This window comes from Rhipicephalus microplus, chromosome X (assembly GCF_043290135.1).
Source record: "Rhipicephalus microplus isolate Deutch F79 chromosome X, USDA_Rmic, whole genome shotgun sequence".
Lineage (NCBI taxonomy): Eukaryota > Metazoa > Arthropoda > Arachnida > Ixodida > Ixodidae > Rhipicephalus > Rhipicephalus microplus.
The window spans coordinates 444,906,244-444,978,332 of record NC_134710.1 but is presented as its reverse complement, the minus strand read 5'-3'; the positions used below and the strand labels follow the sequence as shown (position 1 = coordinate 444,978,332).

The window sequence follows — 72,089 nt, the reverse complement described above, 5'->3', positions numbered from 1 at the left end:
GCACACTACACCGTAAGCATGCTCATCCAGTGTTTCATATTGTAGCGCAGAATGAAAGCGTACACTTTAATGAAACCAAGTGGTTGGAGGAACTTGTGCCCAAGAAACAGACAACTCAAATAAAGCCAATGTGGCCGCTCCAGCGAACAGTCACTTTAAATCATCCACCTCGTCTTCTTCTTTCCTTCTTCTTGAGTCTATCGTGTGGCTGCTGTTGTATGGCTTGTGCTATCACGTGCTACTTGCTGAATTGGTGATCTGTTTTCACAGTACGCCGTCTACTATTCGAAGGGCGTGAGGATAGGAGAGTGCGCGTAGTTTGAATGTTGCTGGTGTCATCCCCCCCCCTTGAAAAAGTTTCGTCGCGATGCTTCATACAAGATGGTTTCCTGACTCGTTCAATAAGCCTCTCGGTGAAAGCTGTTTTCGCGCAGGGGAGGTGTGCTCTAGATTGTTGATTGTCTGTCACGATAAGGTTTCATTGTTACGTCGTGGACAATTTCTGTGCACTGACATTGCCGTGATCAAGTTTCTTGTTAATTCCTAACAACTTTATAGTTAAGTGAACCAATCTGTCAAAGTACTTTATGAGGACCAAAATAGCGGTCATTTAAGCCACTTAGGCCACTCCCTAAAGGTAGTGGCTTAATTTGGCGGTAAACAGATTGGCTAACAGAAGTTTCAGGCGGACCAGCAGTGGTCACCTCCCCCTTTTTTGTTTACCGCAAGGGAATATATACTGGATGAAATTCGCTTTCTTGCAGTCCAGGCTGTATTCACTTGACTGATAGATCAGTAAGACTCCGTACAATGTAGCTTTTGTCTGGGCCATAACCACTGAGTGGTCGATCAGCGAGACGAGGTTCTTTGTATGTAGTAGCAGTGCTCTGGGCTGAGATGATGTTCACATCTATGTTGTTGTCGGTGTGCTTCGGAAAACTGTAAATATCTGACTGTATATATATTGCTACAATATCTATTCAAATTTTCATTATCTCCAACCTGCCTCTTGCTTCATCAACGCGGATAATTATCTTCTTGATGAGACTTCGATCTTCAAGAAAATCTCACAACGAACAAACTCAACTGACACTTCTGGCTTCATTTTGCCGTTGCCGTCATGTTCTGGATGTTTGTACGTATTTATACATGCAAAAAGGCATAAACTTGGAACAAGAAAAATCCGAAGCAACATACCAAGAAGCCAACCAGTGAGCCCTCACTCCACAGCCCGCTGTGCTTGCCAACACAGCCACAAGCCATGCTTGTGCCGGTGATATGACGACGAGCAATCATATACGCCATTTACCGCTCGCGGTCTGCACATCTCAGAAAAGCTTGAGTATTTTAGGGGCGAAGCTCCTCTTAGTCTAATCTTGTCCTGCGTCAGGCGTAACTTACGCAACGGGTGAGTTCACGTATAACACTTGTTATTATTGAAGAAGCGTTAGCCGCAACAAGCTGGTACAGGCAGGAACCCGGCAAGCACGAGCCATACGGACGTCAACGTCTTATTTCACGCTGGCACAGAGCTGGCGCCACTATGCTCCGGTGCAATTACTCCCCTCGCAGAAAACAGTCAACCTGGCGATCTAAGGAAATGACACAGAAGGGGGGTCATATCACGGTTTGGGGCGTGATACGTGAACCATTTCACGCCCATGGCAGCGTTGGTCCGAAGGTGGGTGAATAGGCTCAAGTCCATAGTTGACAGGAGATGTTTGTCGCACCACAGAGTAGGGGCATGGTATTTCGACGAAAGCTTCGGGGAAAGAACGGGGGGTTGTACACGGGACCCAGAGCCAAACCAACATTTCTGGGTTATAGTGGGTACTAGGCGCAGAGGTATCGTGGTCAGTTTCCTGGCGCCATTGGTCTTGCGTGGTAAACCAGCGAGCGAGTTGACGACCCTCTTCGGCATAAGCAGCTGCTTCGGAAATAGGCGTCGCTTCGGAAACATCAAGTCTGTAAGGAAGAATGGTTTCCATGGAGCATGATGGTTCACGTCCGTACAGCAGGAAGAAAGGAGAGAAGCCGGTAGTTGTTTGTGGCGCATAGTTGTACGCCTACGTTAAAGAAGAGAGCACTTGGTCCCAAGTTGTGTGGTCGTCAGACGCGTACATGGCAAGCATATCTCTAAGGATACGAATAAAGCGCTCTGTCATGCCATTTGTTTGAAGATGGTATGCCGAGGTTTTCCGATGAACAGTGCGACATTCCTTGAGCAGCTTGTCGACAGTGTTCGAGAGAAACACGTATCCATGGTCACTCAGTAATTCACGAGGCTTGCCGTGTCGCAAAATCAGATGGTGAAGGAGAAAGGACGCAACGTCTTTCGCAGTGGTAGGAGGCAGCGCAGTTGTTTTAGCGTAGCGTGTCAAATGATCGACGGCGACGATAATCCACCGGTTGCGTCGAGGAGTTTTGGGTAGAGGACCATAAATATCAATTCCGACGTGGTCGAATGGTCTCGCGGGACAGAATAACGGTTTCAAAGGGCCAGCATCACTGTGAAAAAGCGTCTTGCGGCGTTGACACGTGGCACATGACCGAACGCATTGGCGAACGTGCCGATACATGCCACGCCAGTAGTATCTTAGACGAAAGCGAGAGTATGCCTTTCATACTTCAGCGTGGCCACACTGGGGGCCATCGTTAAAGGCAGTGCAGATGTCCAAGCGCAAATGACGTGGGATGACAAGGAGCCACATACGGCTATCTGTCTCCTAATGGGGGCGATACAACAAGCTTTCACGGACAGCAAAGTGCCTTGCTTGATGAGAGAGGGACCATGACGTCAATTCTGATGAACTGTGAGAGAGGTAGTCGAGTAAGATTTGATCCAGGGATCCTTGCGCTGCTGGACTGACATGTCGATGATGCTCAGTGATGACGAGTCGCAGATGGCACTTAGTAAGCAGGCAAGGTCAGGAGGCAGCGGGGAACAGGATAGGGCATCGGCGTCTGATTTTATGCTTCCTGAAGAATAAACAACAGGGATGTCATATTCCTGAAGGCATAAAGCCCAACGAGCAAGGCGGCCAGTAGGATCATTAATGTACGCTAGTCAGCATAAGGCATGGTGATCTGTGAAAACATCAAACTGGCATCCGTAAAGGTGAGTGCGAGATTTTCCTATAGCCAAAACGATAGCTAAGCACTCCTTTTCTTTGACGGAATAGTTGAACTCTGCCTTCGTTAGGGTATGGCTGGCATAGGCGACAACGTACTCGTCGCAGCCCTCCTTGGGTTGAGCGAAAATGGCACCGAGGCCGATACCACTAGCATCCGTGTGAACTTCAGTAGGTGAATATGGATCGAAGTGGTGAAGAACTGGTGGAGACGTGAGTAGCCGGTGCAGCGTCGAGAATGCGACATCGCAATAAAAATTCCAGCCCGAAAGATCCGCGCTACTGGAAAGAAGCTGAGTTAGGGGGGCGATTAAAGATGCGAAATTGCGGATGAAATGCCGAAAATATGAGCACAAGCCTACGAAACTACGGAGCTCCTTTTGGGTGGAAGGCTAGGGGTACTCGGCAACGGCACGCAGTTTGGCAGGGTCTGGCGATAATCCTTCTTTCGAGACGACGTGGCCAAGAATTGTGAGTTTGCGGCCGCCAAAATGACACTTTTTGAAGTTCACTTGCAACCCGGCTGCTCTAAGGCACTGGAGAACTTGTTCCAGACGGAAAAGATGAGTTTCAAAATTTGCAGAGAATACAACTATGTCACCTAAATAGCAAAGACAGATGTGCCATTTAAGACCCCTGAGGACACTGTCCATTATCCTTTCAAAAGTCGTGGGTGTATATCAAAGACTTAAAACATTAAATTCATATTCAAAAACATTAAGTTCAATTCAAAAAACATTAAATTCATATAGGCCGCAAGGGGTCACAAACACCGTTTTTGGACGGTCTGGTTCGGCCATTGGCACTTGCCAAATATCCAGAGTGCAGATCCAGTGAAGAGAAAAAATCCACACCTTGAAGGCAATCCAAGGCGTCATCAATGCGTGGCAGGGGACAAACATCCTTGCGTGTGATCTTGTTTAGTCGACGATAATCCACGCGAAACCTGATGAAGCCATCCTTTTTTCGCACGAGGACCACTGGCGAAGCCCAAGGACTGTGAGTGTTGAATAACACCACGTTGCAGCATGTCGTCGACGTGTTGAGTGATGACGTCACGCTTAGCCTGCGAGACGCGGTAGGGGCACTGACGAAGTGGATTATGATGACCGGTGTCGATATGGTGAGCGACAACTGACGTGCATCTCAAGAGAGGTTTTCCGTGGTCGAAGGAGGCGCTGGAACGGTCTACTAGTTGAATGAGCTGATTGTGCTGGTCTTGCGTAAGCTTGCTTTCCACACTGCGCGACAGAACTTCTTCGTCAGGTAGTGAGGGTGCGGTGGCAGCCATGATAGCATCCACGCTCGTCGGCGTCGTATCGGAAGGGGCATCAAAAAGAAAGTTGGCATCATAAGCATCAAGATGCCCAAAACATTCGCTATGTAGTAAGGTAGCGGGACAAGGAAACATGTTGCACACGTACACGGCACTGGAACCTTCGGCAAGCGTAATGATGGCAAACGGGACAACAAGGTTCCAGTGACGAGTGCATACTTATGACGGTGTAAAGAGGGCAGTTGAATCAGGGAAAGAGTTGCACAAAATAAGCACCACGGCGACCGAAAAACCAGAGAAGACGACGTCAGTGGCGACGATCACTTTTTTGGGTCAGCAAGGGAGATGTATAAAGGTCGTGCTGAACAGGAGCAAAACGAGTTGTGCACGAGCGCAGTCGACAACCGCATAATTAGTGGAAAGAAAGTTCCATCCCGGGATGATTTCATGAGACGCATGCGGAAGGACGACAAATTCAACGATGTACAGCACCCCTTGAATCATAACACGAGCAGTGCATGTAGCAGAAGGCTGGACGTGCTGCGAACTCACTGTGCGTAAAGAAATGTCAACCAGTGGAGTCGTCCCTTTGCTCAGTTTGCGGCATAACACTTCACTGATTACACAAATAGCGGCACCTGTGTCGACAACAGCAGTTGTGGCGAAACCGTCTACAAACACAACAATCAGGTTAGGTGACGAAAGATGAGGCCTTGAAAATTTTGTCGGTGGCCCAGTTCTTGCCTCGGGAACTGCAACTGTTAGTTTTCCTCCAGGGCGTGGTTGGAACGGCGAAGCATGGGAGAAGGAGACCGATGACGGGGTGAAGGAGATCGACGTGACCCCCGCTCACGTCGACCAGACGACGTGAGCGGAAGTCAGGTGCATCAGGTGTAACATGTGATTCTGATGGCCGAGGAACGCTGCCGGAATGCTGAGCCTCATTAAAATAGAAGCTACGGCGACGACAGTAGCACGCGACATGCCCTGGAATACCACAGTTGTAGCAGACGGGCCGGTTATACGGAGTACGCCAAGAGTTAACAGGTGCTCTAGGTGGCGAGAAGGGTCGATTTACCGGGTAAACTGAAGCTGGCGACCTGTAGTAGTTAGTGGCTGGACTGTATGAAGGGAGCGGCGGTTGGGCAGAAGGTCGGCGGACGGCTTGTGCATAAGTTAGCGGTGCAGTACCTGATATTAAGGACGTGGGCGCAGGAAGAGCCTAGGCAACCTGCATCGGAATAGCACGGCGAAGTGGTGATCCAGTGCAGGGGGGGTCTCGTTGATGGTGGCCACAAGAGAGAGCTGTCGAGCAACTTCCTCCCGCATGTACTGTTGAGTTGATGGTGGCCACAAGAGAGAGCTGTCGAGCAACTTCCTCCCGGATGTACTGTTGAGTTTGAGGCATCAATACAATGTAGTCGGGGCCACTTCTTTTGCACTTCAAAGCCCCAATATCTGCTCTTTGCGCATAACCGCGACGTGTAGAAATTTGCTGCTTGCACAGCTCATCAAAATTTTGACAGAGCTGAATCACGGCCATGATGGTCTGTGGGTCTTTGGCCACAAGCATATGAAAAGCGTCGTCATCAATGGCTTTCATTGTATGCTTTATTCTGCCAGCCTCCGTCATCCTCACATCCACTCCCCTACAGAGGCCGATCACATCCTCAATGTAGCTTGTGAAGCTTTCACCACTTCGCTGAAATTGTCCCCGCAGGCCAAGTTCAGCGCGAAGCTTGCGCATAGCTAGACTACCGAAAAACGAGGTCACGGTCTCTGAAAGCTGACCAGGCGGGGATGTCGGCTTGGGGGTTGGTGAATCATAGGTTAGCCAAATCTCTCAGGTAGAATATGACGTGAGGCAGGGTCATCCCACTTGTCAATCACTTTGCACGCTTGTACTCTGCCAGCCAGTTCGCGATATCGTGATCTTCAGTGCCATTGTAGACTGGTGGGTCACGCCGACGAAGTACACCAGGGCACATGACAGGCGGCGGCGTGGAAGAAGCTTGTGGGGGATCGACGTGCTCGGTCATTGCGGAATCAGATGTAGCTTACGGCTGCGGAGCTCCAGGATGCTACCCAGCACGTTTCCACCAAACGCAACGAAGAGTTCACGTATAAGACTTGTTATTATTGAAGAAGCATTAGCCGCAACAAGCTGGTGCAGGCAGGAACCCGGCAAGCTCGAGACACACAGACGTCAACGTCTTCTGTCACGTTGGCACAGAGCTGGCGCCACTATGCCCTGCTACACTTAGTCTAATCTTGTCCTGCGTCAGGTGTAACAGACAGACGCGCGGATGAATGGGCGGACTGATGCACGGACAGACTTTCGGACAAACAGACAGATGAACGGACAGACGGACGATCACACAGACAGCAGGCCCGTCCCCTGTTGGGAGCTTCGCATGCGTGCCGTGAGGTGTCACCACCATGGAAACGATAACAGCGCCCCTCCGGCGACGGCAAACGATGCCATCTAAGCCATTTTCTTGATAATTTTATTTGTAAGGCTTCAGAATGGTAAGAAAGAAAACCTGTTTTTCATTTAATTTTAGGCATTCAGAAGCATGCGTGGAGCGAACGCCTGGAAAATTAGAAAGTGACGCACTTTAGATGGCAGTGCCGACCAGAAAACAAACAGTCGGGCCGCACTGCTCGTGAACGGCACGTGAATACGTTGATATTAGTTACAGAAAGTTTACCGAATACTGTCAACGAGATGTTACGACATCTTCAGCCACAGAATTGCTGGAACGTTATCAGTATACCTTTACTTACTGCACCAAACGTTTCGTGCAGTGCAATAGATATATCAGCCAACCCAGGACAGCTTCTGTGCTCCGGGCATCTACGTAGGACCTATGCGTATTACGTACCTTGTTTGGGCAAGAACGCTGATGCACGCTCTTTGTTCACTGCTTTACAATCTAAAACGTTACTACCTGACCTTTATTTCATCTAAACGCCGATTGACTTGCCATAAAACAATTTATTGCTATACGTTTGTGGGATCAGTGTTGTTGTTTCGGTTTACCTGTATGCGGCATCACTCTCCTACTAAAGTATGTATGCAAAATACTTGTGAGCGTCTAGTAAGTAGTTTACTGCAGTGCACTATATGGAAACGAGAAAAATTGAGGCACAGAGCTGCTCCAACGAGCGTAGGAGATGCATGACGCAAACTGAGATGATGGCGGTGACGATGGTGTCGTCTGCTAAGCGAACGACCAGCCGCTCGTCAAAACTCCATGGTGCTCTGAAACTCATTTCGTTTTATGCGCAACTATAAATTATACAAACAGTATTTTAGTTATTATTTGTTCAACAAAGCTATTGGAGTGCAGAAGATAATAAAAACTTGTTCAGTTGTCAGTATAATAGTAATTTTCTACTGTTTGTATAACTGCCATCGCAATCCAGACGGCACTATGAACGCATCTGAATTTTGTACCCATCGGCTATATGTACACGCCCCGCCGCGGGGGTCTAGTGGCTAAGGTACTCGGCTGCTGACCCGCAGGTCGCGGGTTCAATTTCCGGCTGCGGCGGCTGCATTTCCGATGGAGGTGTAAATGTTGTAGGTCCGTGTGCTCAGGTTTGGGTGCACGTTAAACAGCCCCAGGTGGTCGAAATTTCCGAAGTCCTCCACTACGGCGTCTCTCATAATCATCAGTGGTTTTGGGACGTTAAACGCCACAAATCAATCTATAAACATGTCACTCTACTGCAGACAGGCGGACAGATGGTCACACAGCGACACAGAGACATGCAGACACCAACAGATAGACACAGACAGGCAGACAGACACTTCAGCCAACTCATGTTTTTTTTTATTTATTTATAAAATACTGCAGGCCTAAACAGGGGCACAAGCAGGAAGGTCAAAAGGACACAAACAAAGCAAATGAAGGCAGACAAATTACATACTCAGCAAAAAATAACACTGGCATGTCTACAAAATAAACTGCAGCAAAAAATAAGGCAAAAATTATATAATTTTTTAAAAGTGGTACGTCAAGGTGAAGCAACAACAGTACAAACATCAAACAAAAATTTTTCACACACTGAAATAAGACTATGTGGTAGAAGCACGTCAGACATATAAACACAAAAAGGCATGAGATAAGGCAAGTCACATTGGCTTTTTCAACTAAGGATCAAGCAACAGAAGGATAACATATAATGAATCTATAAAAATTGGTACATCATGGTCGGAAGTTCAAATAGTAACATGTTCTAAGAAATCCTCGTTATGTAAAGGGGGGAATGGTAGGTTGTTCCAGTTGGTGATACTTCTTGGGAAGAAGGAATATTTGAAAAGATTAGTGCGTGTCCGATAGGGTGTTAAAGGGTCAGTATGACGATGCCGTGTTTTTCGAGCAGTAAGCGACAATAAATAATGACTTGGGTTTATGGCAAACAGTTTATTTTTCAGTGCAAACAGGAATTTCAGTATCTGTATTTTTCTGCGCAGGAGTAGTGTTTGAATACTATTCTGCAACATTAAACTAGAGGGAGAGCCACTATTATGATATTTAGAATAAATGAAGCTGTCAGCTTTACGCTGAATTATTTACAGTCTATCGATATTAATTTTTGTATACGGATCCCAGACAGTGCTGGCGTATTCGAGTTTAGGCCGAATTAGTGATGTATAAGCCGTTAACCTTGTACTAGAGGGTGCATACTTTAGTTTATGTCGGAGAAAAAAGTTTTTTGAACGAAGAGTTGCATATATTGGTAATGTGCATATTCCAATTAAGGTTATTAGTTATTGTGATTCCCAGGTACTTGTACTCCTTCACTTCTGCAAGCATTTCGGAACCCAGCTTGTACCCAAAAGAAAGTTTTTTTAGATTTCTTTTTAGTTATTGACATATAAATTGTTTTACTGAAATTTAACTGCACGCTCGACCGATCACACCGAGAAAGAATACTTTGGAGATTATTGTTGAGCGATACTTGATCTTCATGGCTTTTAATTTTATTATAAAGTACACAATCATCCGCAAATAATCTAGTTTTGATAGGGGAATGAATTTCGTTGGTTATGTCATTAATGAATATCAAGAATAATAAGGGACCAAGAACACTGCCCTGAGGCACACCAGATGAGACAGGTAGCTTCTCAGATGAGTGGGCAATAATAGAAACGATCTGACTGCGGTTGGTCAGATAGGCAGCCACCCAATTAACTAAAAAAGCAGGAAGAATAATCGATTCTTAGTTTAGTAATAAGTTCGCTATGTAATACAAGATCGAACGTTTTCTTGAAGTCTAGAAATATTACATCAACCTGGCCTGACCCATCAAGAACAATAGCAAAATCATGAACAACGATTGTTAATTGTGTGATAGTAGAGAAACTTTTGCGAAAGCCATGTTGGCAGGACGACAGTATGCAGTTGTCCCCTAAATACTTATTAATTTCTTTAGCTATGATATTGTAGCGATGCTGACGCCGACAGGTTAAAAAAACAAGCGTCTTTATTAGGGCGAACTTGTGCCCACGATTCTAAAAACTATGGTCGTCAAATTCGAGTAGCCGAGTGGCACAGATCCGACTATCTTCCTCTTCCTCGTTGTTGGAACGTACGAACGCGTGGCGCATGCCAGCCGAGCCGGTTCTTGCTGGTGCTGGTGCCACGATGATTGTGGCGGGCTACTTGAATGTGGCGAACCTGTCGCAGCATTGCCCCCCTCAGACGCATCGTCCCGATGCTTAAGACAGTGAAAAGATACACGCGCACTCTCACTCGTTTTTCGACGATCTGTCATGATAGGGCTTCATGCGGACTACGTGGACCACTTCCGTGGGATTTCGGCGTCTTGAACTCACGTGTCCAGCAGATCTAACTTCATAAGTGACGTTGCTGATACGGTTGAGTACTTCATAAGGGCCGAAGTATCGGCAAAGAAGCTTTTCAGAGAGTCCGCGGTGGCGCACTGGTATCCATATCCACACTTTGTCACCGGGATGATAAAGTGTGTCACTGCGTCGCTTGTTGTAGCGACTAGAATCGACGTGCTGTTGGTGGCGTATTCGGTATCTTGCCATTTGCCGTGCTTCTTCGGCTCTTTGCAAGATGTCATCTAAGTCAGGTGGATAGCTGCTTTCGTCCTGTAGTGGCAACATGGCATCCAGCGGGGTGGTCACTCTTCGGCCGAATACTAGTTCGAAAGGGGCAACGTGGGTTGTTTCTTGAACGGCTGTATTATATGCGAATGTTACGTAGGGTAATATCTCATCCCACTGTTTATGTTCAACATCAACATACATTGATAGCATGTCGGTCAGAGTTCTGTTGAGGCGTTCGGTTAAGCCATTTGACTGAGGGTGATACGCCGTTGTTTTTCTGTGATCGGTCTTTGTCATGCGCATCAGGCATTGCATTAGGTCTGCAGTAAATGCGGTGCCCCGAGCCGTAATAACGACGATGGGCGCACCATGTCTGAGCACTATGTTTTTCACAAAGAACTTGGCGACTTCGGCAGCTGTCGCACTGTAAAGAGAGTCAGTTTCAGCATAACGGGTGAGATAGTCTGTGGCTACGACTATCCATTTCTTGCCTGCACACGATGTCGGCAAAGGTCCTAGGAAGTCCATGCCGACTTGTTGGAATGGGGCATCTGGAGGGTCTATTGGCTGGAGAAGGCCGGCTGGTTTTACGGGTGGAGTTTTGCGCCGTTGACATTGACGACAAGTTTTCACGTAGCGCTGCACTGATGCGAGCAACTTAGGCCAATAGTATTTCAGGCGAATCCTGGCTAATGTTCGGCTCACACCCATGTGTCCAGATGTTGGCTCGTCGTGGCATGCGTGCAGAATTTCCTCTCGCATGGCTGTAGGCACGACTAGTAAAAACGTTTCACCATTAGGTTCGAAGTTCCTCCTGTAAAAGACACTTCCTCGAAGGCAGAACGCGGAAAGCCCTCTGGAGAATATGCGAGGGACTTGAACGTCGAGACCCTGCAGGTGTTGTATAAGTGCCAGCAAATCCGGGTCATCTCGTTGTAGTTTAGCGATTTTGGATGTGTCGACAACGCCTAGAAACGGGAAGTCTTCCTCTTCAGGTACACTTGGATCGACGGGAGAGCGTGACAGGCAGTCGGCATCGCTGTGTTTCCTTCCAGATTTGTACACGACCGTAATATCATACTCCTGCAGCCTAAGGCTCCATCTTGCTAGTCGACCTGACGGGTCCTTGAGATTTGCCAGCCAGCATAGAGCATGGTGGTCACTGACAGCTCTGAACGGTCTACCATAAAGGTAGGGTCGAAACTTGTTTATGGCCCAGATGACTGCGAGGCACTCTTTTTCAGTTGCAGAGTAGTTTGCCTCAGCTTTCGATAGTTTGCGGCTGGCATAGGCTAACACTTTCTCTTGACCATTGTGCCACTGGACAAGCATGGCGCCGAGGCCGACATTGCTGGCATCGGTATGGACTTCAGTGTCGGCTGTCTCATCAAAATGGGCAAGTATTGGTGAACCCTGTAGTCGTTTCCTTAATTCGTCAAAAGCTTTCTGTTGTTCGCTTTCCCATGTGAAGGGCACGTCGTCTTTTGTCAGTTTTGTAAGAGGTTCCGCAATCTTTGAGAAGTTTTCCACAAATCGTCTATAATAGGCACATAAACCCAAAAATCGACGCACTGACTTTTTGTCTCTGGTTGTAGGGAACCTCTGAACAGCGGCTGTCTTTTCGGGATCGGGACGAACACCATCGGAACTAATGACATGTCCAAGGAATAGCAGCTCTTCGAAGCCGAAGTGGCATTTTTCGGGTTTGATTGTCAATTTCGCTGACCGGATGGCTTCCAATACTGTGCGTAGTCGCTCTAGATGTTTGTCGAACGTTGCAGAGAATACCACTACGTCATCCAAATACACTAGGCATTACTGCCATTTCAATCCGGCGAGGACAGTGTCCGTCATTCGCTGGAACGTCGCTGGTGCGGAACAGAGGCCGAATGAAAGCGCTTTGAATTCGTAGAGGCCATCTGGTGTTACGAATGCCGTTTTTTCACGGTCCCGCTCGTCGACCTCTATTTGCCAATATCCGCTTTTCAGATCTAAGGAGGAGAAAAACTTTGCGGATCGCAACCGATCTAGTGTATCGTTGATACGTGGCAAGGGGTAGACATCTCGTTTAGTTACACTGTTCAGTTTTCTGTAGTCGACGCAGAATCTAAGTGTGTTGTCTTTCTTCTTAACGAGCACTACGGGAGACGCTCATGGACTTTTCGAAGGCTGGATGACATCATCAGAAAGCATCTCCTCCACTTGCTTCTTGATAATTTCCCGTTCTTTCTGTGACACCCGATATCGATGCTGGCATATAGGCCTCATGTCGTCTTGCGTTATAATTCTGTGTTTCGTGATTAACGTGCGCTGGACCTTCAAGGTACTTGAAAAGCAATCAGAGAATTCTTTTACAAAGGCGTAAATCTGTTTCTTCTGACTGTCCGGAAGGCTCTGATTGACGGTCACGGATGTGTCGATGTTGCAGGCCACTGGTCGAGTGGTTGATGTCGTTAAGCTGCATAGTTCAGTCGCCATACAGAAGTCGTGTATATAGGCGATAGCCGTGCCTTGAGCGATGTGTTGAAGCTCATTGGAGAAATTTGTGAGTAGGACATCTGCACGGCCATTCGTCAAGTGAACAAGACCCCTAGCTACGCAGACACCTTTGTTCAAAAACAGTCCTACATTTGTATCCGCTATGCCTTCGCGGTTGTACAATGCATCATTTTCTACGAGCACCATTATACTGCAGCGTGGCGGCACAGTTACGTCATCATGAACAACGCGTAGAGCAGTTAGGCGTCGTTCCTCAGATTCCTCCACAGGTATAGCTCGTTCAGTCGAAAACGACACGCTGGACCTACGCAGGTTAATTACGGCGCCATTAGCTCGCAAAAAATCCATTCCTATAAGGAGTTCTCTTGAACATTCTGGCAGCACAATGAAATCGGCCACGTAAATAAAGCCTCGTATTTCAAGTATTGCAGTGCATCTGCCAAGGGGCGTAATAATGTGACCGCCCGCCGTGCGTATCTGCGATCCACTCCACTGTGTCACAACTTTGTTTAGCTTTTTCACCATCTTGTGACTTATCACTGAATAATCAGCACCGGTGTCGACTAAGGCATTCAGCTCCCATCCTTCCATTCTCAACCGCAAATCTGAAGTAACGTTTTCGTTGCTGCACCCATCTACCGGAAATACACCGTCATCACTCTCAAACCAAACTGGAGGATCTTCGTAACTGACGTTATCAGCGGCCTCACCTCCACAGGTCGCTTGCTTCAGTTTTCCGGGTGTGGACTTGGAGAGCGATGACCAGGCTGCCTTGAAGGTGTACGTGGGCTGGATGACCGGTAGCGCATAGGCGATGGTGACCGTGACCGGTGTTGGCGTATAGTTGGCGAGTTCTGGCGCGTCGACAAGTACTCCTCAATCTCCGCTGGTCGTTCGTCGTTTCGGGGGCACGGTGCATATGACGGGAAGCCTCTTAATCCAGCCTGTCGGTAAGGACAGAATCTGTACAGATGACCCGCTTCCCCACAGTGAAAACACAGAGGCCTGTGCTCGTGATCACGCCAGACGTCACTTTTCCTGGGCCTACGCTCCACATAGTGATGTGTGCTACGTGCTCCTGGGGGCAGATAGGTAGCTGTCGGTTCCCGTGGACGAGGTGCACTGCGTGCCGCAGGTGGGAGAGGAGTCGTCGCCATCGCAACTGCTGCATTGCTGTGTACCGTGGGTTGTCTGACAACCTCAGAGTATGTTCGGATAGGTCGAACCGGCTGCAGCTCACGCTCTGGCTCTCGTATCACCTGCCTCAGTTCGTCACGAACAACGTCCGTAACAGATAGTGCAGTTGAAATCTGGGGCATATGCAGTCTGCTCAGTTCTTCTCTGATAACTGATCTACTTAGCTCTCGCAGGGCTTCAACGTCGTTTCGCACGCCTCCGGGGAATACCTGTGCAGATGCGCAGTTAAGATTCCGGTTGTACTGCCGAGCCCGCTGTTTCAGTGTTTTTTCGATGGCCGTCGCTTCAGAGTAAAACTCAGCAACCGTGCTCGGAGGGTTGCGGACGAGAACGGCGAACAGCTCTTGCTTCACTCCGCGCATTAGATGGCGCACCTTCTTATCCTCAGCCATGTTGTAATCCGCACGCTTGAACAGGCGGACCATGTCCTCAATGTACATAGCAGCACTCTCGTTCGTTAGCTGGTTCCTCGATTGAAGAGCTGCCTCCGCTTTTTCTTTCCGGTCTATGTTCGCGAACGTAGCCACTGCTTGTCGTCGAAATACCTCCCAGGTAGACAACGAGGTTTCATGGTTCTCAAACCATGTCTTCGCGAAGTCTTCCAGGGCGAAGTATACGCGACGGAGCTTCTCTTTTTCGTCCCATCCATTCAAGCTCGCTACTCTCTCGAACAGGTCCAACCAATCTTCAACATCCTCGTACGAGTCGCCGTGGAAAACTGGTGGCTGGTGCGGTTGGCTAATGAACACTTGTGCCGGTGTTACCTGGCTAGTCATAGTGGTGGCATCCATCGTTTGAATTTCACTTGGTGTGAAGTGAAGAGGACCGAACTCAGGTGAGTCACCTCGAAGATGGCGACTTGCCCTCTGGTGTACAGGAGTCACTTCCACGGGGTTGATACGCTGGTCGTCGGGGCTACGCTGTCTTGAGCTCGCGGGACTTCGGTTCATAACCCAGCACCTCCACCAGAAATGTAGCGATGCTGACGCCAACAGGTTAAAAAACCAGCGTCTTTATTAGTGCGAACTTGTGCCCACGATTCTAAAAACTATGGTCGTCAAGTTCGAGTAGCCGAGTGGCACAGATCCGACTATCTTCCTCTTCCTCGTTGTTGGAACGTACGAACGCGTGGCGCATGCCAGCCGAGCCGGTTCTTGCTGGTGCTGGTGCCACGATGATTGTGGCGGGCTACTTGAATGTGGCGAACCTGTCGCAGCAATATGTTCAAGTAGTTGGCAACATGACGAGGTTAGTGATATAGGGCGATAATTTGTTACTAGTGTAGGGTAACCTTTTTTTAGTACGGGTACAACACGTGCCAAAAGCCAATCATTAGGCAGTGTAGCTGAAGACAGGGACATTTGAAATATACGAGCTATGAAAGCTGCTAACGCTTCTGGATATCTTTTCAGAACAACATTAGGTATATCTTCTGGACTTGAGAAAGATTTAGGTTTAAGGTTAAGTAGCATAGAAATGACAGCTGGCATCGATACAACATCGGGAGCAGGAAAGTATGGTCTACGGTTATGAAGTGTAGCAGCATCAAAACTCGAAAAAACACTGTGGTGGTATTCTATAAAATATTACGCAATGTTGTGCCTTTCGTTAATGATGATTCCCACGTGTACAAACTTTTGACAATAGCGATGCACTGTTGGGGGCACGGCAAGACTACAAGACCACGATAATCACTCTTAATTGTACAATAGTAGTCACTGACCTGCATGACGCAAAAGTATCATTCACTCCGTGTATATGCTGTGATCATTTTAATCACCAATCTTTTCAGTCACCAAACTTCAAATTGAAAACTTCCCTTAAGACGAAAAAAAGGATGACTGTTTATTACTGAGGTGTCAGTGTAAGCCCCATACTAAATAATATATTCCTTAGGAAAGCAGACTGAGCCCTTGAAGGGGATTTTTAGAGAATTGCACGGCGTGTGTTTAGATGCGTACGTCGACGAATACTTAGCGTTTGTTGATCATGCCAATTTTGTGCTAAGATGCAGGTCCTCAGTATGTTTAAGCAACGGGGCAGAGGTCTGCGCTTTACTTCTGAAGCCCAGAAGGAGAACAACCTGCAGTCCTTAGATCTTTCATTAACGTCAGACAGATCATGTTTACTGGCCTTAATTATTTCCCCTGCTTCGAAACCACTTTTCAGCAATCTTCCTGCTTATGCGAAAATCCTAAAGAAGGGATCGGCCACGTCTTCATTCGGCTATACAAAGTCGTGTTTTCATGCTGCACGAGAGTTTACCTGCAGCTACATTGATTGGAAGCGCCTGGTTTCCCACACATGATCATTGCCTCCACTTCACAGAGATGTTACAACACTTGAAGAGGGAATACAAAAGAGGGTCCAGCTGTTTCTCCCGCGAATAAGCGAAGAAAATATCACCGTGGTCCCACATCTGCACTTTGTCTCGCACTGCCTGAAGAAGGTAGCCGGTCATTATGACATGAATGTCGTGTTCCATGCCGGCAAAAAGCTACAACGTGTGCGCGAACGATGACAAAAGGGCACAGAAGGGGTGGGCCAGTGCCAGCGGCGAAATGAACTTTGAGGAGAACTGCAAGCGCTTTAGCGACTGTGCCAGCGGATTAGTGTGTTCCATTTTTTTTTGTCATGCGGGGGTGAAGGAGCGGGGGTCGAAAATTCCGAGGCCACGCTCCCAAAGGAATACATGTAATAGCAGCCTGCGTACTTTTGACTCCCTGCCCATGTATATACATTCAGTGGACAGGACAACACCGTGCACGGGACGATGTCTCAACGTCTGTCTAAGAGGACACGCTCGCTTTCTTAAAGGTAGACTGTCGACGCATCGTTCCTCCACTGGCGGTGATTGCGAAGCTGAGCTAAACAACACAAATTGAGTAATGAGACACAAGGACCACCGGAAGCATGGATTCACAGAAGCGTTTGAAAGACAAGTGTGTTATTCAGTCTCCGATAGGTCTCGCCAATTCTGAGGTTTTATGTCCAGGTTGAGTGTTCTCAAGCATGTTGGTGCCAGGAAACTCTGCTGAGCTACATTATGTGCCCGGGCACCCCCTCCCTCTACGGTCAACTTTTTTTAGGGTGTTATGCAGTCAACTTGAAGTGCAACCCCTTTTTAAAGCGCTTCAGACTTTCTGCTTACGCCAGTGACACGTAATCTAAAGCAGAAATGCACATGGTGGTACTACAAGGCACCCGAGATCCCATTTCCGGAGTCTGGTTGGCTACAAGATGCTGGCGGGTTTTATTGTGCAGATCGCGCGTTTCTGTTATGCTCTTAGATGTGCTTATTGACGCTCGGGCACGAAATGGTGGTTCCCTATATCAATCGTCCTCTAAAGGAGTTTAGTGGGCGAGTGCGGAACCAGAGAAAATTTGTCAGTAGCTTGCGGAAGCCCAAAGAGGGGACTGCGGAACCCTTAGACTCCAGGGAACACATTTTGAAGACCCGTAATCTGCAGAATACGTGATTACATGATTGAACTTTGTAGATAAAGTCTGTTTTGGATTTGATGATAGATATGTAGGGTTTGACGTCCCAAAACCACGATATGATTACGACAGACGCCGTAGAGAAGGCCTGCAGAAATTCTGACCACCTAGTCTTCATTAACGTACACCCGAATCTGAGCACACGGGCCTACAACCTTTCCACTTCCATTGGAAATGCAGCCGCCGCAGGCTCGAATCGATTCCGCGTCCTGTGGGTGGATAAGGTGCGTTAATGCCTTCCTTCCGGTTAATATATGCCACGTTTTTATCCATTCAACTTTCAGTTGTTAGAGAGCGCTTGTGTGGCGTACTTTCTTGTTCTCCGTGTCATATTTGCAGTGGTCGTCATAACACTTACCCCACTGGGAAGCGTGGGGCACCTACGGATGGCGCAGCAGTCAACTGCATAAAGTCGCCGCCAGCGCCATGAGTGGTGACTTTCGGTCCCTTCAGTTCCAACTGGCCTGCTACGAATCATCGTCTCTCAGTTTGCTATGCATGTGTTGTATGCAAGCGTGTGCGCGACGACGACAAGTTTAATAGCACGGGTAGGCTTCTAGGAAGTTAACAGGGCTTAATTTTTTGAGGGAATCAAACTTTGAGCAATCATTTCCACTTACGGAATCAAACATGTATTCTAGGTGACGTAAGACAGGCGCGCGGCAGTGTTTCGGAATGGCGATTCGTGCAGTGGGTCAGCGTCAAGCTCGAAGCATAGGCCGTCACCATGAATGTTTGAAAACATTATTCGTTGCCCCGCCACGGTGGTCTCGTGGCTAAGGTACTCAACTGCTGACCTGTAGATCGCGGGATCAAATCCCGGCTGTGGCGGCTGCATTTCCGATGGAGGCGGAAATGTCGTAGGCCCGTGTGCTCAGATTTGGGTGCACGTTAAAGAACCCCAGGTGGTCGAAATTTCCGGAGCACTCTAATACGACGTCTCTCATAATCGTATCTTGGTTTTAGGACGTTGAACCCCACAAATCAATCAAATGAACTTTATTCGTTGATAAAACGATGACATTTACGTCTGAACAGTTTTACTTAGCTCCTTGCGATGCGCACAATTTAAACACGTGTATCACTGAGTGGATGTGTTCGCTCAGTAATGTATGGTAATTCCATGAAGTTTTGTTCAGGAGTTCAGCTCCCTTTTTGTATGTTGCTTGGGCTGCATGAGTCATTAAATAATTTTGCAACGTGCCACATTCAAGCGTGATGTTTCAGCTGTCACGTAATGTAATAGATCGGCATGGCGCGGCTTTATTTGCACGCACAATGCTAAAGGCAACGGCAGTACAGGGTGAAAAAATATTAGAATTGTTATGGTCCGCGAGACATTTTGCCTGGCATGTGCAACTTCTTTTTTACTGTGATTGCTTTTGAACTGCAATTCGATGGAAAAATAGGAGCAGCGTACTTGCTGCATCTGTCAATCACTTTCCGCCAAAAACTTGTAGACTGCAGACTCTTGATAACGTTGACGATGGTCCGATTCGTTCGTTCAGCAGTGCGAAAAAATCTTTTACCTAGCGTGGAAAGGACATTCACAGTGAACTAGCCACAGCATACGCCCTCCAAAAATATGCCCGTGGGATGCCTAGGTTCATGCGGCATACAACAATCTAGTGTTCCCACCGAATTCTCAAGTGCAATTACGGCGGCGGAAAACCGGTAAACTTTCTTTCAGAGCCATCGTTCTTCAAATTATTGACACAGGTTAAGACGTGACACTGCGAAGCACCGCTGGCAACCGAACGTGGCTCCACTTTTGGGTGTTCTGCTATGCGGAGCACGCCAATTGTTTTCGTTTATATGAAGGAAAGCAATAGCCGATGTTCAAAAGTAGTGGTCACACGAAGCATGTGCCGGCAATATATGCATCACGACCATTTTTGTAGTAAAATTAGTCTGTTAAAGTTAGCTTTCAATGTTGTCCCCAATTCAAATCACAATATTGTATCTGCGAGTGAAATGCAGCACGATAGATTGTAAGCTTAAAGTGGTTAGTGAAATCAAAACATCTGGACAAGAACGAAAGTAGAAAACGTAGAAGAAATAGAAACACTTCTCAAAACAAGTGCAAGTTTGTGCCCACCATTTCGCGTCACTTAATAAGTCTACCCAAAGGTTCTGTTTCGAATCATTTATTGAATTTTGACCGGCTACTTTATTAACCGTAATACGGTCACGTGGTATCCGAAGGCACACATTCACTTCTTCGATGTTTCCGCATTTCTTCCGAATAACTTTCCAAGAACATCTAGAAAGCCTCCTGTTGACAGAGCTACTGCTTCGGCATAGTCAGGGCCAATGATCAGGGCAACTGAAAGGTTAAGAAAAAAATGACATCGCTTTGTTTCACTTTCACCATGCTTCACTTAAGTCAAGAATGCTACTCCAATTGTGACAACGTACACTGATTTTTTTTTGCGTCCTTGTGTTTATCACGCTAATATTTAAACTACGAAACACAGGCGTCATATCCACGGAACGAACGCAAATTCTCGCAATTGAGTCATTACGAATTTTACTCAATGAGATGGTCGCTTAGAAAATGCAGCTAGCGTTGGGCGTCCTCCGGTTCACATCTTACAGGAAAGTTGAGTCTCGCTTTATTTGCAATTTAGTGACATGGTTCATGCTCTATTCAAGACGCTCCTCAAGGCTCATTGATTGATATTTAGGATACTGCCTAATGTATATTCTTAGTGCAACTTCATTTTGGGGCAAAACCAACTTTGGTTGACGTTTAAGTTTTCCGAAGGCTACCGAGTACACCGAAAATCATAATTTTTTGCGCAGTAGGACAACACCCACTACGCCATTTTTTGTCTTTCTCCAGATGCACGAAGTATTGGCCACAGTTCTGTAAGATATTATTGCTCTCGTCTGTGGATAATAAGGATCGAAAATTATGGCTGAGCACTCTGAATTAGGCAATAAGCCTTACATTTGTTGCGCAATTTCCATTCTGTGATGATTTTTGTTTTACCCTTCTACCACTCTCTATTGAATGAGTTAACGCGATTCCTTTGACGCCTGTATAAGGTATTTTTCCAAATACGTTTCGAGCCCCATCGTCACTCTGTGCTAGTGTACTCGACTGTCACACATAGGGTAGAAGCTCATATCTCTTTCAATTCTGGGTATTTTCCTTTCATGCATTTTTTCAAGGCTCGGCTACCTCTTTATGTCTGTTAGTTACACCACCGACTTCAACGGCGATGCCACTCAACAAGAGTATGAGTGCCTCGGAGTGGCACTCTAACAAAGTGTTTTCTGAAAAAAAAGATGATAATACAATTTTATCGGTGTGTACTTTTGTCTATTTGAGAAGCCATTTACACAAACGTTCTTACCGGTCCCAGTAGCTAGTCCCATCAGCAGGCATTTGGCAAGAAATCCGTTCATGTCTTCCACTGTAGGATGGAGAGAAGAAAATTCATGTGTGCAAGTTGTGGAAGTTTAGTAAAGCGTTCCCGTTGCATAAAATTCAGCTGCTGCTGGTAACTCAATTAGGACACCAATCACCTCACTTTCGACTTTTTCTATAAACAGATTCAGCCTTGTTTACAACAATCAACAATAATTCAGTTCTGTTTTTATTCATTTGTGCGTTCGCAAATTGACTAGGGTTTTCGAACTGATAGAAAAGGTATTGTTGATTATGATATTTTATTTTTTGCTGCAGCTTCGCAAAGCTGACGCAACATTAGGCGGACTTTTCTGTATGAATCCCAATACCTAACAATGCCTCAAAAAATTATGACCAGAAGTAGCATTAGCAGTCTCAAATTTCTTCACCTCCAATGACATGACATTAGCTGTTCAAGCATTCCAATGTTGCGCGCCCTATAGACGAGGCAGACCTGAAAAGCTCTGGTTTTGTCAAAAGCAGATGCCGTGTGTTCTTTGTGTGAATGTACCTCATAGAACAAATTTCGAACGTAAAATATAAATAATTGCATAGGAACCGACCTTTCACCTTTGGTCTACAGGCTTCTTTTCACAAAAATGTACTGTGTCAGGGCTGCGAAGAAGTGAGAAAGGAGATACATCTAGAAGAACTGGCCTCATATCTGCATGTTAATCTCAAATGTCGTCGAAAGACGATAGTCTTGCTTGTGGAAAGAGTGAACAAAACCTTTATTTCATTTTCTGCGCAAGAAACTCGGTGAATGGTATACCAGAGGGGCTGCGTGCCTAAAGCGTGCAACGGAGGCAAACGAGCGCATCAAGTCACGTAACACGTGAGACATGAGCGCCATCTCGCAGTTGTTTTTTTTTTGGAAAACGAAGCGCATGGCTCTGAGACGGGTGTGCGCGCCCGTTTCAGATGTGGTAAGGTGTAGAACGCAAGGTGACGTTTAGGTGCCACCGCCGTCTCGTCTTAGCAAAGTGTTGGAAACACTCGCCTTTTCGTGCATGCGTTGCATGGTCAGTGCAGCGTGATAAGCGCTATGGTCCTTAAAATTACTTATGCATGCCTCATGAAGTAAAAGTCACACATGCAGAATATATACGTGCTTTTATGGTGCCGCAGACATGTGCAATAATTGATTTTTAATTGACAATTGTACAAGTATGAACGCTAACTCCTGAGCAGCATAGGTGGGCGCTGCGCATGGAGTCGGCCGTTTCAAGTACCCGGTGCCGTTAAGAGTGGGAAAACAGACAAACGTACAGACAGACAGACCAACATTTTTGCGTCGAAGGTCCCCAAGAAAGATATCGTCTTCAAAATGTAGCCAACCTTATCTACGTGAACTCGGACTAACCGGGGACAGAGTTCTGGCAGGTTTCGTTTAATATAGAAGCCCTTTGTGGTTAAAACTGAGAGCGTCAGTTTAACACCTTCCTAATTTAAATAGAGTTCTGCTTGCTACAAGAACGTAACCAATTGGTATTACTTTATTCAAACTATAATAACACTTACCAGCTAGCGTCTTCAAGGGTAATGGAATAAATTATGGGTAAGCAAGATTTTTATTTTACGTTTCGTTCGCCGCACCACGGTGGTCTAGTGGCTAAGGTACTCGGCTGCTGACCCGCAGGTCGCGGGATCAAATCCCGGCTGGGGCGGCTGCATTTCCGATGGAGGCGGAAATGTTGTAGGCCCGTGTACTCAAATTTGGGTGCACGGTGAAGAACCCCAGGTGGTCAAAATTTCTGGAGCCCTCCACTACGGCGTCTCTTATAATCAAATAGTGGTTTTGGGACGTTAAACCCCACAAAATCAATCAACGAACGTTTCGTTCAATTATATAGGCCAGTGACATCTCTGCTAACTCAAAGCAGAAGTGCCGCTTATGACGTGATGATACGAGGCAATGTACCAATCAATCGGGTCAGAAACTTCAATATTTCATCGGTTTACCGTCCATCAATAACGATACAATAATGAGAGATGCCATGGAATAGAGCTCAAAAGCGTGCACCTAAATCAAAGTGCAGGGGCCTCGAGCATTTATGCCACCACCAAAAATGTGGCCTCCGTGGTCGGAATGCACTCGCACGACTTTGTCCCAGACAGTCAAACTTTGCTCCCAACAGTCAGACTTGGCTTCATTTGCTCTGGTACTATGATAGCCGGATCTCTCGAATAGGTTGAACACAACGTAACGCAAGATGATAGAAATTTTTACGCAAAAAACAAACGGAAGTATGAAAATATAAGAATAATTACCAATACGTTTATGCAAATGTTCGCAATGACAGAATGTTAGCACAATGGCACATACATTTTAATCGATTACATAGTTCATCTTGCAAAAGAGGCACAATGCCTGTTAAAATACTGCAGAGTGCACGCGTCTGTCTGGCGGATTCGTGCCGCATTGGCAGTCTCACCACACTGAAGGCCTTTTTTTTTGTCAGGCTCTACTAATATAAATGCACGTGAATACAGAAAGGGTCAGTTTAGTGCTTGAGCCATAAGCGTGATGACATTACTGGCTTCAAGCACGCGTATGTCACATTCTTATGTGCTGCACTGGACGTAGTTGTTTACTTTACAGAAGGGTGGCAAATGACGAGTGCGTCGAAAAGCAGAAGAGGTAGCGAGCGTTGTTCAATGTCCCAATTCATTGGAGAACACGTGCTAAATCACACTACCAGCTCTTCATTTTGGCAGTGCCTAGTGTTATGACCGCCATGACTATTTAAGTATTTCAGCCTTTGCGAACTGGTCGAAAATATTTCGACGCGTTCCAACAAAGATATGCCGTCAAGACGGGTTGATTTCCTGTCAGCAAAACGAAAAAAAGAGGTCCAGGACCGATTCACGCAAAGAAAACGCACGAACCAAAAAGGCCATTGTGAGCTCTATGCGAGACCTTCGAGACAAACAAGCAGGCAGCTGGGTCATTTTCGAGGTCACCGAGGATCTGGAAAGATCGGAACCAGCGTGGTATTTGCAGTTTGGGCTGAAAGATAAAACCAAACTGGTTGTGGCTGCATCTTGTGAGGAGAAGCAGAGCCCCGGAAATTTGCAGCTAAGCTGCAGCTTCTACCAAACAACGAGGAAATGAATGTGTGGAAAAGAAAAAGGACACAATCTGCTGCAGCCCAGGCGGAAGCCCGCCTCGGGGCCTCGACGACGACGGATTAGTCAACGACTCCTCCTTTCCCTTTTCTCCATAAGATCGGCTGAATGGAGCGGCATGTTTTGACGATAAGCTGGTGAACCACTTCATTGTCCTACCCGAACGCAGTCAGGCAAGTTTCGGCACGTGTACCGGCAGCCGGCTTTTCGAAACTCATCCAACTGCCAGAGGATTTCTTGGAAATCAAGGCCATCTAAGATCATTGGACGTGCTGGAAATCTTGGTGACGTGTGCGAAACGTCGGTGCAGTGCGTTTGTGACAATATTCGGGCATCGTGTAGATTGCGCCTTCTCCACGTGCATTGTGTGGTGTCGTTTTCCCGCCTTCGTGGGTGGAGCACCTCGAACATCGAGCGCCATACTGGCTGAAGCCTCGGACAATGCGCCCAGAGTTGGCAACGTGGCGCTATATAAGCGGAAGACTTCTGTATATTTTGAGTTCTACAGTTCAACAGTTCTTGTGTACAGTTCTTGACTTCTCATGATCACTTGATCAGCTCCTTTAAAATGCTCAGTTACTAACCATGTAAATAAACTGTCGTTGTTACAAGCGTCTCATCTGACTTGTTCGACGATGAGACCTAAGACGGGACCCGCTACCAAACCGAGATCCGCGGGACCCGGATTCGCAACAACTGGATGGCAGCGGTAGAATAGCGTCAACCCAGGTCGCAACAACTGGTGACAGCGGTGGGATATCGTCAACCCAGGTCGCAACAGCTGGTGGCAGCGGTGGGATGGCGTCAACCCAGGTAGCAACGACTCGACGACAGCAGTCAGATGCTACGAACCCATCGACTTCGAGAGGCGATTGGACGACAAAGGTCGGATGATCCGAGCTCATATATTTGAGAGGCAGCTGAATGGCACTTCTGGGATGACACAAGGTCATCAACTGGGAGAGGCAACCGAAAGGCATTGCGGAGATGCACGACGCTGCAGGCATGACTGCTAGTCAGGTGAGTGCCGACTTTCTCTGTTAAACATTACAAGGCATTTTCTAATGTGAGAGTAAGTGCTGGAAGGGAGAATAGCTTTTTTTGGACATTGTGTAACTGGCGTCAGACAGATTGTGAGATAGCTTGATTAGGCTATATTGTGTGGGTGACGGCAAGGGTAACAGTGACAGAGCTATTTTAGCCATCAGGTTAACAGATGACTTGCGTCAGGCAGATCATTGTGAGATAGTTGCGTAGGCTATGGTCTGTGGGTGACAGCAAAGTTGATGGTGACATGGCTGTTTTAGTCATTGGGTTAACAGATTACTTGCGTCAGGCAGATAATTGTGAGATAGCTTGTTTAAGCTATAGTCTGTGAGTGAAGGCAAGGTTAACAGTGACAGAACAAGATTCCGTGTAAGAGCTTGAGGAAGCTTTTGCAGACTAAGTTAACAGGCAACTTGAGGTAAGGCAGAAAACAACGGCGGTCGTTGTTCTCAGGGTTAATTAGTTGCAAAACATCAATAATTTGTGAAACAGATAACGGCACCGGAAGCAGTCATGAATCTGAAAACCCTGTGAAAACCCGTGTTGCTATCGATCGCTGAGGAGTTGAAACTGGATGTGTTGGACTCCTCAACCCCAAAAAGAACTGAGCTGATCGAGCGGATGGTCTGGACAGGGACAAGTGATGAGGACCTCTCAGATTATGTCGAGAGCATTCAACAGAGAAAAGAGGCAGATGCCCGGAGAAAAGAGGCAGATGCCCGGAGAAAAGAGGCAGAAACCTGGAGAAGTGCGGCAGAAGCCCAGACTGAAGAAGCCGAGAGAGAAGCCGAAAGGATACGTATACACGAGGCTAAAATGCGAGAATCATACGAACACATTGAAAAGAGGAAACGTGAAGTTCGGGCACAGCATCAGAAGCGTTTTGGCCGTGTATATGTTGGGTATGTGTGAAGCCCGAAAGGTGCAATAAAGTGGCGATTAGGATGGAGTGTGAAGTCACCGCGAAAGCCGCTGTTTGCGAGATACCGCCCGATAAAAGTACGCGTCTCTATCAGTGCAACATGCAAAGTGATCCCTCGGCAGAGAAGAAATAAAAGAGGCAGAAGCCTCTTTTCTTTCAACAACAGCAACAGGTCGTTGTTAGTGAAATTGCACCTAGGGAAGGTACGCGGCTTTCCGACGGTGCGAAGGTAGTGCATGTAGAGAGCAGGACGGTGGCTGCTATGGAAACTGTAGAAAGTTCAAAAGGTGTTCCGTGTGAGACCGAGGCTGGTTCCAGTCGCCTTGGTGGGATAATTGAACAGATTGATGAGCTGGAGACCACGCTCGAGCCTCTGCAAGGAAATGACCTTTCGGACGTTGAAAGAGAGGACGACGAAGGTAGTCCTAAATGTAGCGAAGACATAACGCTACTGAAACCCGACAGTACTGCGAGTGAGGGCGAGCTGCTGTTCAAAGTATTTCCTACAGATAGCGTGGAAAATGTCTCAGAGGATGAGAAGGCACAATGCGAGGCTGTCGTAGGTGTACAAACAGGCACAAGCTCGCTGGAGGATCGTTTCGCGGAAAAGTCAACTCCTAGCAGCATGAACAGAACTTGTGTGGTATTAGATATATGCCTCGCGCAGCGGCACGTAAACGATCAGCCGGACGCTAAAAACTTCTCGGAAATCGAAAAAGACGCGAATTTTCAAGAGTTCAGATCCGTGAAGGGCTCAGCGTCTGGTTTTGTGGGGGGTAGCGCAGATAAATTTGCCCAACAGAGCCATGGAGCGGAGCAATCGAAGGGCGAAGGCTGCAGAAAGGGTTGTGCACAGGCACACCTGAACTATAAGATTGCTGATGACGCAACCAGGAAAACTTGTAACAACCAAAGGAAGGTTGTACGTAAGTGGTACCGCAAAAGAAAAAAGCGGTGACGTGCGGCACCACAAAAGCTGGAAGAAGATGGCACTCGCCGCGAAAACGGAAAGGTTGGCCATCAGGCAATTCAATAAAACGTCCTTAGAGGCGTACAGTCAGGCGAAATTGGCGAAAGAGAAGTAGCAGGAAGGGAAGCGCGTCCCCAAGAAGGAAGGTGCAGTCAAAAAGAACAGGTTTGCATCGACAACAATGTCGACAGGTTCCCAAAAGAAAGGCTTCTGGTCCAAAATTCAGGGTGGAACCAAACAGGCCAGGAATCTTTGGTGTTACGAAGAAAGCCGGCAAATATCACGAATGAGGCGAGATAGCAAAGTTGGGCTAGGAGCTCCCGCTCATTGTAGCCTCTGGCGATCGCGAAAGCGGCAGAGAACACGACCACCACGTGCCAGACTTAAAGCGTAAAGGTCAACTGCAAGTTTTTCGCAGAATGCGACCCAGGGTTTCTTTAAAGGAATATTTTTTAGTATTCTTTCAGTTTTGGTCCTTTGAAGTAAAGCATTCTTTCGCAACTAAGGTTTGAGCAGAAAACAAAGACTGGTTTCAAAGGGATTCAGGCAAAACGGGGAATGTTGTACATTTAAAATCAAATTCGCGTTTAGAAGATGTTAGATGGTAGAGAGGCGTGCGTGTGATCATATAGTGTTACAGCGTTCTAGCGATGCAAATAGAGCTAAAGCACAAACAAAACCCCAGCGCATTTTTTATCCGGGGGGCTGGTATGATGAGGTAACATTAACCGAACAAGACTTACGCAAAGTTTATTTCCATCTTTTTTTTGTTTTGATAGAATGCCTAATATCGTGTGATAGTTTAAGCAGTGCGTTACACGTTACCGAAAGTCGAAGTTGGAGCGACATTTTAAACAGTTATAAGATGCAGTGGAATCTGTTGTGAACAATTTTGAGTCTCTTTAGGTATGTCGTACTGGAGACGTGAAGAACGGTAATGTTTTGCAAGTGCCCTGTTTAGGCAGTGGAAAAGCCAAGTGAAGGCAGCTTGTAAAACTGGCTTACTAGATTAACAAGTGAGTTTTATAGAGGTGGAGCATTGTCCTCTCTCGGAGCTACTGCCTTTCTTCTCTAAGAATGGCCGCCTGCTGCGTTAAACTTCATTTTGCAACAGTATACGTTTGACATACGTTTTAAAAGAGGGATACTCCATGGCAAGACTGAGTGTTTGAGTCGCTGTCCCTGACGCACACAGCATTCTCGAGAGTTCTGCAATATTTTTTTCTTGACCTAGACAAGGACCATTCATTAGTTTTTTTTTGTTTTGTTGCTTTTGAGAGTTCGTTGAACTCTTGGTGAATAAACTGAAGACACTGCTATCCAAGGTTTCAGGTTAGGTGTTTTTCCAGTGTTGTTATTCTGTTTCACTCTAATGTATGAAATGAGTTTTCAATAACCAGCGTACTTCTTTTAATTAGTCGTAAAAAGGGAAAGTTGTCTGGTGGGGTCTGACAGAATTGCTCGTGTTTTCAAGTGCGTATGTGATGCCTGTTGAGCCAAAAAGAAGTAGGTGGTCACTACTTCACCAAGGAGAGTCTTCATCAGACCAGACGTCAGCGCTGATCTCTCCGAACTGTGGCTGCAAACCTCAGCTCATCGAGATCTTCACCCCGCCTGCGCAAAAGACTGTTATGACCACCATCATTATTGAAGTCTTTCGGCCTTTGTGAACTGGACGAAAATATTTCAACGCGTTCTAAGCAAAGATGTGCTGTCGAGACCGGTTGATTTTCTGTCAGCAAAACGTGAACAAGAGGTTCAGGACTAGTTCGCGCAAACGAAGCGCACGAACCAAGAAAGGCCATTGTGATCTCAATGTAAGACTTTTGAGGCAAACGAGGAAGCAGCTGGGCCATTTTCGAGGTCACCGAGGTTCTGGAAATATAGGAGCCAGCGTGGTATTTGCTGTTTGGGCTGAAAGCTAAAAGAAAACTGGTTGTGGTTGCAGCTTGCGAGGAGAAGTGGAGCCCTGAAAATTTGCTGCTAAGCCGCAGCTTCTAGCAAACGAGGGATTTAATGTGTGGAAAAGAAAAGAGCACTATCTGCTGCAGCCCTGTTGGGAGCCGGCCTCAGCGCCTCGGTGACGTGGGATTAGTCGACCACTCCTCCTCTCCCCTTTCCTCATCAGCATCATCATCATCACCATCATCAGCCTGACTACGTCCACTGCAGGAGAAAGGCCTCTCCCTTGATCCTTTCTCCATAGGATCGGCTGAATGGAGTTGCCTGCTTTGACAATAAGCTGGCAGACCACTACATTGTCCTACCCTAACGCAGTCAGGCAAGTTTGGCACGTGTACCAGGAGCCAGGTTTTCGAACCTCACCCAACTGCCAGAAGAGTTCTTGGAAATCAAGGTCATCTAAGATCATGGGAAGTGCGGGAAATCTTGTGACATTAGCGAAACGTTGGTGCAGTGCGTTTGTGACCATATTTGAACATCGTATAGACTGTGACATCTCCACGTGCATTGTGTGGTGTCTTTCCACGCCTTCGTGGTTGGGGCACCTAGACAATCGAGCGCCGTATTGGCTGAAGCCGCGGACAATACGCCCAGGGTTGGCAACGTGGCGCTATATAAGCGGAAGACTTTTGTATATTTTAGGTTTTACAGTTCAACAGTTCTCGTGTAGAGTTCTTGACTTCTCGTGATCACTTGATTACCTCCTTTAATATGCTCAGTTACTAATCATGTAAATAAATTGTGGTCATTCTTACGAGCGGCTCATCTGACTTGTTTGACGATGGTACCTAAGACGGGGACCCGCTACCAAATCGAGACCCGCGGGACCTGGAGTCGCAATACTAGACAACACTGTCTTGATTCCGTCCTCGAATGCTACAATAGACCATTTTCCAGCAATTCCAGAGCCCCCCCCGCGGGCGCGCATAGCACTATGGGAGAAGAGTGTACGTCTAAACCGGCCAAGCACGCTGGCTGTTTTCCGTCGCCCGCTGCTGGTTGGCGCTGTGAGAGTAGCATACGAAAAAAAACAATGAAAGGCATACCCCATTATTATTCCGTCCAAAATACTATACATGTCTGAACACACCTTCATGCATATCTACGCATAAAACACGAAAGGAATGATGCAGTCAGTGTCGATATAACCAAGCGGACGTATGCAGGATGTAGCAGTTAAATGGCATGCGAATAAATGTTGACGTGCCGATACATGCAGTCAAAACCTGCCATCGGGAGCAATTACACCTGGAACATTGAATTCATAATTATTCAATGAATACTTGTCACTAAAATGTACAAATAAATAATTGTCCGTAATTTGGTGTAGCCAAACTGCAGCGAGGTTTCGTAGTATTCAAGTACAGAGATTATTACTTTATTTCACAAGTAACGTGCTTTACAAAGAAGTGAGCACATAGTAAATGCATTTGTACAAAAAGGAAGGGGACTACAATTTATTTGTGGGACTCTTTGCTCTGATAATTTGCCGTTTCTTGGTACATGCTTTAAAGTTTCACTGTAGGTTCACCGAAAGCGGTGTTTTAATGTTGCATCGGTGCAATATTCAAATATTGTTACATGAGGAACTTTGATGTCATGCTATTCATGGCATCGGAAAAAAAACTTGCTCACATGAGATGATTAGTATTTTGCAGCTGCAAATCGATCACCTTAAAAAGGCCGACATCCTGAATATTGTTGGATCGGTTTGCGAAATTTGGTTCACATGGCAAAGAAATATAAATATCAGCGTACTTCACCCGTGAATAATGAATTGGGGGGTGGTGGATGGTTGAGATAGCTTGCCACCTCAAATGAGATTAGTCGTATTTGTTCCCGTGTGCAAAAAAGATCATCAGGGTCAGTAGTGAGGTATACTGCAGCGCAACAGTGGCAACGGTGCTGAGCTCTGACCAGAAGGTCGCGGGTTTGATTCCTGCCATGGCAGTCGTATTTCACTGGAGGCGATATGGTAGAGGCTCATGTACTATGCGAGTCGGTGCACGTTAAAGAACATCATATTGTCCAGAGCCCTCACCTATGATTCGAGACATTGAAATGCGAGATATTAGTATTACTAGTCTGCTGGAACCCAAGAAAAATTCGATCACAGTCATGTCAGTTGTTTTGTCAGTTGTTGTGTCACAGGTAAACACAAATATCTCTCTCTTTCTCTCTCTTTTTTCGACCACATCGGCTACGCTGGTCGATGTGTTAACACGCGCACCAGCAAGCATCGGAATTCATTTATTGTAGTCATCTTATCTCGCTCCGCTATATGTCAATTATGCAAATGTGATTCAGTCTTCGAAACCACAACATTTTGTGCCATCAACCTAATCAGACAAATTGAGAACTTGCGGAAGCATATCATGTCACATATAACACCACACTTTGTGCAAGTTAAGCTTCGCGGTTGTTACAAGACAAGTGATTTGACTGTATTAATCGACTGTAAACAGGTCGTTGTCTGGCTTTTTCTACCTCTTTATAACACGCACACTGCACCCCCATTTATGTAGATTTTTTTTTCACGCGTGTAACTTTCATTTGTAAGGTAGCACTAGATGGTGCGTGTATTCCCGGGCTTTTATGTCCTGCTTTTCTTTTTTTCACCCTATGCACTATTCAAACTAGTGTCAATGCAGGTTATTAGACACTTATCGTCATTACATATATGGTGTCAGCAACGAGCACACTGTTGTTTGAATGGGTCTTATTTTATTAAATGCCGACTATACATTCTACAGTACTCTTCAAAAATTAGAACCTCAAATTCTACTGGGAATCGCTAGGTGGCGTCGAGGAGCGTGGACGTGAAAACGCCGGCTTCCGCTTTTCTAAATGTTTTCGGTCGTTTCTTTGATCCAAGATCACTTGGCTTTGTGTTTATTCAAACAATAAGCACTGCGGTTTCAGTGGAGACGCCATTTTTGGCGGTGAGTGAACTCTTAGACATATTTTTGGACTTTATAGTTGCGACGCGGCGAGTGTGCCCGCAAACCCTAACCACACCTAGGGTTCGTGAGGAGTACGGCCGTTACACGTAGCCAAGGGCTCGGCCAGACGCGGCAGCTACTGGATCAACCTCCGTATGTCGCAGCTGACAACCAGGCACTGAAAATGCCTTCCACCATAACTGTGGAGGGAATGGAAGGAAGTGCGGAGATCTTCGACGCACCAGGATGGGCCACCGCCATGGGACGCCGAAGACAGATGACTCCGCCGAACGAGGAGCTGGCCGCTGGAACGGTCGAGCACAACAACCAACCGAAGCACCCCAGGGGCTTCAAAAAAAGTCAATCGGCACTACACCGTGTGGTATCCACTTCCAGGCTACCCCGCCTACCCAAGGACCAGATCAGGGTAATTATGAGACCCAGAGGAGGATTGGGCGTAGCCAGAGTCGACCGTGTTCTGCTGGCGAGAGCCGTCACCATGGCAGCCCAGACCACATACGAACAAGCACAAGAGGACACGATCTGCCCCAACAATATGCAAAACATCATGCTTAATTCTACGCCGCACCAAAATAATGCTACATTATACGTGAACGTGCAGAAACTGCAAACAAACCAAGGCTCATTCGAAGTAGCCGCATACGTGGCCACGCCTGATAATACATGCAAGAGCGTCATCAAGAACGTTGACCTCTCCCTTGACGACGCAACGCTCAAACGCCTGATTGTGCTCGACCGAAATCCCACTGCCATCGAGGCAAGATGCATTAAAAAAAAACCAAGGCGTCGCAATCCTCTTTGACGGGTTGCGCGTTCCGAGCACAGTGATGTGTAGAACAGCCATGGTTCCCTGCTCGCTCTACAAGTGACAAGTCGATGTTTGTAGAACGTGTGGAGGAGTCGGCCATCGCAACAATATTTGCCGGTGCACAAACGCAACAAGCAAGAAATGTCACAACTGCGGTGAAACGCTACAAGAAGACGGCGTGCATCACTGCGAGCCAAAATGCAAGCTTTGCGATGGCAATCACCCCACCGGAGATCGCGAATGCAAAAGACACTTCCACATTCCATACATAGTGACAAGGAGAAGAAGACGCAGAAAGCAAGAGTGGCAAGCACAACAACGTTAAGACACACCAACATCTGTCACGTTCAAGGAACCCTGCCACAACCAGGTGCCGGGACGGGAGAACGCCTCGAGCGTCCCTCACCGTTCTTAATCCATGGGGAGATTCCGATCCAGAGGGCGTTCCCAATCCAGGAGGCACCTTTGATCCAGAAGCCGTTCTCGTTTCGGAGGGCGCCCCTCGATCCTGTCGGGATCCGACAACCACCTGTCATCTCGGGAGTGCTCCGGATCCCGATCGAGAACGAGACCAACAGCCACGCAGCAGCAGTAGAAGCCGAACAATGGCTCCTGGGCCAGCAGGGTTGCAGGTGCCTCACGAAGAACAAGTAGCCAGCCCAAAGTTAAGGCACAGCCAGAGCATGCTCCCGATCTTCGTATTCTAGCGCTTGAACAAGAAAACAGGGCCCTCAAGAAGGAGCTTGAAGAGCTCCGGGCCTCAATAGCTAGAACATAGAGCTGCCACGGAATTAACCTGTCGAGCTCACCGGCACTACCAACAACACGCTCGCAACAAACGATCCACAACACACACAAGCGCAAAGCCGTAGACAGGGACAGCAACACGATGGAGGAGATCGAGATGGTCTCGAGCAATAAATAAGCCCCACTGCCAAATGCCGAGTCTGCGACAACTAAGCTCAACGACAAAATCGATACGTTGGCGAACACGCTTGCCAAGTTTATGGAAACCTTTAAGACTTACACTGACAAAGCTGACCAGAGCTTCGCGAGCCTGGAGAAGATGGCAGCCAACCCACCTGTGGCAGGTGCTCCTCCGAACCTAAGCGTGGAAAAACCAGCGGTTACGACAAGCGTGCCGAGCATAACTTCTAGAGCTAAAGTCCGACCAGTCAAAGCACGCAATCTCGCGGAAATAACGAGCCGCGACGCACACAAGCTACCGAGCCAAAATGGCCGCTGACCGTAACGAGATTAAGATCTGGCAGTCGAACTGTAACTTCCGAAACTGAACTCACTTCAGAAACGCTAAGCACCACTAACACAACTATTGCTAGCCTGTAAAAAGAAGCCGCTATAATATTGCTACAGGAATGTGGAGAGAGCAAAACTGCTCTCTCCACATTCAGGGGTACAGGGTAGCCAGGCCCCGACCCTGCACCTCAAGTATAACAAGACGCGAGGAGTGGCTACTTTCATCGGGAAGGACATATAATGTTCACCGAAACGGACGCCCTTATACAAAAAAAAAGGCCTGGAAACGGTCCTGGTGAAAATGTTACCACACAGGGCTGTTAAAAGAAGCATCTTTCTGCTCAATGTTTACAGTCCTCCATCAGATAACAAAAGAGATTTCAACAGACTGCTTACCTCGGCGGTAAAAATGGTGGGTTACAATCCGCTTATAGTAATGGGCAATTTTAATGCCAGGAGCACCGAATAGAAATACTTAAAAAGCGAAGGCAAAGGCACCAAGTTAGCAGAAAGCGCAAATGCGCTGGACCTGCAGCTGATAAACAACCTTGCCCTCCCTTCAAGAAGAGGTAATTCAGTACAGCGGGACACAATGTCGGACTTAACCTTCACCAAGAACGTCAGAGCTACCTGGGATAACCTCGCTGAAGACCTAGGTAGCGAACACTGCATCCTGGAAATCACCGTTGAGAACGAGGCGAAAGCGCCAAGAAAATTCAAAATCAGAGACTGGGACCAGTTCTGTAAAATACGGGAGCAGGAGGGCAATACAGAACTATCATACGAAGCCCTCTTAAATGAATTAAAAATGACAGCGAATGAGGCCGCCAAAGAAGTCAAAACTGATGAATCCATCCAGGTCATGGACTCTCACCTGGCCACTTTGCTGCAGAAAAAGCATCACCTAAAAGAAGCATGGCGTAAAAACAAGCTCAACAGACACTTACGCACAAAAATCACGCACATTGGCCGCGAAATCGAATCTCACGCCAAAACTCTCTGCGCCCAGCAGTGGAACAACACATGTGACGAAGCAGATGGCAAAATGTGGAGGGGCAGCAAATGGGGGCTGCTCAAACACCTTATGGCGGACAGCGACAAACCCACCAGAGGCGGCACCCAGCTGCAAATTGAACAATTGGTGCACAAGCACGCCCAAGATAGTGGTAAATCCCAAGTTCTCCTCAAAACGCTAGGCCAAAAATATCTCCCACTGGAAAGCAAAGCAGTAGCCTGGGAAAACAAAAATTCCTCAAATGGAGGTCGACCGCAAAAAAAGCTAGACGAACCATTCAGCGAAGCTGAAATACGGTGCGCTCTACAGCAACTCAATTGCAGATCGGCGCCAGGGCCAGATGGCATCGACAATAGACTGCTACGGAATTTAGACGATAAAGCAATTGTAATCATTACTAAGAAGACAAATTAGGCATGGGAAACAGATACCGTGCCAAAATAATGACGTAGTTCTAAGGTTTCGCTCATCGCGAAACCTGGAAAACCGCTGAACATCGATAACTTGAGGCCCATATCACTCACATCTTGCATTGGAAAAGTAGCTGAGCATGCAATACTGAACCGTATCATGGATCACATTGAGAGCAATGGGCTCTTTGAACACAACATTATTGGATTCCGCAGGGCACTGTCCACACAGGACGCTATGTTGATGTTAAGAGAACACATATGTTACAGGATCTTCCACATGCCCAAAGCCATATTAGCCCTGGACCTCACCAAGGCTTTTGACACCGTAAAACATGAACACATACTGGGTGAAATATCATACATTAACCTAGGCGAGAAATTCTACAACTACATTGAAGGCTTTCTGGCGAATCGAACCGCCACCATACGCATAGGAGAGCAATGCGGCGAACCCGAACGACTCGGAAATATCGGCACCCCACAGAGGTCAGTGCTCTCGCCATCCATATGTAATGTGGCGATGAACAGGTTGTCGGAGAAGCTCGCTCAAATTCCATCAATGCACCATGCCATATACGCGGATGATATTACCATATGGGTCTCATGTGGCCCCTCATATGGTGCCTTGGAAGGAATCTGTGGTATAAAACGCTGCCCTGGAGAGTGTGCGTCATGCTTTGACGTAGAAAAATCGGTGTGCGGGGCCGATTTAGTAATTCAAGGTGCGCGGGAATCATGATGATGGTGATAGCGCTAAAACTATGAGCGCGCCCATGCGCGTGCTCGTGCGCGCACCACGTGGAAAAGCTCCCGAGCCACGGGGACAGCTCGGCTGACCCCAGAGAGCAGAACGCAAGGAAAGGTTCGGGCCACGCCCCGGCTGCTCGTTCTGACCCTCCGTGTCCGGGCCTCGTCTCGGCGTTGAAGTCCTCGGGTGCCTCCTGGACTGGGCATCGCCCCACCTCACCCCAGAGAGCAGAGAGCAAGGACAAGTTCGGGCCACGCCCCGGCTGCTCGTTCTGACCCTCCGTGTCCGGGCCTCGTCCCGGCGTTGAAGTCCTCGGGTGCGTCTTGGACTGGGCATCGCCCCACCTCGCCACCCACGTTGGTCTGAAGCGGCGTTCGTCACGGCCAGCTGCTGTTCTGGTCTCGGAGCGAGACGCTGTCCCAGGTCTGTTCGCGGCAGACGGGCGGTACGCTGTTCTCGGTTGTGTACAGGCAAGCCCAGGCGTTGACCACCGTACTGGGATGCCCCTGGCGGTTATCTTCTAGACCGGGCCCCGCCTCGGTACGAACTCCCGCAAGTACAAGGCATCGCGCCTTCTGACTACCAGAGAGCTCAAAGTCAAGCGCAACGTTCACGCCCCAAGAATGTGAGTGGACGAACAAGAACCTTAACTCCCTTTCGCGTAGGACCGTGAACGCGTGTATATAGGTGTGAGTTTATGTTGTGTGTATCCCTTTGTCCGTCTTCGTGTGTATAAAAGTCTCTCGTTGTCCTCGAACGTCCTCTGTCCTCATCTGGCTAACCTGCGCCCACAGTTGCCCACAAATTTTGGCGAGCCTTGCCAGGATAGATTCCAGGACAGATTCCAGGATAGATTGCAGGATAGATTCCAGGATAGATCGGCCTTACCTTCTTGCCGAGAGCCAGACGGGCGGGACGAACCGATGGATTTAGAGAAATCGCACGCGATCTGAACGGACATGGGCCTTGCTAGGATCGGCACTCAACATCTTTCAGGCGAGAATTGGTCGCACACAGGATGCCTGTAAACGTGCAAAGACTGCTTTGTATTGGAGAGGAGGTCGGGTGGTCTTGCGCCGACTTGGAGCGAATGTTGCAAGAAGACCTTGATGAGGAACAAAAGAGAATTGATTTCGAACTGCGGTATATGTGCAAAAATGACAATGAGCGTGTGCGTTTGCGACAGGAAGGAGAGAAGCTGTTGTCTGAGATCAGCACAGCTATCTTGGAAATCCGAGAGATTGCAAATAGGGTAGCGCTTAAGGAGGTTAATGAAGAGGGCCAAGTCAATAATCTCAAGGATGAGATAGTTCTCCATGATGTTGACACAAGTCTGTCAGACACACTCGAAAAAGTGTATGTCGGAGAACATGATGATGTAGCTCTGTGTACACGATCTGCAAGTGAATGTGTTAAGCAGACATGTGATGGCATTGAAGGTGACGGAAGTATAGAGCAGCATGGTTTCTGCAGTCGTCAGATGAAACCTCTCGGCCAAAGAAAGGGCACGTCATGCGTATCTGAAACTCATGCTTCGGAGCCCAACGAAAAGCGAGTGGCAATGACAAACCCTAAAATAGAGCCGGAAGATGATCATAATTCGAGCAAAAGGGGCCGGAACTGCCAGAGTAGTAGTAGAGCTAGAGACATTGTGAGCCCACAACATGGTACTCCGTACCGTGCGGAGGGACACCAACTTCAAGACAACCGGAAGATGTGGCGTGCTTTGGACTGCGTAGCTTGGCGCTCGGACCCAAATGTTTGGATTGAATACTGCTCCATCTATATGAACATCGAGAAGCCACCTCGGTACACAGAAGCACATAGGAAGAAAGAACTCTGGTTCTGCGCTAGTACGTGGAAGAAAAGGAGGAAGATTACAAACCTGGTTGACCGATTCCGAACTGAACTGCGACACGACAATGGACTTCGAACTGCATGCGGAACTAATTCCCCGCGCTGACATAATGTTTGCCCGACTTACTCGGCGTCGATGCTTCCAAGCTTGACTCGACGAATTCATCGTGCTGCCCGGCGCCTGTGTTCGCCGCAACGGCATGAGTGAGTGGTCGTTGGCCTAGGCATCGGGTCACGAGCGTGCGGTGCCGTGCATTCCGTGTGGACGCCCTTGGTACATCGTCACAGAAAAGCATTATCATTGTTGAATGTGTTCAGTTTATGCGTATTGTGTCAGTTGTCTATGTCTTCCAGTTGTGCTCCGTCTTACTTGAGAATGTATTTTCTGTGTTCACGGTCACGGCTCTGCGCGTCCGAGTTCCTGGGTCCACGAACAACCACAGTCACCGAGAATAATTGTCAGCTAAGTGAAACCAGCTGTACGCTTTTAATATGGCAACCTAAGAGCTGAAATGTTATTTCAAGGCACATGAAGTCGAGTTACACTTGAAAAGTGTAGAGATTCTTTTAGGTGTGGCACAATCTTGTCACATATTTTTGCCTTTATTATTATTATTTATTTTTTTCACTGTCATCCGTCCATGTGGATGGGCGATGATAAAGAATACCACTGCCAAAGTGCGTTTTTATGCCGGTAAATCTTTGAGTGTATATTACAGTGCCCTGTGGTGCCGGCGAGACACTTGAACATTCTAGTCTACTCTATGAACATGTCGACCCTTCTTAACCCAGCGTTTCGCTGTTCTTGAACTGGGGGGAAGATGTGGTATAAAACGCTGCCCTGGAGAGTGTGCGTCATGCTTTGACGTAGAAAAATCGGTGTGCGGGGCCGATTTAGTAATTCAAGGTGCGCGGGAATCATGATGATGGTGATAGCGCTAAAACTATGAGCGCGCCCATGCGCGTGCTCGTGCGCGCACCACGTGGAAAAGCTCCCGAGCCACGGGGACAGCTCGGCTGACCCCAGAGAGCAGAACGCAAGGAAAGGTTCGGGCCACGCCCCGGCTGCTCGTTCTGACCCTCCGTGTCCGGGCCTCGTCTCGGCGTTGAAGTCCTCGGGTGCCTCCTGGACTGGGCATCGCCCCACCTCACCCCAGAGAGCAGAGAGCAAGGACAAGTTCGGGCCACGCCCCGGCTGCTCGTTCTGACCCTCCGTGTCCGGGCCTCGTCCCGGCGTTGAAGTCCTCGGGTGCGTCTTGGACTGGGCATCGCCCCACCTCGCCACCCACGTTGGTCTGAAGCGGCGTTCGTCACGGCCAGCTGCTGTTCTGGTCTCGGAGCGAGACGCTGTCCCAGGTCTGTTCGCGGCAGACGGGCGGTACGCTGTTCTCGGTTGTGTACAGGCAAGCCCAGGCGTTGACCACCGTACTGGGATGCCCCTGGCGGTTATCTTCTAGACCGGGCCCCGCCTCGGTACGAACTCCCGCAAGTACAAGGCATCGCGCCTTCTGACTACCAGAGAGCTCAAAGTCAAGCGCAACGTTCACGCCCCAAGAATGTGAGTGGACGAACAAGAACCTTAACTCCCTTTCGCGTAGGACCGTGAACGCGTGTATATAGGTGTGAGTTTATGTTGTGTGTATCCCTTTGTCCGTCTTCGTGTGTATAAAAGTCTCTCGTTGTCCTCGAACGTCCTCTGTCCTCATCTGGCTAACCTGCGCCCACAGTTGCCCACAAATTTTGGCGAGCCTTGCCAGGATAGATTCCAGGACAGATTCCAGGATAGATTGCAGGATAGATTCCAGGATAGATCGGCCTTACCTTCTTGCCGAGAGCCAGACGGGCGGGACGAACCGATGGATTTAGAGAAATCGCACGCGATCTGAACGGACATGGGCCTTGCTAGGATCGGCACTCAACATCTTTCAGGCGAGAATTGGTCGCACACAGGATGCCTGTAAACGTGCAAAGACTGCTTTGTATTGGAGAGGAGGTCGGGTGGTCTTGCGCCGACTTGGAGCGAATGTTGCAAGAAGACCTTGATGAGGAACAAAAGAGAATTGATTTCGAACTGCGGTATATGTGCAAAAATGACAATGAGCGTGTGCGTTTGCGACAGGAAGGAGAGAAGCTGTTGTCTGAGATCAGCACAGCTATCTTGGAAATCCGAGAGATTGCAAATAGGGTAGCGCTTAAGGAGGTTAATGAAGAGGGCCAAGTCAATAATCTCAAGGATGAGATAGTTCTCCATGATGTTGACACAAGTCTGTCAGACACACTCGAAAAAGTGTATGTCGGAGAACATGATGATGTAGCTCTGTGTACACGATCTGCAAGTGAATGTGTTAAGCAGACATGTGATGGCATTGAAGGTGACGGAAGTATAGAGCAGCATGGTTTCTGCAGTCGTCAGATGAAACCTCTCGGCCAAAGAAAGGGCACGTCATGCGTATCTGAAACTCATGCTTCGGAGCCCAACGAAAAGCGAGTGGCAATGACAAACCCTAAAATAGAGCCGGAAGATGATCATAATTCGAGCAAAAGGGGCCGGAACTGCCAGAGTAGTAGTAGAGCTAGAGACATTGTGAGCCCACAACATGGTACTCCGTACCGTGCGGAGGGACACCAACTTCAAGACAACCGGAAGATGTGGCGTGCTTTGGACTGCGTAGCTTGGCGCTCGGACCCAAATGTTTGGATTGAATACTGCTCCATCTATATGAACATCGAGAAGCCACCTCGGTACACAGAAGCACATAGGAAGAAAGAACTCTGGTTCTGCGCTAGTACGTGGAAGAAAAGGAGGAAGATTACAAACCTGGTTGACCGATTCCGAACTGAACTGCGACACGACAATGGACTTCGAACTGCATGCGGAACTAATTCCCCGCGCTGACATAATGTTTGCCCGACTTACTCGGCGTCGATGCTTCCAAGCTTGACTCGACGAATTCATCGTGCTGCCCGGCGCCTGTGTTCGCCGCAACGGCATGAGTGAGTGGTCGTTGGCCTAGGCATCGGGTCACGAGCGTGCGGTGCCGTGCATTCCGTGTGGACGCCCTTGGTACATCGTCACAGAAAAGCATTATCATTGTTGAATGTGTTCAGTTTATGCGTATTGTGTCAGTTGTCTATGTCTTCCAGTTGTGCTCCGTCTTACTTGAGAATGTATTTTCTGTGTTCACGGTCACGGCTCTGCGCGTCCGAGTTCCTGGGTCCACGAACAACCACAGTCACCGAGAATAATTGTCAGCTAAGTGAAACCAGCTGTACGCTTTTAATATGGCAACCTAAGAGCTGAAATGTTATTTCAAGGCACATGAAGTCGAGTTACACTTGAAAAGTGTAGAGATTCTTTTAGGTGTGGCACAATCTTGTCACATATTTTTGCCTTTATTATTATTATTTATTTTTTTCACTGTCATCCGTCCATGTGGATGGGCGATGATAAAGAATACCACTGCCAAAGTGCGTTTTTATGCCGGTAAATCTTTGAGTGTATATTACAGTGCCCTGTGGTGCCGGCGAGACACTTGAACATTCTAGTCTACTCTATGAACATGTCGACCCTTCTTAACCCAGCGTTTCGCTGTTCTTGAACTGGGGGGAAGATGTGGTATAAAACGCTGCCCTGGAGAGTGTGCGTCATGCTTTGACGTAGAAAAATCGGTGTGCGGGGCCGATTTAGTAATTCAAGGTGCGCGGGAATCATGATGATGGTGATAGCGCTAAAACTATGAGCGCGCCCATGCGCGTGCTCGTGCGCGCACCACGTGGAAAAGCTCCCGAGCCACGGGGACAGCTCGGCTGACCCCAGAGAGCAGAACGCAAGGAAAGGTTCGGGCCACGCCCCGGCTGCTCGTTCTGACCCTCCGTGTCCGGGCCTCGTCTCGGCGTTGAAGTCCTCGGGTGCCTCCTGGACTGGGCATCGCCCCACCTCATCCCAGAGAGCAGAGAGCAAGGACAAGTTCGGGCCACGCCCCGGCTGCTCGTTCTGACCCTCCGTGTCCGGGCCTCGTCCCGGCGTTGAAGTCCTCGGGTGCGTCTTGGACTGGGCATCGCCCCACCTCGCCACCCACGTTGGTCTGAAGCGGCGTTCGTCACGGCCAGCTGCTGTTCTGGTCTCGGAGCGAGACGCTGTCCCAGGTCTGTTCGCGGCAGACGGGCGGTACGCTGTTCTCGGTTGTGTACAGGCAAGCCCAGGCGTTGACCACCGTACTGGGATGCCCCTGGCGGTTATCTTCTAGACCGGGCCCCGCCTCGGTACGAACTCCCGCAAGTACAAGGCATCGCGCCTTCTGACTACCAGAGAGCTCAAAGTCAAGCGCAACGTTCACGCCCCAAGAATGTGAGTGGACGAACAAGAACCTTAACTCCCTTTCGCGTAGGATTGTGAACGCGTGTATATAGGTGTGAGTTTATGTTGTGTGTATCCCTTTGTCCGTCTTCGTGTGTATAAAAGTCTCTCGTTGTCCTCGAACGTCCTCTGTCCTCATCTGGCTAACCTGCGCCCACAGTTGCCCACAGAATCCTTCAACAAGCACTGACGGCAACTGAAGAACTTCTTAAGCCAACTGGACTCGCACTGTCTCCCACTAAATCTACTCTCACGCTCTTTCACCCTCGACGAAATTCGAACGAAGAGGAGCAGTAGGTATTGCTCAAAGCTGAGAACAACCAAATGATACCGCAAGTATATACGGTCCAGGTACCAGGGCTAACGTTAAGCGCCAAGGAGGGCTACAACAAAGAAGCACTCAAGCGCCTTGAAAAAACCACGAACAATTTTGCAAGAGGCATCGCTGAATCGCCAACAAGAGAGCAGGCCTCCTAGAAGACAACATCATGAAGGCATATCACGCCTTTCTCGTAAGTCACGTAGCATACACGTTCCCGTTTCGGAAATTTACGGATGCTGAAATCAAAAAGATGGATCCATGCTCCGCAAGGGACTAAAAACGGCACTCGGCTTGCCCAATAGCACGAGCAACGAGAAACTCGAGCAACTCGGTCTGCACAACACAGCTGAAGAAATTTTCGAGGCTCAGAGAGTGGCACAGATCCCACGCCTGTCGTTGACGCAGGCTGGCCATACACGACGCAGGCATTTTCCCAATTTTTGAACCAGAGAAAAGAACACATTTTGGTAATGACGTGAGCAAACACATTAGGGTTGAGCCCATCCTCCGCAACGTTCACCCAACGTTCAACAAAGGACGAAAGAAGGACAGAGCGAGGACGCTCATAAACAACACACATTTATTCTCCTTACCACCCTACTATTTAGAATATACGTGTGCATTCATTAATAGAAAACTTTTTGCAACTAAGATTAAATACGGGAGCACAATATTGTTTTACAGATTAGCTTTATCTGCATCTTTAAGTTGTTTAGTATGTTTGGAGAAAAAGATTGTTTACTATTGGTTTTGGAATCAGGTCCCCACCTAAACAGCGGCCCCAGTCTGTTAGGCCCCGTCACTGTTTTCATCCGCTTCGGCGCTAGCATTTTTCTTTAGGATTAGAAAAATCCAGAGCCATTCGATAGACACCTCGCTTGAAAATTCAGAGTGATTTGTTTTAGCGAACACAAGATGTTGTTAAATAATAGCTGGCTCACCACTGGACGGTTCTTCGACGAAGCTGGGCCAAGTAGTGAAGACGAGGATCTGCGGCGAACCTTTTAAATGCCTCAAAAAGACGTGTGTTGTTCTAATGACATGCGCTAAGTACGAAGAAATGTAGCTGAACAATAAATTTTCCAATTGGACGTTTGAAGGATGCGTGTAGGATTTCCATATACTAATTCTGAAAAATCAAAAGGCACTTTTTTACTGTGCCATTGACAATTACCTACAAAAGAAATTAAAGCCCACATGACCCATCGTGGAACATTAACCTAGGCCTTGTGGCCGCACACACACATGAACAGTTATGTATCACTTATTGTTAGCATTCCATTAAGGAAAAATGTACTGCTGCAGCATTCGGAACTGCGTGATATAGGCCAGACACGGAGAAAAAATTAAACAGAAATTATAAAAATGTGAAAAGGAAAATAATAAATTATGACTTATTGTGAAGGCTAGCCCACCTCGTTCGTACTCCCATTGAGATCATGAAGAATGAATGGATTACTGCTACAAGCGGAAATTAAAAATTAACAATGAAGAGAGAAGTAGCGGAATATCTATTTTACAGCAATCAACAGATTGGACACTGTGAAATGCTTGTGCATTTGTTCTGTCTATCTGTGCCTTGCTGCCAAAGAAGAGACATGTTCCATAACACCTATAAGCAAGTAGCTCACACGGCTATAGTGTCAAAATATTTTTTCCCGAAATAAAACTTCCACCTGGGCAAAATATTTTGTTGTTTAAAGCTGCACTGTTCCCATACAGTTCACTGGTGTATAGTTCAGAGTTTATGCGTCGGGAAGCATGGAGTTTGGCTTGTGCACCCTTTGTATTAGGTGGTTTTGTGTAACACAATCGAAGCAACAGTGTGAAAATTTGTACAGATATATTTAGTGAAAGTTTCTCTCATGATCAATCTGTGAAAAGAAGCCTGAGCGATGTTGACTGCGACAACTCGTAACATCAAGCCAATGATTTTAGAAAACTTTATCATCTTTTATCTAGGGTGGTGTAGGAAGTGACAAAAATGTAGCAATGTTTCTAGCAAGTTACAAGGATCTCACACCGTTTAGTGAGACAATAGCCTCAGTTCAACAAAAAGGCTGTTTCAAAACACTAATATTTCTGATATTCATAGAAATTGGATTATCTTAGCAAATATGCCATGTATATACGTGGTGTTTTTTGACAATGCAGATTTTTTTATAAAAATTTATGACAGGTGGGCCCTTGTCAGGCAGAAATACTTTCCAATTCAAAGGTGACATCACCGCTGCCACAAATGCACGCAGGTAACTCATTTCTGGGGCGTTACATGAAACCCATCGAGGGAGAGGTCTAGGCGCTCCATCACCGAAATGACTTAGGAAGTGGCGAAGAAATGTTGGTTAAAAAATCAGTCATGATAATTTGGCTACCGCAAAAGATAAAGGTATGTGTGGTTGTACTTCAGTGTCTCTCTTGTTCACATTTCTCGCAAGTCAAGAATGTGCGTTCATTAATGCTCCTTCGTTCTGTGTTCACAAATTGGAATGCACCAATTTATGACAATCCAGTGCGCCAACTTTAACTTGGTGCAGTGCAGTGCAGATGTAACCTTGGTCCTTCGACATCGGTCATAGTCATAATCTGTTTGAAAAACCCAATTTATAGCTGCATAACATGATTACCCTGGTAAATGGTCCGAACAAATTCACTACTATCGTGTTTTGATATAGCGTTCCAAAGCTCCGTATCAAAGCCTGTAGCCACCACTCTACATCATTTCATGAAGTGATGAACATTAGTATCACAAAGCGTTAAGAGGCCTAATTCAATTGCGAGATTTTATTAGGAAACAGCTTGACTGCTGTCTAAACTTTAAGACTAAAAAGACACCGAAGTCGTGCGTCCACTGTCGACAATGCAGACCCCGTAAGTTGGCCTTAAATGTAGTGAATAAATTCAGGATTCCTAGACTTAGCTTTACAGCCTTGGACGTCTTTGAGGCCGTGCAATTACATAGGTATACTCCTGCTCCTAAAAGCATCGGGTGTTGGGAGCATGTCAACCTATGAACTAACCACTGCCAGTTCTTCACTAACATTGAAATAATGAGGTATAGTGCATCCAGGACGGGGCAGAGAAGACGACACACAACACATGCACAGCATTTGCTTTCGACAATCCAGTTTGTTTCGAGAATCAAAAATACACATACCCTAACACGGCGCGTAACAATTCACGTGCACAAACCAGAAACAAAACAACAGGCTGCGCCTTGGCAACTTTATTCTTGTGTTCGCTGAGGCTCTCATAACCAGCCACCGTGCAACCTTAGTCGACTGAAAGTAAACCAGTTAACCTGGCGATCGCTAATGAAAAAGTGATAAATTTGTTACAAAAAGCCCGATAGTTAAATTCATTAGAAGCAATCAATTGTACGTAATTGATGACATTGATGTCTGATATCACCGAATGCCTCGTGCAAGTAAGCTGCAACTACCTAGCAATTTTATGCCTCCAAGAGTGAGAAGGTTTCAGTTGGACAGACCGCAAAAGAAGCCAAAAACACAAGTAGCTGAAGTAAACCCCTTATTTCTATTTAGTGCCCCATTTGCACTCAAGTAGAGAAAAAAAAGAGTTAAGACACTGCGACGTATTTCCTTGGCCAGACTAAATGGTTCTGGCGTCTCGCCTCGTTACGAGGCACGGACCAAAGCAACGAAAACAAGTGGCTATCCTCTATGAAGATCCCCGATGTCGGGGCTTAACTATGGCCTGTCCAGAGGGCCCACAATAAGGCGGTCACGCTTAGTCTGGCTGCCCCACGAGGAAGCGTGCCACTATGTTTAGAGTAGTGCACCTAACGGCTAGAATTAGGTTAATTAGGTTAATTATATAATTAAAATAATTAATCGATGCAACCATATTGCGCACGGAGTTGTTAGTATGCAACAGTAAACAATAAGATTTAATTACCAAAAAAACAACACTACAAACATTTTTTGTCTTGTTTGGAAATGATTAAGTGAATTACTGTGCTTTCTGTGCGCCTGACTATTATTTGTATAATAAAAAAGGAACATTCGCACAAGTAATTTTGGGCCAACAACTCAGCAGGAACACTGAACGTTGAAGGTGTGTGCGTGGTTTTTTTGAAGCCATAGACCGCGTTTGCTACAGCGTTACTGTAATACCAGTCGAGGTATACACTAGAGGAATTTGATAGGAAAATAACAGTCCAGCGTTATTTTATTGCTGATATATTTTTCACGCGCTGCGTTTAAGCGTGAGAATCTGGCGAGAGCACAAACCACTTTTGTGTACGCATGTATGTACACGTTTTGGCTTCCTATCTTCTGCTCAAAGAGAAAAATAATGCACTATGCAATTCCAGACATGACCACACTGTGCATCGAGTTTTATGTTTGTGTTAACGTGACTGACAAATCGAAGCCGCGTTTCCTGGCATGCCCACTTCCCTGCATCATAGATAAGGCATCACATGACATTCTGTGCCTAGATGCACACAAGGCCACTCGTGAGGGAAGGACGTGTACGCGCATAGGGTAGCATGACAGACAAGCTTGCAAATAACGGTTATTTTTAAGATTTTATTGTTTTTTATTCAATTATTATGAACAATTGGCCAGTGAATGCACCAAAATAGAATTTCAATGCAGCCAGTAAGTACTTATAGAGGCAAACTAAAATTTTTGTCGCTAGACGATGCAGGAAAGTGTATATGGCACAAAGTAAAACATAGTGCAATAGACCGCGAACCGCCCAGTTCTCTGAAGGTGCCATTGTGTATGTAGCAGAAAGCCTCCTTTTCGAGGTAAAGTTCGCTCGAATAAACATGGGGATCACTGATCGGTGCAGCCAGGTGCGTCCTGATCAAGTAGGGTACATGCACAAAAAGTCGCGCCATGTAAAAAAAAGTAGCAGTGAAGTGCGGCATTTCAGAAAATTCCACACTGCCGAAAAGACTCTTTAGAAGATGCCGCATGTTTAATACCGTGGAGGGTGTTCGAGCCTGCATAAAAAAGCGTGCCTCGCTGTTCATGGAATGCTCCGTTGCAGTGGTGTAAGTGATTCTTTTGTCATGCGGAAAGCTGTACACTGCTCGATTGATATATGGGGTTTAACGTCCCCAAACCACCGAATAATTATGAAAGCCGTCGTAATGAAGGGCTCCGGAAATTTCGACCACCTGGGGTTCTTTAACGTCCATCCAAATCTGCGCACACGGGCCATTTTCGATGCAGGCAAAAGTACTATATAGAGCAATTTTGTCTCCATCGAAAATGCAGCCGACGCAGCCACTCGGCTGCTGCGGGTCAGCAACCGCCACTAGACTACCGTGTCGGGGCACCTATACATTGCTCAGACGGTATTTAGACACATCCTAAATATGTGCTTTGCGATGTTATTACGATAGCAATTACTTGGGTACTCTCGGCTGTTCTTTACCATCAAGATCAGCGTCACGTCCCATATATGTATAGATAGATATATTATATATTTATAAAAGGCTAAACATCGAAATGATCCACGAAATTTTCCGAAATGCGGAATGTAACCTGCGGCGTTCACCGGCTCGGTCGCAAAAGCGTATGTGGTGCAGTACAATAACGGCGACCTAGCGCTGGGTGTGCGCCCATGTCAGGGTCTGTCAGCGTGTTGGCATTACAGGCGAGATGATGCGAAGGATGCAGTTTAGGTCGGCGCCCTGAGCGTTGAGATCCTAGTGCTCGTCTACTACTTGCACTTTCAGGGCATCGTCGCACATGCCCACGCGCTTATCTCAGGTTTCTACGTCTTGAGCTTTCACTGTAAAGCTTGTGTTGAAGTTACACAGCACACGAAGACCTCTTTGTTCGCTGCAGCGGGTGATGTTCAAATGCAGCGAAATAACAACGGCGATAGTTGTTCGCGCTCGTTCTCCGTATACCTGCGTGTGCAAGTGTCGCGCGTCACTCTTTGTATTTGAGGAGCGCACTGCTCGTTTCCACTCGCTTGCCGCTCCATGCATGACAGTGAAATTTGTTGCTATAGCATTCACATATTCACCCTTGCAGCAGTACTGTGTCTTCTTTTCAAGGTATCCTCTCACCAGCACTATGCCCTTTTGTAATATTGTCACACCATCTTTTTCATAACTTGCTGCCATTTTAACACATACATAGTGTTCACACCAATTAAATGGCTCACTTGAATACGCACGTATATTCAGAAATAAAGAGTGCCCTTGAGATCACAACGAATATACGTAATTTTTATTTATAACAATTATTGGTGGATATCACTATTATACTGTGTTTGTTAACGCAATTTCTATATAATTCAGGGGTTTTATCATCTAAACCACGCTATGGTTTTGACAGATGTCGTATAGTGAAGGGCTGCGAAAATCGCGACCACCCGTGGTTGTTTGGCGCATATTGAAACTATATTAATGTACATATTCTGAAGGTTTTGTAGACCTCTCTAAATATTTAGGATATACCTTATAAAAATGGTTTTAAATCTTCATGCAACAAAAAATAGATGCGTAGGCCAAATTTCCTAGCACAGAAAGGCTTCAAGTGCAATTTTCTGTTATTTTTCAGTGACTTTAGTGCAAAATGTATTGGTAATGGCTGCAGTGTATTTCTGAACAGATTCCCGCCTCAATGGCAGCAAGAAGTCCATGGGCTTTGTAAACGTACGCCACTGTTGGTGAAGACGAGGATTCAGGGCGAGCGTGGTGTAAACGCCCCAGAAATAAATTCGTTGTTCAAATTAAATATATTGGCTTTACAGACAGATGAAGCTGAAAAGGAAATTTTCTATTAATACGATTGACAGATATGCTTTATATTTTTATGTTATAATTCTGCAAAAGCAAAAAATAATTAATTTTTCATTTTTCCAATGAAAACTAATTACAAAAGAAACTAAGAGTGCGTGGTTGACTGATCGAGTAGCGTCGTTTTCGGCTTCTCTGTTCACCTAACAAAAACAAAAATGCACTTTCTCCAATAAAGTAATTAAAGTAATTATTTCAGTTTTGAAAAAAGGTATACTACTTCATAGTGGGCAATATATATATATATATATATATATATATATATATATATATATATATATATATATATATATATATATATATATATATATATATATATATATATATATATATATATATATATATATATATATATATATATATACATTATATATATTGTACACTAAAACCTTCTAGTTTAGATGAACCGTAAATGATAAATTGTGACACGCCAATTTACAATTGTAACGGCAAGTGCACTTGCACGATGTCGCTCAAGCTCCCGTGAAGGTCATCGCACCTTTAGATAGAATACCACTGCCATCTGCAATTATTTGGTTACATTGAAAAAAAAATACGTTGCGCAATATTCTTTTACAGCAATGAAGCAATTATACAGAGTGAATTTCTACAGTGTTTGTTCCGTGCATACATGTCTCGCTGCGAAAGAAGAGATGTGTTCTATGATGCCTATTACAAGGTAGACCTTACACCATATTGGCAAAATATTCTTTTCCCGAGTTGCAACTTCAGCTTCGACGAAATATTTCGCTCCTTAACATGGTACTATTTTGACGGAGTTTTTTTTTTGTAGTTTAAAGGTATACAAGAAAAAGTATTGTTTATTACATTCACACTTTGAAATATAATTGTGTCATGTAGGAAACCGGATAGCCCATGTGTACAGTAGGCCGAATCTTTAGCTATCATGCATGAGTGGCATATTTTTGTGTATGTTTGTCATACAACTGAATTAGGTTTCATTCGAATGGACATGTGTATGCCCATAAAGCGAATGTCCACGAAGCATACTTTTGTAAATATTTTCCATAACATGGCACTAACTGACAAAATCATCGATGCTGCGCACAATACCTGAAGTTTTGGCTGATTGTACATTTAGTGAAAGACACTCTTGCGAAGAAACTGCCCGGTGGTGGCTCGAAAGTCTTGCAACATCAAGCTAATATAATTTTAGGGGTGAATGTTTACATATATTCAGGGTCTTTCATAATGTGACAAGAATAAGCGTTGTTTCTGGCTCGTTACGTATTCAACAGGACAGGAGCTTCTGTTCAACAAAAGGACGGTTTCAAAACGCCAATGTTGTTAACCTTTATATAATGTGGCATCTTGGCAAATATTTGAACTAGTTTTGTCAGCACTGGTTTTCTTGAAGACTAAAATTTTGCTTGTAAAAAATGACACACAACTGCCAAGAATATGAAATAAACTTTTTTAGCTCTTGTTTACGTTTCAGTTGTGGCGCTACTTTCGTGAGAATCAGTCATGGATAACGCTATCAGAGCCTTGTCTCAGCAGAAGAGGTAAATATGTTTGAAAATACAATTTTCAGAAGTGTGCTCTTTTATTTGTTCAATATATGTGTGCCGTACCCACAAAACATTACTTCGACTATCTATCTCTCTCTCTCTCTCTGTCTACACACACAAACACACACACACACACACACATATATATATATATATATATATGTGTGTGTGTGTGTGTGTGTGTGTGTGTGTGTGTGTGTGTGTGTGTGTGTGTGTGTGTGTGTGTGTGTGTGTGTGTGTGTGTGTGTGTGTGTGTGTGTGTGTGTGTGTGTGTGTGTGTGTGTGTGTGTGTGTGTGTGTGTGTGTGTGTGTGACGCAGGAGGCGTGATGGCTGTACGATGAACCATTTATTTGTCTTCGTCTTAGTCGTCATCGTATTTTTTAAACAAAACGATCATTTCTTGTTTTATCTTTTGCCAAGACTCATCGTTGTCGAATATGTGGGTGAGGTAAAATTTAAATGCCTCACCGGTGACGTAGTCGCTGAAGTTCATGACCATTTCCCGTTCCGACCAAGATGCAGCGGCAGCGTGGAACTCGAACAGGTCGAACCAGTCCTGTACAGGTCCATCGTCCGCTGCTCCGGTGTACTTGGGGATGGGAAGGTCGGTCGATGATTCTGTCATGGTGCTGGTCTTTGTGTGCGGCTAGGAGATGATTCCGTAGTCGATGTATGGTCAGGGCGTCTTGTGTAAAACTACGTTGATGATGAGACACTGATGAAGTGGCTTGGAGGTCTTCATCCTGTCGACTCGCGTGACGCTATCATGAATGGATGACGTGGCCTGGCTCATACCCCATGTTTATTCTGTTCTGCACTTCTTCCTTCTCGACCTCTACTAACCATCACTTGATAAGTCACATATATATATAGATATATAGATATATATATCTAACAGACAATAATGCCAACGAAAGTATAAGGGAAGGTATTAGACCAAATTGTAACGTAGACATGTAGAAAGAAAAGTGGGTGAAAAGATAAGTTGCCATGGGCAAGAACTGAACCTGCGACCTTAGAATAACGCGTTCGATGCTCTTCCACTGAGCTACCTGGGCGGCTATCCTCCCAGCTGCTTTATTGGGCATATATGTGGATTTTTAAACGTGGAAGTGTCAGTCAGCGACACCAGTAACCAATGCGTCTAGTGTGGTACACTTTTTATGAGCCTGTTTGGCGTCACATAGGACGTGAATTTATTACGAGTAAGCAGATAACCAATCGTCCCTCGTATTTACGAGACACTATTGGTCAGTACGTGCAAATGCAGCGTCTAGAAAACCTCATTATAGCAAGAAAGGCGGATTTAGAAAATGCAAAAAAAACTCGAAATCATCTGCAGCATATGATTTCTCGGCACTTCACCATAAAAGGCAACACGAGAATGCTGGACGGCCAATCTCGCGGCGTCATAAGTGTCCTTCTGCCTAATGCGACATATAACCAACTCAAGGCAGGCCTCTGGGCACCGGCGCAATACACGATTCTCCACGCCTGTCTGCTCGGGCAATTGTCAGTGGCAGTGATCATTTAGATGCGAAGCAGCTTAGGGTCGATCTCAATCTGGTGCGCGGCATGCAAATCCTTACTACGCATGCACTCGCCCTCTCACACCTACATCGCCCTCTCTCACCTCGCAACGCCGACGCAGAGAGTGTCTGCCAACATACGCTTGTTTCACCCTCTCTCTCCTCTAAACGTTCATTCCCGCCACATTTACACCCATATTGTTCATGCGCCTTTTTCTCCTCTCTCTCGCCTCGCAAGACGACATGGGCAGCGTTTGCTCGTTCGTTTCTTGTTCGAAAAAATTCCACTGATCACGCCGCGCAACCGTTCACTGACCACCCCGTATAGGCACTGTATGTTGACCTCCAAGGTAGTGCCAGTGGGAGATTTGTCTTGTGTAATGTTGAAAAATAAAAAAATTCACAGCATGCTCGTAAACTAGAAGCAGCGGACTACGGGTCTCTGGGTTCAATCGGAGTCTTCTGTCCCTCATTGCCCATAGCGATTGGCATGAACCAGTAGAACACACCGGTCCATCACTGCGTGCTTTGCGCCTCCCCATGTTTCTCTCCTGCTAGCGTCAGTGCTAGCGCCAAAGTCGCCGCCAGGCTAAACGTTCACGCCCGCTGTTTCGTATCTACACATGGTTCCCTTTGGCCGAATATGGTGTATTTTCACCAAGGACCACACGTAACGTACTACGTGCGTTTTCAGTCTTGCTTTTTGATACAGACACAATCGAAAATTGCTGCAATACCGCAAGACATGAGGCAGTACGGGACACTGTCAGGATGTCTGCCTCCGATAACTACTGGACTTCTGCTCTCAATGTGGCAAGACCAAACAACTATCTAACTATCCGCGCAAACCCGCCTGTGTGCTTTGCGGAGAGTGGCATAAACCTGAAAAGAAAGTTTGAAAGAAAAGACCCCATTCGCCACCGTTTTAGATCCAACAACAACGAGTGGTTACGCTAAAAGCACCAGATAGTCAGTCTAGGGGACGAAGACTACCCAAACTGAGGAAGCCAAATGTCTCACTTGAGCAGCAGTGCTGGAATTAGTCCCACATGAAGTCGACCAAGCCCCATACACCGGCTATGCTCATGATCACCATCCCGTTCATGCTCACTCTCTCCCTCGACCTAAAGAGTGAGCTATGCTACCTCAGCAAGTGGTTCGAGTGGCTCTGGAGCAGCGATCAAGTGCGTGTCTTCGTCACTTCACAACAAAGCTTTACGATCTCTTTAAAATAGGGTGCAAGTCGAGAAAGTGCATTACATTATCAAACAAGTCACAAAAAAGCCAACCGACCTACACCGACTATCTGTTACAGAGTCGCCAAAAACGGCAAGACAATATCAACAAGCTTCTTGAAATTGTATGGAGCAAAGGGACCTCATAGACAAGCTTTACCACTGATGCAAGATTGTCCAAAGATTAATACAAAGCGGGTACCCTTCTTCCCACAAAAGCTGTCGAATGAATAGTCGACGCACAATACCAAATTTTACAAGGAGCTTATCAAAATCATCCACACTACCCTTGAGCACATTGTAGATCAGCAATAGGAAATCCGACGCAAGCATGAACAAAAAAATTCGTCATCAGAGAGCGCCTCTGCACTTCTCTAAGTGACGTTTTTCCTCACTGGAGGCGGGCACGAGAAAAAGGAAGAACTGCCACTCACTCAGTTTTACTTACCCGCGAGCGCTAGCGGGGACCTGAACCGATTGAAGATGGCTGTCCCTAACCAGATGGGGACAAACATGCCGTCAACTCTCTGCAAGGGGCAGTGGAACTGTTGTTTCTACCATCCACGTTTTGCTACGTTTCAAGAATTTGTCAAGCAAGACTCAACCGACCTCAGAGCACTGCAAGGAACAAACACATAGACTTTGATGCTACAAGGTGCATTTACACTCACGTCCAGACAAAGCGTACAATATTTACAATAAAGACCCTCACGGTATATGAATAAAGACCAGTCAACATACTCATCAATCCCACCGTTATATAAGTAATATTGTGAAGGAAATCGCAAAAGAAAATTATTGTTGTGAGCGTGTACAGACCCCTCCATAACCAACTGCCAGAATCTACGTTTTCATACGAGAACGGATGAAATGCGCTGATGGGCCTCAAGTTTTTATAATGAGAGAATTTAACGCCCCTCACAGGGCTTGGGGCTACCATACCACGGCAAAAGTACCCAGGTACATGACATGGCTCAGCAGTACAGATTTATTTTTTAGAACAATCTGCTTCCGACCACAAGGGTAGAGAATAGTGTCGCCAGAGACACGAACTCTGATCAACCGTTCACGTTAAATATGTGTTCGGCACAGTAGAGCTGCTTCTCAGAAACCCTGGCAAGTGACCACCACATCGTCCTTCAGATCACAGGTCCCACTCACAAGCCGAGGATGATTGGCATGTCCCAAGTAACAGAGTGAAGTTCAGTCTGACGTGGTATAAATGTTGAGACTACTATCGACGACGTACCCTACTGGGTGAGGAACGTCCTTGACACGGCGGAACGACACACTAAAAAATACAGCTGAATCAGGAACCACCAGTCGTCGCACACGCACGCACCTTCTTCATCTCTGGGGAGCGACAAAATATCTTCTCAGGAGATGGAAAAAACAAAATTTAAATAAAAAAACTCAATAAGAGTGTCGTAGAGTGCAAGTCACGCTTGCATGGCAACCAACGCACATGTGCAACACTCGATCCGCTTATCACAAGCCTCCTTATATACTCGGCTGCATTACTGAATAAACTGCTTTTTGTTCCCCGCTACTCGTCTGGCATACATGGTGTCAGACGTGGGATCGGCAGTTAGTTTCTGCCGTGCAGCAAGATTTTCCATGAAAACACAGCCTTAACGGATACAGTACGGGACGAGCGTCCCTCACGCCCAAGCTTGCGAGACAAGTCCAGATCACCCAGAACTGGAGACACAACCATGAGTTCGACACTGCTACCACCCCCCAAGCCGCTCGACACCACTAGCGACGTTTACCATAACTAGAACATCTGGAAAAGTGAGTTCGAACTTTTCGCAATAGTAACGAATCTGAAGGCACAACCGCAAGATGTTCAAGCCGCTACATTTCTCATGAACATCGGCGAAGAGGCAAGGCGGGTTTTCGAACCTTTAAATTTGAGAAGGGGAAGACAAGAAATGTTTGAATTTCCTAACCCGGAAGTTCGAAGACCACTACAAACCAGTTACAAACCTCACCTTCAACGAGTTCAGGTTTGGTTCCAGAAACCAGCTAGAAGACGAGTAGTTTAACAATTGGATCACAGAGCTAAGGGTCCTAGCAGCTTGAAGATAGGCTTCTACGCAGTAGAATAATCCTTGGGATGCGAGACAACGAACTTCAGCAGATACTTATCCAATATAATCCCTCCTATGCCAAAACGGTTGAGATTTGCCGTGCTAAAGAGATGAGTAAAGAACAGGTCACTGAAATCTGAGGCAGCACTTCTTTTGAAACTGAAAAAAGCATTGACGCGGTACAAGAAAAAACCACCCCCTGCCCGAAATGTGGCTTGCAACATCAGAGATTTTGAAGATGTCCGGCAATGGGGAAATATTGCAAGAAATGTAACGATTGAAATCATTTTGCAAGCGTGTCACACTCAAAGCATAGAAACGCGGTCAGAAGGACGACACATACGACATGTAGAAATGACTGACGACGAAGAATACTTCCTGCAAAAGTTGGAAGTTCATGTGATCAAGAATGATGAGCATTGGGTGGCAACGTTGAATGTAGCCGGTGCTATGATCAGGTGCACAATAGACACGGGAGCGAACTGTTGTGTCATACGAGAATCTGTCTTTCGAAAGTTATCAGTGGCAGTTCCGCTGCCTTGCGTGCTTTTTTCGGTCACACACAAAAAGCAATCGGAAAGATAAACCTTGCTGTCTCTAGCAGCACGCAGAGCACCAAGGTTACGTTTTTTGTTGTCGCTGAAGAGGTGCCAGTCACACTAAGTGGTGAAGTCGCTGAGAGACTGGGCCTAATACAACGCATAGATGCAGTCAACGTCGAAGCGGCTGACACGTTGGTATCCGGCTGTGATGATATTTTCCAGGGTCTAGAATAATTTGAAGGATTCACCTATCGCCTGCAACTTAAACCAGATGTACCACCAACAATCAAACCCGCAAGGAAAATTGCCGTCGCCCTTCAAGAACCAGTGACAGCAAAGCTAGACGAGATGGAACGCAACGGCGTCATCACAAAGGTGAAAGAGCCGTGCGTGTGGTCCCGGCACATGGTATGAGTAATAAAAAATGGGAAGGTACGCATATGTTTGGATCCTTCATATTAAAACAAGGCAATTTTGCAAGAGCATTACCATATACCGACTTTGAACGACGTACTGCCGTGGCGGCAAGGAGCCAAATATTTTTCTACGCTTGATGCGGCTTCAGGCTTTTCGCAAATAACGCTTGACGATCAAAGTTTGCGTGTGTGCACTATTAGCACACCGTTTGGAAAGTACAGGTTTCTACGCATGCCGTCCAGCATCACATCGGCACCAATGTTTTTTCAACGTGCCATGCATGAAGTGGTTGGAAATTTGGCTGGCGTAGCAGTCGTGATGATTGATTGATTGATTTGTGGTGTTTAACGTCCCAAAACCACCATATGATTATGAGAGACGCTGTAGTGAAGGGCTCCGGAAATTTTGACCACCTGGGGTTCTTTAACGTGCACCCAAATCTGAGCACACGGGCCTCGACATTTCCGCCTCCATCGGAAATGCAGCCGCCGCAGACGGGATTTGAACCCGCGACCTGCGGGTCAGCAGCCGAGTACCTTAGCCACTGGACCACCGCGGCGGGGCAGCAGTCGTGATGGATGATATATTATTCTGGGGAAAGACGAGGCAGGAGCAAGACAGAAACCTCACCGCTTTGCTTGAACGCTGCAGAGAATGCAATTTAAGGCTCAACAGAAACAAGTGCCAATTTTTGCAGTCCAGTGTACGTTACATGGGCGACCTTCTCACTGCAGAAGGATTCTCATTGGATCCAGAAAGAGTCAAGACATCATTAGAGTACCTGCGCCGAAAAACCATAAGGAGCTTCAAATATTCTTTGGAATGGTCCACTCTGCGATTTCCCTCTTTGTCTTCAGCGCACGCGCCTCGTGGTACAAGGATTTCCCATCGCCGTGGCATACAAACCGGGAAAATAACTGTCTTTGGCCGACGCACTTTAGCGTTTTCCTCGCAAAACAGAGCTGGTGGATGAAAAAACACAATTTCAAGTCAACACTCTTTCTTCGTTACCTGTTTCAGATCAGCAGCTACTCAACATGAAAGCAGAGACCAAGAAGGACACACTCATGACCGAGCTCTGCCGCTACGCAAGTACAGAGTGGCACCAAAGCAAGCAGCTGCTGCCGGATGTCTTAAAGCCATATTGTATCTTCAGGGATGAGCTCCACGTCGAGGATGGGCTGCTTCTCAGAAGTAGCAAGCTTGTCATTCCGCCAGCAAAGCGCAGAGAAGTTCTCGGCCTGCTCCACGCTGCACATTGTGGCGAATATAAAAGAAAGGCAAGGGCACGACAGGTAATGTACTGGCCAAGCATGAATGCTAATATTTCAGATGTAGCGAAGACATGTGCTGTTTGCGACAAATACAAAAAAGAGATGCAAGGCTTCCCATGATCAGCCACGAGTTACCAACTCTTCCATGGCAAGTTGTCGGGGTGGATCATTTTCACCACGAAGGCAATGAATACTTCATAATTGTTGACTCTTACTCATTTTTCTTTGAGATTCGAAAGCTTAGTCATGCCACCGCTGCTGCAGTAATCAAAGCAAGTGCAGTAATCTTTGTCAGGCATGGCATTCTAGCGAAGCTGTCCAGTGACAACGTGCGCCTTTCAACAGCACAAACTTCCACGCTTTTACGAGCAAATTTATTATCAACCACATCATGTCTAGCCCATACTACCCACGCGGCAACGGCTTAGCAGGACGCGCTGTTCAGGAAGCTAAGCATCTGTTAAACACGTGCCCGTTTTTCACTCTTGAATATTACACTGCGTTGCTGGAATTGTGGAACACTCCGAGGGACGAATGACTGCAATCGCCAGTTCAAAGGCACATGGGACGTGACACCCGAAGCCAACTCCCGGTCCTTAACTGTCACTTGGAACCGAAGACGGTTCCCACAGAAACTGTTCATCAGCGACTGCAAGAAATACGACATAAACAGCGCTTCTACTACAACAGAACTACAAGGAGTCAGTCAGACCTTCATAGCGGAAACGGAGTGTCTGTATATGACACACGCAACAGAACGTGGGCTCCAGCCATATTGGTCGGTCCTGCAGGGTCCATGCGGTCCTACGTGGTGACTACAGACAATGGGCAGCAGCAACGCCGCACAAGAGAACATCTTAGGCTACAGAAGTCTCATCGCCTGCCCGTGAGTCCCCAGCAGAAAACCAAGCAGCACCATCAGACGCAACTCGGGTCCTTCGAAGAAGTGAGCGCATACGGCGAGAGCCGCAACGTTATCCATTGCCAGAAAGTCACAAATAGCAAGGCTATCCATGTTTGCAAACGAAAAATTTCCTCAACGCTTGTTTTTTTGCCCCAAACAAGGGAAGATGTAGAGTGCAAGTCACACTTCCACGGCAACCAATGCGCATGTGCAACACTCTATCCGCTTATCACAAGCCTTCTTATATACTCGGCTGCATTACTGAATAAACAGCTTTTGTTCCCCGCAACTCGTCTGGCATACAAAGAGGGTCACCCTGCTCACTGAAGAAGCACAGGAATATGAAGGCAAATTAAGAAGGCAGAACTGGTTCGTATTCTGCGACATACTACATGTAACTTTAAGCCCTACAAAAACGGGGCACATTCGTCGTGCTCTTTTTGACAAAAGCCTGACAAGGACGCTTCAGCGATAGAACATTTGCACGCTCATACAAAACTACGCCGAATCAGAGGAGGGCTTTCTTCGAGACGTCCAGAAGGAACTTTGCAAAGGCCCACCCATAACAACGACGGCACACGGCAACGCCTATGGTGGAAAACCAAACCTCGACTTTGATAAACGTCGTGCGCTGGCTTGATTCGGCGCAGCACCAGCTACACTAACTAAAAACACCAACCCAAGAATGATTAGCATAATCAACAAGCATCTCCGTAATTTTCCGCAGCAGGTCACCGAGGCTCTACTCCAGTACTCTAACGAATGCTGCGATACATTCAGATTACTATGATGCCAAAACCGAACAAGCGCCTCAGCATGAAGAACCTGTGCTCTATTTCTCTCACCTGATGTGTAGAGAAGCAATCATGTCACAGAATTGGATAACTTCATCCCTCGAAGACAAAGGATAGATTCTGAATACAACATTCGGATCCAGGCAACACCTGTCAACCCAGGACATCTTAGTTCTGCTCAAGGAAGACCTCATTTATCACATGAGCACCATAAGCAAATCTTCAATCCTAGCCATTGGTATAAAGGTATCTTTCAAGCACGTAAGCCATGACTCTATCCTCTTCAATTTTGAACATATGGGCTGCAGGGTTCGGATATACAACTACGTGAAGAAATTTCTCACACACCACATGACCACAGTGCACATTTACAACCTCCACAGTGATTCTTTCAGCCTACCAAGCAGGGGTACTCCGCAGGGTTTGGTCACTTCGCACTTGCTTTTACACGTTGCATTGATCAAGTTACCCAGCCTCATCGACGCTGTACAAGACCTGCGATATGTGTTTTATGCATACGATATAATGTTATGGACAACGACAGCATCAAAACGCAAGAGACTAGCCTAGAAGAAGCAATACATACCTCTAAGAGGTACTTCCAAAAATGTGGTCTCCGATGCGCTCCTCAAAAGTCGGAACACCTCATCCTGAAGGGCAGGCAAAATGAAAGGGCGGCCAGCCGCCTACAATGAACTCGATCCCAGCGTCAACCTCAACAAAACGTCTATTAAGAAAACAAACATTACCAGTACTGGAACTGAGCCTCCACAAACATAAGTCAGGGCTGGCAGCACTCCCTGGACTACAGCTCACACTATCTCAGCTAACGCATCCCGTCAGGTGAACTGCACCGCCGCGGTGATCTAGTGGCTACAATACTCGGCTGCTGACCTGTGGGTCGCAGGATGAAATCCCAGCTGCGGCCGCTGCATTTTCAATACAGGCGAAAGTGCTGTAGGCCCGTGTGTCTATATATCGGTGCACGTTAAAAACCCCAGTTTGGCGAAATTTTCGGAGCCCTCCACTATGGCGTTTCTCTAATGAAATTGTGATTTAGGGACGTTAAACCTTACATGTCAATAAATCAATCGTAAGATAAAGTATAAACCAAAGAAGGGGCCTTAAAGAGCTCGGCGCGTTGCGTGTGATGCAATCTCACCTCATCAGTGGAAAAACCTATGGCAATCCTAACCTCACGCTGAAGAATCCAGAGGTAGAGAAGCTGAAGATCATAATTCGCAAGGCCACAGAAAGGCAATGGAAGGCGCAGCACAGTTACAGCGAAAGCTAGAAAAGTGGCCTTTCGGAGCTTTTTCTAAACATTGATTGGGTAACTGCTGCAAGCACACTTGCTTGATGCTCACTACGGCATTAATAATAAAACGTTAGGGTAGTAGGCTGGATATTTCTATGCTATTTCTCGTAATTCTTCTGAGAAGCTTCCTCATCATCATTATTATCATCATCATCAGCCTGACTACGTTGACAGCAGGACAAAGGCCTCTCCCATGTTGCGCCAGTCAACTCGGTCATGTGCTTGCTGCTGCCAATTTATACCCGCAAACTTCCTAATCTCATCTGCCCACCCAACCTTCCACCTCCCCCTAACCCACTTGCCTTCTCTAGGAATCCAGTTTGTTACCATTATTAGCCAGTGGTTATCCTGTCTAAGTGCTACATGCCCGGCCAATGTCAGTTTCCTATTCTTCATTTCAACTATGATATCTTTAACTCCGGATTCTTCCCTAATCCACTCTGTTCTTTTTTTCTTGTCTCTTGAGGGTACACCAATCATTTTCCTTTCCGTTGCTCGCTGTGTCGTCTCCAATTTGGGCTGAACCCTCTTTGTGAGTCTCCAAGTTTCTGCTCCATAGCTAAGTACCGGCAAGATTCAGCTGTTATATACTTTTCTCTTGAAGGATAGTGGCAATCTACCTGTCATAATTTGAAGCGTCTTGCCTAATGTGCTCCATCCCATTTTTATTCTTGTAATTACTTCAGACTCGTGGTTCAGCTCCACAGTTCTTGCCTATCCTAAGTAGACAGTCTTTTACAACTTTAAGTGCAGTATTACATATCTCTTAGTGCTGTTCTCTTCCGACGTTGTTTTACGTTACTTTCTTTTTCTGCAAAATAATTTCAAAACCTACTTTTCTGCTCTCCTTGTCTCATAATCATGAGTTGCAATTCATACCCTGAGCTACTCAGCAATGCAATGTCATCGGTGAAGAGCAGCTTACTAAGAGACTTTTCATTTACTCTTATGCCTAACTGTTCCCATTCTCAGCCTCGGAAAACCTCCTGTAAGCACGCGGTAAATAACATTGGGGAGATTGTATCCCCCCCTTACATCCTTCTTGATTAATATTCTGTTGCTTTCTTTATGAAGCACTGTGGTAGCAGTTGATCCCTTGTAGGCTTCTTACAGGATGTTCATATGTGCTTCGTCGACACCCTGAGAAGCTTGGTATCCGCTAAAGTATTGCGAGGAACTTCTTGCTGCAATGAGTGATGACTATGAGGGAACTACACTTGATGTGGGTATCCACCACGGTTCATAGCTGAACAAAAACAAGATTTTGTGATAGCTTTGAGCATTGGACGACCCACTCGTAAATCTATTCGCATTGTGTGACGACGTTTTGTTGTTTCACTGTTTTGAAACGCTTTATAGGTCGTAATAACGTGATTGCTTTCCCGACATCAAGCCTGCCAAAGGCAAGTTTGCCCATAGGTCCGAAGCACCCGCGTAGCTCAGTGGTAGTATACTGGGCTGGCACCCAGTGGACTCAGGTTTGGGCCCCGCTGTGTCATTGTTAGTAGTTTTTAGAGGCGAAGCTCATAGGGCGTGGCTCTGTACATCCTCGATGTACGTAGTTGTAGGTAGCCACCTCTAGTTTTACTCTGGAATGTTCACTAAATGGTGGGACTTGTATATGATGGAAAGATATGAGATGTATAAAACTAGATGACAGTATCTGGAGTGTTCACTCAGCAGCTATGGACAGACAGACAGACAGACAGACAGACAGACAGACAGACAGACAGACAGACAGACAGACAGACAGACAGGCAGGCAGGCAGGCAGGCAGGCAGGCAGGCAGGCAGACAGACAGACAGACAGACAGACAGACAGACAGACAGACAGACAGACAGACAGACAGACAAAAGGACGAACGGACAGACAGAGGGATTGACAGATGGAAAGACAGACGGGCGAATGGACAGAAATACAGACAGGCAGAAAGGCGGACGGACGGATGGATAGAAATAGACATGCTCAGAAGGACACAGAGATGGATGTATGGATGGATGGGGGGACATTTCAGGTTTACCGATAAAATCCTCCGAAGCTTCACCCCCTCATCGTTAACTCTGTGAATGTACTCTGATTGTTTTCTACTTTCGTGTGATGTGTTACTGACACCAGCTGTGGTGGCGGCGGACAACTACGCCACTGCGCGAGACCTGATCTCATGATAACAGCTGTGATCTCATGATAACAGCTTTCACGGTAAAAAAATGGCAGCATTTCCACGGAGTGAATCATGGGGAGTGGGGCGAAGCATTCCTCCGTCCATTCGTTCTTGCTTCCGTCCATTCCTGCGTACGTCTGTGTAACCGTCCATGTGTCCATCCACCCGTCCGTGCGTGCGTCTGTTCGTGCGTCCGTCCCTGCGTTCGTTCATGCATCCGCGCCTGCGTCCATTCATACGTCCATCCATGGATCTGTCTGTGTGTCCATTCGTCCATCTATTAAGCACTCCAAGTACCACCATCTCGCATCTTTTCATCATATATTCACCATATAGAAGCACCGCCATCCAGCGGACATTTCAAGGACTAAACGGGAGGTGGCACATGCACAGTTTCTTACGGCTTGCGCTTCGAGTTTACGTCCCACCTTTAGCTACCTCGAGTTCATGGTATATACTAGTCCACTGTATTTATGGCTATGCGGCCCAACGCTAGCTAAACCTTTCTAAAACCAAGGAGGTTACACCCAGCGAGTATAACGTAGCAACCCTTTCTTGTCAGATCGTGCTCAATGTACATGCCAATAGCTGCTAATGGGGATCGCAGCGTGCGCGTTACCTAAAGGCCGAATGCTCCTGTCTCTCATTCCCCCTTAGCAGCCATTAACATGTCCATTGAGCACTATCTTTTATTGTTCAACAACGCACAGAAGAAATCTCTCACCGGAACCACCTTGGAGGTCAAAATCGTAAGGACCGCTATTTCCGGTATGTGCCACTGCTGGTTACGTACTACAAGGGACGCACAAGCCACGCCATAAGGAGCTTCGCCCCTAAAACGCCAGGCCTGTGCGCAACCCGCAGGACAGTCACATAATAAGCTGGAAGAGCAGCCTTTCAGAGCTTTTTTCACTCTTCGGGTAACTGCTACAAGAGAACTTCCAGTGTAACCACTATGTCATATATTATCATGATATTTGTGTTGTGGGGAGGCATTCACTATGCTATCCTTTATCACTATTCGCAGATGCGTGGCCCCCACACTAGTAAGAAACTTTGTTCAATTTTATGATGCTGTGGTCGATGATGGTCATAGAGTTTCATAAAATAGTACCTATACAAAAATCTAGCGCTAGTTTCTACACGGAGTCATTCAGCGGCCCGTGTACCCCAATGGGAAATATGGGAATTACAGGGTGCAGATCTGCTTCAAATGAATTGCATTCTTGAGGAAGTATGTCTAAATAAATCTTGCTTAATTTTTGTACGCAAACTTAATTGCAAAAGGTTTTTGTGACTAAGCGTTAGAAGTGAAACCTGAACAAATTTAACCACCAAGTGTGCATCGCTCTGGCACTGCGTTACAGATTAGGCGTCAAAATACAATGAAATTTTTTTACTGCACTTGACAACAAACATGCTTTTTTAGCGCTCCAAAGTGTGCATTATCTATTTATGCAAATAAAAGTACAGTTTCAAGTCAGTAACACTTAACGTTTCGTCTGCTGCAAGGCCAGATGCATCTGTACAAGTGATCTGCCCCCAACGCACCTCTCGTTTTGTTCTGAAATTGAGTCACAGGAGCTTGAAGGTGCGCCTGCTTAGCTTCGTCGTTGTTTTGCAGGATATTCGAACGAGTTTAGGCAAGACGTGCTCATCAAAAAACATATACTCGATGCTCAATCCTGCCCTGGCGTGAGATGCTACATCTATGATCGGTCAGTGATCGATGCTTCCGTAAGGCCATACTAACGTATGGCCTTACGGAAATATACAGACTTTGTAAGGTGCTTACGAAAATGTGCAATAGTGTATGACAGGCATGTGGATTGTTGCAAAAATGTGGAAAATCTACATTTGTTGTCACAATTTCAGCAGGAAATCCGAGCTCTCTATAGTTATAAATGAATGCACAGGGACATATATAGTACAAAAGAATAACGCAGGCTAGTCTAGCTGTGTTGTCAGTCACCGCTGTTCGCCCTTTTACAGAATGTATACAACTTCTGCAGATGACCAGGAGGTAAAGTCTGTCACACGGAAAATGTGTCATTCACAAGGAATGACAATAACTGTCATTTTACATGCATGATGTCACACGAAAACAAATCAAGCAAAAAAAGCATATCTTCAAGGGCCCGTTTTTTGGTAGAAAAATATTATTGAGAACTAAATTCAATGCAGATGAACTTGTCAATATTAATGAAACTGTTCTCATTAACATTGGCAAAGAGAAATGTCATTTTAAAATATCGACCTTGAGCTTAGCCCTGCTGAGCACCGACAAAAGAAATGAAAATCTATGAAAACTAATTGCATGTAGCCTAAAAATTATTTTTTATTGATAGAATGTGCTCCTACAATATAAAAACAGTTATACACAACTTGCCACAGCTTCACGACAGAAACGAGGGGCGGGTAGAGGGAGTGGTCAGAAAAATAATTAAGTATGAGAGCACAACTGATATGAATATGTACACATAATGGTGCTTATCATTGATGCTCGGATGGTCGTGTATAGAGCTGGGTCGTTTTAAGATTTTCAAAAGCATTGTTTCAGACCACCATGCAGATTGCGCTTCAATTGTAGTGCTACATAAGACACAACATATGAGCCAGCTTATGAATAAGAATAATATAGGTGAAACAAATGCTTTAATATATATCATGGCTGCATGGACGCATACAAGCTATGTAAAGCGCAATGAAGTGAAGACGCATGAGCTTCTCTTGATGCTTAATTTCTACATAGATGCTTCAACTGTGCTGCCAAGAAATTTAACCAATGTCTGTGTGTGCAACATTGCCCATTTTAAACTATCTATATGTATATATCGAATTCCTACTGCGAGTTAAGCTACGTAGCACTCCATAACTCTTCCTTTTATTAAGGGCAAGTTTTCAAACAATCAACATTATTTATTTTCTGTCTCATGACTTCGTGCCCGCAATTCTTGGTTTGGCTCGATCACAATTGTGCATCCCTTATTTTGGAGGAATCATAAAACATCAACCAAACTATATTTTGGAACTGCTTTTCGGTGATATTGCCTTCTCTCAACTGCCACAGCTTGAGATGAGTCAAATAGCAAGTCTCGCCCATACCTAGGGCCTACCCTTGAAGAAGCTGGTCCGGCTGTGAAATGCTCAGTTTTTTCTCAAATAAATTTTTTGGTTTCTGTTTTCTCACTTTTCGAGTCCCTTCACAATCAAGCAGACCCAATGTTTCCCTTAGTCCTTAATTTTGTTACATTATGAAATAAATGTATTAATAAAAAAAAATACTAAACATTGAAAAAAAATTGAAAAAATTGACACTTAATGGGATTCGAACCTGCGCCACTTAGTTGCGCTCGCGCACGTGAACTGGATGCGTTAGCTTCATAAACTATTCGCGCCAAACAGTCCGTGTGGGTTTAAGTTATATATATAAATTTGATGCTTACACGCTATGTGTTGGCATATTTATGTACGATATGCGATCGTATCTATTCTTGTGTGCATATGTTTTGTGGTTGTATATACGTCACATGCTTTTCGCATGCCTTTCAACTATAGATTGCCGCCCCGTCGCGAATGAAAACAAGTATTTTTACACGCACACACAAGCTTGAGCAGTTGAAGGTTGTTTCCCGGGGCTCTCTTGCGATTGAGTCGGCCACTACAAGAAATTAGAGTGATACGCCATTAATCCCTGCATCTAGCTGTATTCCACTTAGTAGCTCTACCGCTTGATGACAAATCGAGTGTGGGGCGCGACGCTATTGCGCACGACCATGCCTCGCGTAGCGCCGACATCAGCTGATTGCACCGGCCGGCTTCCTTCGATTTGCAACCAGAGTTACTTGTTGCCACATATACAATGAAGCCATATGACGTGCATTCTAAATGAGATTATCATATCACATTTCACTGCATCTTAATATGTGTCAAACAAATGCAGATATCTTTAGCTTGCCACTATAAAGGGATCCTAAACCAACACAGGGTTGAAATTTAGTCGTGGTGTTGCAGCTGTGTATGACTCTGCAATGGATGCATAGCCGTGATAATTTTTCTATATAATGTCGCAATAGTAATCTTACACACATTGGGCGATACAAAAAATGTCCTCGCTTATTTAGATATTTTTCGCGATGCTTCTTTCTTGTCTCTTCATGCCATGTGCTCCTCCTCACTGTGCAAGGAGCAAGAACATGGGGCACACAAACACGTATTTAAAAAAATGTAAGGTGAGCACTGAGGAGCTGAACACTTCCAAAAGGCTCAAAGAGGAAAAGGTATCGTTTCTAGCTACTTTTTGGGCACCCATAGCTAGTTTTGCTGCTGCAGTTGTCATTGTTGATCAGGACACTATTCTGAAGTCGTTGCTTACATTTGCTTGAAATGTTAGAAAAATAATTGAAGGTGGTTTGGCACCCTTTATTGCAGTTACATACAGAGCTAGGTTTCGATGCGTAAGCAAAATCTGTTCACTGTAAATCAATCCTAATGATATCTGAAATTCAGGAAATATTCACAGAAAAGCTCAGGAAAAGGCAAAGTGGTTGCCCCTTGAACTTGAAGGAGATACCCTTCTTCTAAAAGGTCAATAGACAGTCTAGTAGTCTCGATATTACATGTACTATAAAATATTCTGGTGTGGTGCTCTTCATGCATGTTATAATGAGAAGGGTTTTTAATAGAACTGTTGTCACTTTGTCCTGCATTGCTGAAATTGTTCACATATTTATAATACATGAATCACTTTATGCCTTTTGATTTTATGCAAATGGTTTGCTTACCCAGTCGGTGTAACTTGATTTGGATGAAATCATAAATGCTCTAATTTTTTTTACTATACAGCTGGTTTATTTTTAAAATACGTGACCATAGATGTGAACGCAGTTGGTGGTGTGCTTGATTAATGCTTAACTATCACCACTCTAACTACACCTGCTACAGTGCATAGTGTTACAAAAGTAATGGTACTTAACATTACTGGCAGCATACACTTTTATTTATTTATTTATTAGAATACCCTCAGGGCCCGTAGGGCATTACAGAGGGGGATGGTACAACATATATAACACACAAGAAAAAAAAGACAAAATAAAGAAACAAGTGTCAGATGCGCAAATCAGGAAGGCAACATAAGTCAACTAAAAATGTATAAGAATTCAAGCACAAACAAGACAAAGATAGATAATGGAAACTGCGTATAGTTACAAGCATTGCTGAGAAATTGCAGTCTTGAATAACAAAGGGTCTGTTATTGTTACAACGGAAGAGGGAAGGTGGTTCCAATCGGCGGCTGTTTTCGGTAAGAAGGCTGCTGAAAAGAATTTGGTGCGGCAAAACGGAATGGCAACCTTATGCTGATGATCAATGCGCGATGAGTGGTATGACGGTTGTGAAATGAGGTCTCGCTTCATTGATGGATTGTGAAAAAATATCCTATGAAAAAAAATGCAGTCGCGCCAGTTTCCTCCGGACAGTTAAATTGGGTAGGTCAAGGTTACATTTCATTTCTGATATGCTAGCAGTACGGGAATAATTAGAACAAATGAACCGAACTGAGCGGTTCTGAACAGATTCTAACGCGTTAATTAAATTTTGCTGCACGGGATCCCATATAGCGGACGTGTACTCAAGCTTTGGGCGAATTAGTGATCGGTATAATAGAATTTTGAGGGACAGTGGAGCGCGAGAAAAGTTGCGGCGTAAGTATCCTAGCGTTCGGTTAGCGTTATTACAGATGTAGGTAACATGCGTGTGCCAAGATAGATTGTTGGTAATGTAAACGCCGAGGTACTTATATGAAGAGACATGCTGGAGGGGAACGGCGTTAATTCTGTAGGTACAGGGGGGAGAAATAGATCGCCAGGTTATTGACATGCATTTAGATTTGTTAGAGTTGAGAGTCATAAACCATTTATTGCACCAGGTTGAGACAGTGTCAAGGTCTGACTGTAGAAATTGGTTATCAAATTCATTGTTTATTTCGCGGTAAATTACACAATCATCTGCAAATAACCTTATAGCGGAGTTAATGCTGTCTGGGAGATCATTAATATATATAAGAAAAAGTAAAGGGCCCAATACGGAACCTTGGGGTACGCCGGATGTTACTTTAGAAAGAGGTGAGTTATAGCCATTAGTTGTTACAAAGTGAGTGCGATTAGTCAGAAAGCATTCAATCCATTTAAGAATGTTCGGGTCAATGTTTAAGGCACTAATTTTCAGGAGGAGTAATTGGTGGGGTACTTTATCGAAAGCTTTTTGAAAGTCAAGAAAAATGCAATGCACAAGTGAGCCGTGATCTAAAGCCGATGCTATGTCATTAGTAAAATAAAGAAGTTGGGTTTCACATGAGTAACTTTTTCGGAATCCGTGCTGGTAGGGAGTAAAAAAAGAATTTGATTCTAGGAATGAGGCAAGGTTGGAGTAAATTATATGTTCTAACATTTTACAAGAAACACTGGTTAGGGAAATTGGTCTGTAATTGAGAGGAGAGTGTGTGTTACCAGATTTGTGCAGAGGGACCACCTTCCCCACTTTCCAGTCAAGCGGCAAAGTGGAGGTCTGAATAGATTGCGAAAAGATTAAGGACAAGTAAATTGATGAATACAATGCAGTGTTTTTTAGAAACTTTGAGTTGATTTCATCTACGCCACAAGAAGAGGATAACTTAAGCTTGTGAATTAAATTTTGCACTCCAACGGCATCAACGGTAACAGGATACATGGGTAAAAAATCACGACTAGGCATTTGCGGCAACGCAGAAGCAGAACAACTTGAAAAAGAAGTAACAAAAAAATCATTTAATGCAATGCAACACTCTTCCCAGCGAACTGGCTGCCCGTCTGAGTTCGTAAGCGAAATGTTTTTCTTTTCCCTAGGTTTAACAGTTTTCCAAAACTTAGAAGGGTTGGTTACAAGAATTGAGGGAAGGGTATTATTAAGAAAAACGCACTTGGCTTCCTTGATAGCTGCTCTGTATTCGGAAAGGACCGATTTGTACACGTGCCAACGGGCTAACGAATTAGTCTGCTTTGCCTGACGGAACAACCGTTTCTTTTTATTCCGCAATTTTTTTAAGTCAGTTGAGAACCAAGGGGGGCGTTGGCGACCCTTGATAACGTATGTGGGAATGTATCGCGTGATTAAAGATTCAACTTTCATTTTGAACAAGTTCCAGTTTTGTTGAACGCTGCGATCAAAGAAGCCATTAGCAAAGCTCTCAAAATTCGATTCGAGTTCACTGTTGATTGAGTCATAATCGCCGCGTGAGTAGTCTCTTATTGTTTTCCAATTGTTTGACCGACGCCTTAAAGAACCTGTTAGATTGAAGTCTCAAATTGAAGTCTTAGATTTATGTCTCAAAATGTGTTAGAAAGCCTGGTTAAAATGTGTGTACGTTTTTTTTTTCGCTGCAACTAAAAATTCTGGCCTACTCAAAGCAGCTTCCGCTCTTTTAAGGTCCTCAAACTATTAAGTGTTCAAAAGAAGTATCAATGTCATATCCTTTCTTTGTCAGCCTACTCACCACTCTAATATTGAGAATTACCCGACAACATTACCCAGGAAAATATAGGGATGTTATAAAAAGTAATGTCAATTCAATTGTCAAAAAATGTCAACCCATTAGTAACTTGCCGCCAAGTTACGTTTTCGTTCACTTTTCTTTTCTCAATTTTGTTAAAGTTATTTTTGATAACATCACCTATAGTTTCTTCGGCATCATTGTCTTCTATTTCTAATTATAATGTGTTCAACAAAGACAACAAACCCTTAAATTTGTAGTTCTTTCCTTCACTCATGAATCTGAAACACTGAATCTCAGTAATCTTAGCGGTGTGTGACTTGTTTTTTTGATCAGTTGTGCGTGTGTTTAAGTACATGCATTTAGGTGGGAGGGTGAACCATTGCCGCCTCCTGTGACTAGCAGATTTTCTGAGAACTAACAGATGCATAATGCTGCCAAAGATGTATAGAGATATTGGAAGTAATCGTAATGTGATTGCCAGTAGGCAAAAAAAAGGTGTCCCACACTCGCCATAATGGTAACAGGCAGCGCTGAGCGACTCTTCCATGATTAAATGCACATGTATACCGTACAAAATGGAAGGGGGATAGCCGCCATGGTAGCTCAGTTGATCGAGCATCGGACATGTTATTCGAAGTTCGCAGGCTCGTTCCCTGTCCAGGGCAGGTTATGTTTTTTTCCTTCTACTTTTCTTTTTTCACAATTACAACACTTTGATTCTTCTTGCAGATTTTCTGGTGTAAAAAAGGTACCTTACCTTATAATATGAAGAGGCAGAATGTACCAGTGTATGAGTTAGCTCTTGTAGTGGTTACAAGTAAGATATGTTTTGAAGAATAAATCATTCTGCCACTTGCCTAAAGAAAGGCTACAGGACATGGTGCTGGGTGCACTTTGTTATTTTTGAATCGAGCTATCTGGAATTCTATTTTTATAAATTACATGGGCTACTCAAGACGGTATCACACACTTTAATACCACAAAGATTATGCAGTGAACAATGTTATAAATGCAAAATTGCATAAGGATAAGGTGAAAATCGCACCCTCAACGAGAATGTACATGGAGCACAAGGTGCAGGCGTCATTCCT

The 72,089-nt window shown here is 45.9% G+C and overlaps 1 protein-coding gene across 1 annotated transcript; it reads right to left on the bottom strand.

The window, feature by feature from the left end:
- Nucleotides 1–19,823: 19,823 nt before the first annotated feature.
- LOC119160878 (uncharacterized) lies at nt 19,824–33,462 on the bottom strand. The gene is made up of 3 exons (XM_037413147.1): nt 33,318–33,462; nt 21,055–21,114; nt 19,824–20,018 (listed from the first exon to the last, which is right to left on the bottom strand). The coding sequence occupies exons 1-3, from the start codon at nt 33,445–33,447 to the stop codon at nt 19,906–19,908; spliced, it is 303 nt and encodes a 100-aa protein (XP_037269044.1). The 5' UTR covers nt 33,448–33,462; the 3' UTR covers nt 19,824–19,905.
- Between the last annotated feature and the right edge of the window lie 38,627 nt (nt 33,463–72,089).

Excerpts from the sequence above, each read along its gene's own strand:
- LOC119160878 (XM_037413147.1), bottom strand. The coding sequence starts at position 33,447 with ATGACAGGTGGTTGTCGGATCCCGACAGGATCGAGGGGCGCCCTCCGA. Across the intron at positions 21,115-33,317 it reads CTCCCCATGGATTAAGAACG|TGGAAGACATGAACGGATTT; the intron begins GTGAGGGACGCT and ends TCCATCCTACAG. Across the intron at positions 20,019-21,054 it reads GGGACTAGCTACTGGGACCG|TTGCCCTGATCATTGGCCCT; the intron begins GTAAGAACGTTT and ends TTAACCTTTCAG.